The 72089-nt window shown below is 44.0% G+C and overlaps 2 protein-coding genes across 2 annotated transcripts; both read right to left on the bottom strand.

Annotated features, from left to right (window-relative positions):
• Nucleotides 1–18067: 18067 nt before the first annotated feature.
• LOC124606779 (cold and drought-regulated protein CORA-like) lies at nucleotides 18068–26328 on the bottom strand. Its single transcript, XM_047138838.1, has 2 exons — nucleotides 26212–26328; nucleotides 18068–18608 (listed from the first exon to the last, which is right to left on the bottom strand). Exons 1-2 carry the CDS (start codon nucleotides 26224–26226, stop codon nucleotides 18201–18203), a joined length of 423 nt encoding a protein of 140 aa, XP_046994794.1. The 5' UTR covers nucleotides 26227–26328; the 3' UTR covers nucleotides 18068–18200.
• An 11023-nt stretch (nucleotides 26329–37351) lies between these two features.
• LOC124606864 (larval cuticle protein F1-like) lies at nucleotides 37352–45617 on the bottom strand. The gene is made up of 2 exons (XM_047138952.1): nucleotides 45585–45617; nucleotides 37352–37933 (listed from the first exon to the last, which is right to left on the bottom strand). The coding sequence occupies exons 1-2, from the start codon at nucleotides 45597–45599 to the stop codon at nucleotides 37490–37492; spliced, it is 459 nt and encodes a 152-aa protein (XP_046994908.1). The 5' UTR covers nucleotides 45600–45617; the 3' UTR covers nucleotides 37352–37489.
• Nucleotides 45618–72089: the final 26472 nt, after the last annotated feature.

Genomic DNA, 72089 nt, shown 5'->3' on the forward strand with positions numbered 1-72089 from the left:
TAAGGATCAGACAACATTGTTTACTCCATTACTAGATTGTAGGAATATCTCCGATTCCCTCATTGAGGATAGAACGTTAAACACTAATCTTCCTACCCTCCTATATTACGGAATACGTGAAAAATCAGTATATAAACGTCCATTCTTGTATGGATCTGCTTAAAAAGGACGACATAGGTTTAAAATGGTTGTGGTCTGGAAATGGTGCACACCTAGTAATAAGAAAACCGCCTGCAGAATTTAAAACGGATGCAATAACTATGTTTCACGTCTATTTGTTTGCTACCAGTACACAAATTCCACAAGATTATGGAGATGTAGAACCGGCAAGGTACGCCAAATAGGATGTGGAATGCTTTAAGAATAGTGTAATGCTAGAAATAATTGGTAAAATTAAAATCCCTTGAATGATCGCAAATAAGAGAAGTACGAGAAAGAATGGAGCTAATTGTTAAGGTCATACTAGCGATAATTTATAGGAAAAAATAGCTATGTATTGCTATTCAAGAACATAATTTTGTGGTTTTATTAAATTACTGAATGGAGGAAGAATTATATGATTCTGATGTAGATCTAAAATAAAAGTTAAAAATGATACTAAACGTTATTATAAGTACATGAAACAAACATAAATAAATATTTGTTTTCTGTGTGTAAATGTGTATGCATAAACCAACAAACAATTTTTAGGAGACACCTTGTATCTTATTTTCTTCCCCCATCGTAAATAAAAAAGAATACTTCATCGTCGAAAACGTTCGTGCGTTTTTGAGACGATGAATTAATATGGCCTCAGATCACCGAAGTTAAGTGCTGAAAGGCATGGTTAACACTGGGATGGGTGATCGTCCGCATCTGCCAACCGTTGTTGGCAAGTGGGCTGCTCTGATCCCTTGTGAGGCTAATTGAGGAGCTGCTTGATTGAGAAACAGCAGCTCCAGTCACAAAAACTGACAACGGCCGAGGCAGCGGTGTGCTGACCACTGCCCCTCCATATATGCATTCAGTGACACCTGTCAGCTGAGGATTACACAGGGGTCGCTCAGTACTGTTGAGTCTTTCGAGGCCTGTTAGAACGGAGTGTAGTTTTAGAATGAATTTGGCATCACTGGATGGGAGGCTACAATATCCATCAATAGAACGTATGGTTTATTCGACCCTGTGGAAGTCTGAGTGTACTTTACACCAACAATAAGTATTTTCGGAGTGCCCCACAATAATCTGCCAATCGCTTCCTTGTGACATAAAGTACTGCATAAGTATAAAACAGTTGCTGTGTTGTGTTTAACAGTTTCTTACAACTTGTCTACTGGGTATCAATAAGAATACCCTGAAGCTGACTGATGTACAGTTAAACCTCCCAGACAATCAAGACCAAGAAAAGATTGCTATTTTATCTCAATGGAGGACTTGTTGCCTCAATACCATCATTCGTAGCTAATATTGACTTAGGATTAATTACAGTCAACACTATTATTCAGTGTATTGGACAGGCTTAAACCAATCCCCAGTAAAGTAATTATTTAAAATTAAAAACGAGTTCCGTCGACTCTCGACGCTCGTGTAACTGCAGAGTCGACGGAACTGGCAGTGTCCATCCACCGCTCTGGAGTCTGAAGATGACTCTATGAAAGAGTCGAAACCGGTCACTCACTCCGAAAAAAAAAAAAAAAAATGTGATCAAGGCTGTTTTAAATTTTAATTGTAACAAATTTTAAGATCGCTGACTATGTTTTCAAAAATTTTAATAAATTATTCCTTTAAATGCATTTAATCTTTCATGGTTTCATAAATAAACTATAATGGAAGAGCTAGAAGTCCAACAATTCTCTGTCTGTACCAGCATTGTCCAGGGGGGAGGGTTACGGGATATCCTATTTTCTGTTCTGTTCTCTGGGGAGGGGAGAAGGTGAGAATGACCTTGGGTGGGAAGGACCTGCACTCATAAGATACTTTACTGGTGACATACTTTTCTCTTTAGAGGAGGAACAGCTGCTATAAACATATATGTGGCGAACAGGTCCATGTTTTTCACAGACAGTGCGCTATCTTGGCACAACTCGCAGGCAGACTCAAAGCTTTATTTAGCCAGACAGATATGGTGAACACCGTTTTGAAGTGATACAATAATCTCTGTGGAATTTGAAAAGTGTCTAGAGGAACTTGCCACAGACGTTTCAATGCTTCACTCGGAGGGAATTGGTGCTTTTATAAATCTAGTAATATCAGATACTGAAATTTCTTCCTCCTTGTCGGTGCACTTCTCTCATATTATTTTGGTGCACAAATCAGAATCATTTTCACAGTCAGGTCAAAAAGGCTACTATTTGTATTCTTTGGAACTTTACCACAATTTTCCTCATTCAGTCAAGGAGCCACAGCAGACGTGCACTGACTGTATCATTCACAGTCCTACGGGACACACACGTATAATGACCATCAAATGATTGCTATCTTATCACTAAATTAAATCGTTTAACTTTATGTCCAACTCGTTGCTCCGACGGGCGATCCAGGTTTCCATCGCTCTACCTTAGGGACTCCCAACACTCACTCTTTTCGCCGCAAACGTCACCGATCGTGTGCAAAAGAAACAAATGCAACGCTAAAGGCAGGCTGTTGATATATAAAACGATACGCTGTTTATATATGTTTCAGTAGTTTCAGGATAAATATTGTCGATATTCTCCTGTAATCATTTCTTAAAGCGCGATCAGCTAGTAGTAGTCTATTTTGTGTACTTATTGCTTTAACCGTTTAGTGTATTTCTACCCTAGTCCATCGTTAAAGCATGAAATAAGTCTCCGAGATTCCCAGTTGCCCTTTGTCCGACTGCCTGGACGCCATGTGCTATCAAGACGTACCTGCTTAGTAATGATACGGCAGACTGCACTATGCCAGTACTTACCTCTTTTCCTCTTAGAGCTTACAGGTAGACATTTCGTCTCAGCACGATATTGTGTGCTACTGACCAATAATTCCGGGTCTCATTCAGCGATACCACCCACTACTGGCAATAAAATGGTCTATGCTAGTCAGATTAGTGCTTTGTTAGTCTTAGCGTCTCTGCTTATATTTATCAGCTCTTCAGTAATTGCTTCGTCCCTAGTTTGATATAGATACAGTTTTTTCAAATGGTTCAAATGGCTCTGAGCACTATGGGACTTAACATCTGTGGTCATCAGTCCCCTAGAACTTAGAACTACTTAAACCTAACTAACCTAAGGACATCACACACATCCATGCCCGAAGCAGGATTCGAACCTGCGACCGTAGCGGTCGCGCGGTTCCGGACTGAGCGCCTAGAACCGCTAGACCACCGCGGCCGGCTCGATACAGTTTGATTCGGATGTGATTGAATAAATATACTGTGATCCGTTGTCAGTCTTGTGCTATTCCCTCTCCCTATTTTTCGCCTACGAGTAACCATTTATGCGGCTTGAACATTAATAAAAACGATATATATAGAGGCAAAGGTTGAAAAATGGTCCCCTGCTGGTATTATGGGCCCCCTACATATTTGGAAGTACAGGCCACTAACTCTAGAAGAGAGCACATCAACTACTAGAACTAGTTGCCAAACTTCACTGTAGAGTGCGCAGACGTAGTAGCTGTCATGGTTCGCGAGTAGTTGTGCTGTGAATTTTTTCGCTGTCATCAAAAGTTTGAAAGGTTAGTGTTTACTTGAATAGAACTCAACTTTCTAACATGTTATTAGTAGAACCAAGGTAAGGTACGTATTTGGCTTGTTGTTGCCATGCCGTTTTACATTAAATAACCTTGGTTGCGAACCACACTAACCGTAGGCAAAATCGTTTTTCCCATGATGGCGAGGGTGGATATATGGGCCCCTTTTGCTGCTGGTATTACGGGCCCCGTAAAATCAATCAGATTTTATGGGACCATTTACAAATATTGCTACTCTTTATGTTTCAGATGCCTCGAAGACATCTTGTACCCCCAAAAAAATCGAAACGGCAATCGTGGGACGAAGCAAATATGGCAAATGGTATTGTAGCTATTAAAGAGAAAAAAATGGGGTTGAAAAAAGCGGTTAAAGTGTACTCTGTCCCTCGTTCTATGCTCCAAAGGCTTTCACGAATCGATAAACCGGTCGAAGAAATAGTTAATATTAAATTGGGCCGTCCACCGGTTTTACCACAGAGACTTGAGGACGACCTGGTTAAATATCTTCTCATTATGGAATCCAAATTCTACGGCCTTACCAGAAATGACGTCAGGCGCATGGCCTACCAGCTTTGCACAAGAAATAAAATCCCTCATCCATTCGTAAAGGGTGAAGTTGCTGGTCGAGCTTGGTTTGACCATTTTATGTCACGGCACAAAATTATTCTGTCTATTTTGAAGCCATCCGCAACTTCTATTTCACGTGCTAATGGGTTTAATAAACAAGCTGTTGACAATTTCTTCAATTTACTTGAAGCTGCTTTCAGTGACTACAAATATCCTACGGACAGAGTTTTTAATGTAGACGAGTCAGGCCTTATTGTCGTTCAAAGCAAAATTTCTCGTGTCATCGGCCTGAGGGGAAAAAGGCAAGTTGGTGCATTATCTGCAGCTGAAAGAGGATCACTTGTAACGTGTGTGTTCTGCATGAGCGCATCTGGTACTTTCGTCCCACCAATGCTAATTTTCCCCAGGAAAAATATGACGGATACACTGATGAAAGGGGCTCCGCCTGGCTCTATAGCAAGGTGTTATCCCTCTGGTTGGATTCAGAGCAACCTTTTCACTGATTGGTTAATCCATTTTATCCCTAAAACAAAGCCACCAAAAGATGATCCTATTTTGCTTGTTTTAGATGGCCACCATACCCACACAAAGAATATTGACGTAATTGACATAGCTCGTGAACACCACGTTACAATAGTTAGCTTGCCTCCGCACACTACACACCAGCTGTAACCACTAGATAGGAGCTTCATGGGACCCCTTAAGAATCATTATAGTGACTACGTACGGCAATGGGTGCTGCATAACAATAGGCCTCTTGGACCATACGATATTGCTGAGCTACTTGCGAATGCATCCCTGAACACATTTTAACTGTAATAAATTAATAATCAGTACATTTATCTTTCGGTGAGATATGAAACTGAATTCCAGGTGTCAGGCAGATGTCGAATAATACGACAGAAGTTCATTAAACGTAGGTAGTACCCGACACTACACACCGGAAGCAGCTACTAGGGTAGCAGAGTACGTGTGGCGTGCACACGGGGGTTTTTTAGGTTAGAGGGACCCCCCCTTGGGCGAAACGATAAAATACCTGACGGCTTACCAGAGAGGACATTATCATCGTCGATAAAGAACGTCCGTCCTCAGAGACCAAAAACAGGAAAAGTTAACGTAATATTGGTAAACTGCAGGAGTATCCAGGGCAAGGTTCCTGAATTAGTATCTCTTATTGAAGGAAATAGTGCGCATATAGTATTAGGAACGGAAAGTTGGTTAAAACCGGAAGTGAACAGTAAGGAAATCCTAGACACAGAATGGAATATATACCGCAAGGATAGGATAAACGCCAATGGTGGAGGAGTATTTATAGCAGTAAAGAATTCAATAATATCCAGTGAAGTTATTAGCGAATGCGAATGTGAAATAATCTGGGTTAAGTTAAGTATCAAAGGTGGGTCAGATATGATAGTCGGATGCTTCTATAGACCACCTGCATCAGCAACCGTAGTAGTTGAGCGCCTCAGAGAGAACCTGCAGAACGTCGTGAAGAAATTTCGTGATCATACTATTGTAATAGGGGGAGACTTCAATCTACCAGGTATAGAATGGGATAGTCACACAATCAGAACTGGAGCCAGGGACAGAGAATCTTGTGACATTATCCTGACTGCCTTGTCCGAGAATTACTTCGAGCAGATAGTTAGAGAACCAACCCGTGAAGCTAACGTTTTAGACCTCATAGCAACAAATAGACCGGAACTTTTCGACTCCGTGAATGTAGAAGAGGGTATCAGTGATCATAAGTCAGTGGTTGCATCAATGACTACAAGTGTAATAAGAAATGCCAAGAAAGGAAGGAAAATATATTTGCTTAACAAGAGTGATAGGGCACAAATCGCAGAATATCTGAGTGACCACCATCAAACGTTCATTTCTGAGGAAGAGGATGTGGAACAAAAATGGAAAAAATTCAGAAACATCGCCCAGTACGCCTTAGATAAGTTCGTACCGACTAAGGTCCAAAGCGAGGGGAAAGATCCACCGTGGTATAACAATCATGTACGAAAGGTACTACGGAAACAAAGAAAGCTTCATCATAGGTTTAAGAGTAGTCGAATCATAGCTGATAAGGAAAAGCTGAACGAAGCGAAAAAGAGCGTAAAGAGAGCAATGAGAGAAGCATTCAACGAATTCGAACATAAAACATTGGCAAACAATCTAAACAAGAACCCTAAAAGGTTTTGGTCATATGTAAAATCGGTAAGCGGATCTGAATCCCCTATTCAGTCACTCGTTGACCACGATGGCACCGAAACAGAGGACGACCGAAGAAAGGCAGAAATACTGAATTCAGTGTTCCGAAACTGTTTCACTGCGGAAAATCGTAACACGGTCCCTGACTTCAGCCGTCGCACGGACGCCAAAATGGAAAATATTGAAATAAACGATATCGGAATTGAAAAACAACTGCTATCACTTAGTAGCGGAAAAGCATCAGGACCAGACGAGATACCCTTAAGATTCTACAGTGATTATGCTAAAGAACTTGCCCCCTTTCTATCAGCAATTTATCGTAGATCGCTGGAAGAACGTAAAGTACCTAGCGACTGGAAGAAAGCGCAGGTCGTTCCCATTTTCAAGAAGGGTCATAAATCAGATGCGAATAATTATAGGCCTATTTCGTTTACGTCAATCTGTTGTAGAATAATGGAACATGTTTTGTGTTCTCGTATTATGACGTTCTTAGATAATACAAATCTCCTTCATCATAACCAACATGGATTCCGCAAACAGAGATCATGTGAAACTCAGCTCGCCCTATTTGCCCATGAAATTCACAGTGCCGTAGACACTGGCGAGCAGATTGATGCCGTATTCCTGGACTTCAGGAAGGCATTTGATACGGTTCCGCACTTACGTTTAGTGAAAAAAAATACGAGCTTACGGAATATCGGACCAGGTTTGTGATTGGATTCAGGATTTCCTAGAAGAAAGAACACAACATGTCATTCTTAACGGTTCAAAATCTGCAGATGTAGAGGTAATTTCGGGAGTACCGCAGGGAAGCGTGATAGGACCTTTATTGTTTACAATATACATAAATGACTTAGTTGACAACATCGGTAGCTCCGTGAGGCTATTTGCAGATGACACGGTTGTCTACAAGAAAGTAGCAACATCAGAAGACTCGTACGTACTCCAGGAGGACCTGCAGAGGATTAATGCATGGTGCGACAGCTGGCAGCTTTCCCTAAACGTAGATAAATGTAATATAATGCGCATACATAGGGGCAGAAATCCATTCCAGTACGATTATGCCATAGGTGGTAAATCATTGGGAGCGGTAACGACCGTAAAATACTTAGGAGTTACTATCCGGAGCGATCTGAAGTGGAATGATCACATAAAACAAATAGTGGGAAAAGCAGGCGCCAGGTTGAGATTCATAGGAAGAATTCTAAGAAAATGTGACTCATCGACGAAAGAAGTAGCTTACAAAACGCTTGTTCGTCCGATTCTTGAGTATTGCTCATCAGTATGGGACCCTTACCAGGTTGGATTAATAGAAGAGATAGACATGATCCAGCGAAAAGCAGCGCGATTCGTCATGGGTACATTTAGTCAGCGCGAGAGCGTTACGGAGATGCTGAACAAGCTCCAGTGGCGGACACTTCAAGAAAGGCGTTACGCAATACGGAGAGGTTTATTATCGAAATTACGAGAGAGCACATTCCGGGAAGAGATGGGCAACATATTACTACCGCCCACATATATCTCGCGTAATGATCACAACGAAAAGATCCGAGAAATTAGAGCAAATACGGAGACTTACAAGCAGTCGTTCTTCCCACGCACAATTCGTGAATGGAACAGGGAAGGGGGGATCAGATAGTGGTACAATAAGTACCCTCCGCCACACACCGTGAGGTGGCTCGCGGAGTATAGATGTAGATGTAGATGTAGAAGTGAATGAAAACTATAAAAACACGATATTTGCTAATAAATTTCTTAAACCGACGCTATCAGCAAATAAGCAATGACGGGCGGGGCAAGGAGGACATCAAAAGCAGAACAGTACTGGCAGAAAGGGCATTCCTGGCCAAGAGAATTATACTTGTAAGAAACATAGGCCCTAATTTGAGGAAGAGATTTCTGATCATGTACTTTTCTAGCACACCATTGTATGGTAGCGAAATGTGGACTGTGGGAAAGGCGTAACAGAAGAGAATCGAAGCATTTGAGATGTGGTGCTGCAGACGAATGTTGAAAATTAGACTGACTGATAGCGTAAGGAATGAGGACGTTCTGCGCAGAGTCGGGGAGGAAAGGAGTATATGGAAATCACTGACAAGGAGAAGGGACAGGATGCTAGGACATCTGTTAAGACATAAAGGAATGACTTCCATTCTACTAGAGGAAGCTGTAGAGGGGCAAAAACCTTAGAGGAAGACAGAGATGGGAATACATCCAGCAAATAATTGAGGACGTATGTTGCTAGTGCTATTCAGAGATTGTCACAAAGTAGATGAAGTTACGAAATTCTGTCACCTAGGCAGCACAATGACGGGTGGAGCAAGGATGACATCAAAAGCAAACTAACACTGGAAAAAAGAACTTTCCTAGCGAAGAGACGTCACTAGCATGAAACATACGCCTTAATTTGAGGAAGAAATTTCTGAGAATGTACGTTTGGAGCATAGCGTTGCACGGTAGTGAAACATGGACTGTGGGGGAACCGGAACAGAAGACAATCAGCCTTTGAGATGTGGTGCTACAGATGAATGTTGCAAATCAGGTGGACTGATAAGGCAAGGAATAAGGAGGCTCTGCGCAGAATCGGAGAGAAAAGGAACATGTGGAAAACACTGATAAGAAGAAGGGACAGGACGATAAGACATCTGTTAAGATATCAGGGAATGACTTCCGCGGTAGCAGAGGCAGCTGCAGAGGGCAAAAACTGTAGAGGAAGGCAGAGACTGGAATACATTCAGCAGATAATTGTAACAGATGCCAACTGTCACCTCCATCACAATTTGAGAAGAACAATGATGCCCATACCTAAACACTGGAGGGAAAAATGACGTTTAATACCCACTGTGAAAGCTGTCAATGACTCAGGGAATAGCTCAATATGCAGTAATATAAACTTTTGATTATATGTCTGATAACATAAAATGTCTGATAGGCAGCGAAGCTAGGTTTAGATCTAATTTGAAATCATTTCCCCTGGAGGACTCCTCCTATTCCATTGACAAACTGGTAACCAATAAAAAACGACAAAAATATTGCTTTGGGTGTAGTTTCATGATTAGGTATAAAATGATAATGTTTTCATTAATGTTATGACTAATTATTTATACATATCCTGTATTGGCTCGTTCCACATCATTTCGATGAAACAACCGTTTAAATGATCTATGGAATATGTAACTAACTAACTGCACTGGGATACGTTTTCGCTAAGGGGCCTCGTTTTCAAATTATTCAAGAAAACCTACAAAAGTTACATTCAAACGCGTCTTTCTTCAATAACTCGAAGATCGTGGCCTCCAGCGAAATCATATCACAGCAAAAAAATTAACTACATTAAATTTCCTACAAAGAAGTCCTGTTCATTCTTTTCTGTAGGATAAATAGTTTGCATGTGGCGAGTGTGAGTGTAGGAAAATCTCACACATTGGTTTAGAAGACACTGAGAATTGCATAAACCCATAGGTAGCGGCAGCTGAATTCCCACAAGGAAATTCATCTGATCTAGTCTTTCTCCCTTCAGCCAGTATGATGATTTCAGCTCTGGGTAGTGGTGACAATTAGGTATATCCTCAGGCCCACACCCAATGCTTCCACTGAAATTGACCAGAACACCCCAGAGAATCCCAGGAGGCACACATTTGCTTGGACATAGCAACCGTTCTGCTGGTTTCAAGACTAATTCGGTGAGTTCATGTACTGGCCTGACAGGCATGGGAATCATTCGAGGGAGCCAAAAGTGTTGAGTCAGTTTTTCAGAGTGACGTCCGCCCTTGGTAGCTGAGTGGTCAGCGCCACGGAAAGTCATACCTAACGCCCCAGGTTCGATTCCCGGCTGGGTCGAAGATTTTCCCCGCTTAGTGACTAGGTGCTGTGTTGTCCTTATCATCATCATTTCATCCCCATCAACACGCAAGTCACCGAAGTGGCGTCAAATCGAAAGACTTGCACCAGGTGACCGGTCTACCCGACGTGAGGCCCTAGCCACAAGGCATTTCCATTTATTAGAGTGAAAGCTCATCGAGAGAGGCTTACAATAATGTAATCAACACCAGGAGTATACCATTTCTTAAACAAATCTTGGTATTAGCACTTGATACCACCCAAGAGCTGTGGACAAGTAGAGATATTTGCTTTGGGTATCCAGCTTCAAAGATGATCAGAACAGCGGAGGATAGAGGAGACTTAATGGATGTTCTCGAGCAGCAAGAATGCAGTGATGGGAAGAGTACATTGGGACTTCAGGATGACACCACACACAGCAGCACAACTGGCGAATGAGACATGTGTATTGTGATGCCCCTTGGCTGGACTCTCTTGTTACTCGTTTTGCAGAATATGTAAAGTGATGCTGTGCCTTAAATCTCCACCAGTAAGTAGGTTGTGTCTGTTCCATCTTTCAGTTAGAGCCTTCCAACTGTGTTGCTATAAAGATAGCAGGATACAAGAATACCGTAACTTACACTCAGTAACCAAAGGGTGCGTTTTATTGGCAGGGCACTTAGAAAATGTAACAGACCTACTAAGGAGACTGCCTACACTACGCTTGTCCGTCCCCTTCTAGAATACTTCTGGGCGGTGTGGAATCCTTACCAGGTAGGACTGAGGGAGTACATCGACAAAGTTCAAAGAAAAGCAGCACGTTTTGTATTATCGCGAAATATGGGACAGGAGGTGACAGAAATGATACAGGATTTGGGCTGAAAATCATTAAAAGAAAGGCGTTTTTCTTTGCGACGGAATCATCTCACGGAATTCCAATCACCAACTTTCTCCTGCGAATGCGAAAATATTTTGTTGACTCCGACCTACATAGGGCGGAACGATCACCGCGATAAAATAAGGGCTATTTGCGGTGGCCAAGCGGTTCTAGGCGCTTCAGTCCGCAACCGCGCGACCGCTACGGTCGCAGGTTCCAATCCTGCCTCGGGCATGGATGTGTGTGATGTCCTTAGGTTAGTTAGGTTAAAGTGGTTCTAAGTTCTAGGGGACTTACGACCTCAGATGTTAAGTCCCATAGTGCTCAGAGCCATTTGAACCATTAGATAAAATAAATCAGATCTCGTACGGAAAGATATAGGTGTTCATTCCTTCCGCGCGCTATACGTGATTGGAATAACAGAGAATTCTGAAGGTGGTTCAATGAACCCTCTGCCAGGCACTTAAATGTGATTTGCAGAATATCCATGTAGATGTAGATGCCCTGACATGGTGTCGAATGCTTGTACTTAACAATATCATCCGCCCCCAGTAGCTGAATGGCAGTCTGCCTTCGGCGGTGCTACGGCACGGGCGTCTGTTTACGTCCCTGCCGGAGAAGTTCGCGCTCGCGCAGTTGTTTGCCTCTTCAGCGTACTCGTGCGTTTAGACGACTCGATATAGAATGGCACATGCATACCGAAAGTCGACTCTCAAGATTAGTTTTTCGAATGAATAAGCGAGACCGAAAGCCTACGAAATAGAAAGGTTCCTACGAGACGAAGTTAAACTTGACTACAACGAACTTATCGGAATCCACCTCTCCATAGTGAGCAGTGTCGTTTACGTCAAGCTGATTAACGATGCAGTATGTGACAGAATCATCCGAGATACTAAACATGGACTCATATTTCGTCACTCTGATGGACATGTTGGAGAAGTAACTATTGATCATGCAGGACTGGGCTTACGAAACATACGTATTTTCGAACTTCCCTTCGAGGTTCCGTCTGACTTGGTCGTTGACGCCTTACGCCCTTATGGAAGAGTGCTTAGCCACGTTGAGGAAAAATGGTCCAGCTTCACGACTTACCCCGTTCTCAATGGGGTGCGTCAAATCAGAATAGAACTGACACAACATGTACCCTCGTACTTGTTCATCGGCGGATGCAGAGCTATAGTCATACACGATGGACAATCCAAAACATGCTCAGGCTGCGGGAAAGAGGGCCACGTCCGCTCCGAATGTATGCAGCGGAGGATAGTGCAAGTTCCAAACGGCGAACCCGTACCTCCGTCCACGTTGACGCCGCTGCCACTAAAGTATGCGGACGCGTTTCGAACGGATCCCATCCCGAAGAATGACCAGCTACAGAATCCTGACAGTTTACGGCAACCGACTGCGGCAGAGACCGCCTCCAGTGACGAAACGACGCACACCTCTGCCGTTCCGGCGCCGACGACGCACTTAACCGAGCGGAAAGGATCGGTAGGAGAAATGGAAATTGATCCTGCTGTTGTGCCGACAGCTGCTTTCGTCCCTGAGCACCGGGAGTCACTTCCGCACTCGGATACGGAAGCGCACACGCGCAAACAACGATCGCCGAAGCGCCACAAGAAACGACGGCTAGCGCCGTCGGATACCTGCTTACTGCAGTCCACGGCAGACGAACTTGGGTGTAACGTCGATACAGTGCATCCGGATGCGCAACGGGAGGTTCTCCCTCCCACACAGCAGTACGACGCGAATCATGCCACACAGGGGTTAAATACAGACACACCGGACGGAAAGCCGACGGAAGGAGTCCCTCCACCCACCGCAGCAACGCCACAGCCTTCGGTCAGCCCGGCCGGAGAGACACGACGGGAGCTGGACCTCCAGCACAGGAACTGGGCCGACGAATCCGATTCTGACCCCCACACTGACGACGCACCCGCCATGGCGAGTGCTGCGTCCACCGGATGTTAACCGCGCAGAAGATGCAGACTGACGCACGGACAGCATGTCACTGGGCAGCAGCACACAAATTCACATAAGTGTTCATGTGCGCTTTACGCACTGAGGAACAGCGGCAGGCATATCGAACAGCCTCTATTAATATTAATACAATCAGAACGCCTGTCAAATTGCAATTATTACGAGACATGTTGCATGCGTCAGACGTCGACATCGTTCTGCTGCAGGAAGTATGTGTTGAGAGCTTCCCCGACCTCTATGAGTACGATACGTACATTACACCTACTACCGACGGCGGCAGCGGAACGGCGATACTTCTACGTAGCGGCATAGTAGCCGAGGACGTGGTGTACCTGCCGTCAGCGCGAGGACTGGCGCTCACAGTGCTGGGAGTACGGGTAGTTAACATTTACGCACCGTCGGGGTCAGACAGACGGCGCGACCGATCCCGATTTTACGCAGAGGAGATTGCAACACTATTCTTAGGTCGGTATGAACATGTCTTATTTGGAGGCGACTTCAACTGCGTGCTCGCACCAAAAGATCAACACCCACGTTATACTTCGTGCCCGGAGCTGCGGCAACTCATACAGGACATGAATCTCATTGATACATGGGAGAAGATACATGGCGACAGACGTGGATACACCTACGTCACGAGTCACTCTGCAAGTCGTCTCGATCGCATTTACGTAACACGTCGTCTCGAACCTGCGATCCTCGATGCGGAATTGTGGCCTGTCGCCGTTTCAGATCACATAGCATATATATGCACGGTCTCCCAGAGTCGTCAACAAGTGTGGAGGAGTCGCAGTGTTTGGAAACTGAATACAGCACACCTTAGGGAACCTGAGTGCAGACGCTTAGTCGAAGACACTTGGAACGTGTGTGAACGACGCCTCCCGACATATCCGACGACGTTGCAGTGGTGGCTGGAATGCGTTAAGCCTGCATTGCGTCGAGCGTTAAATGCATACGGAAGAGAGCAGATGATGTGGAGGCGATACACGACGGAATTTTATTTCACGATGCTCCGCGAACTTTCTGTACAAGCACCTTCACAGGAGCGTCGTGCCGGTATAAAACGAGCACAGGCCCAAATAATTTCCATAACGCGCCGCCGATTGGAGGGTGTCGCAATCCGTGCAAGGGCCTTTGAACGAGTCCGTGGAGAATCCCCGTCGATGTATCACGTTATCAGAGAAAAACAACGTAGCCGCAGAACCTTAATACAGACGGTCGTACTGCCAGATGGTCGCCGCATGACAACGCAAAAAGACATTGCCAACGCTTTCGTGGAACACTACGGTCATCTCTACCAAGAAGCGGAACACGATCAGGCAGCCTTTCATGAGGTCCGACGAACGCTCTCCGCGTGTCTCGACGAGTCGGCCAACCTGGAGTTTACAGGTGAAGTCACAGTTGACGAAGTAATGGAAGCGATTGATAAGGGAGCGTCGCACAAATCGCCGGGGCCCGACGGGTTTCCGTTAGAGTTCTATCGTACATTTAAAGATCTCATGATTCCACGATGGACTGCCATGTACTGCGAATTGATGTCTCCCAACGTGACTCTTCCACCCTCCTTCGTGGAAGGAATGATCATCCCCATCCACAAACCATCTGGCGGCACAGGGATACAGGCCTACCGGCCACTGACCCTTCTTAATTGCGACTACAAGATGTACGCCAGGATACTTGCAGCACGCTTTAAACGCGTTATACGCCAAGTGATGTCACTCGACTAAACCCAGCTAGGAGGAGCTAGCAATATACAAACGGCACTCAGCGACTACCGCGATGTTATCGCACTGGCTTCAACATGTCGTCTCCGGGGTGTATTGGTCTCGATAGACTTCGATCGCGCATTTGACAGGCTGAGTCATGCTTATCTCACGGACGTGATGACGAAAATGAAGTTTCCGGAAAGTTTTGTCACCGTCGTCATGAGACTACTCCACGGAGCCGCATCCAAAGTGCTCATCGATGGACGCTTGGTGGGGCCCATCACCATCTCACGATCGGTCAGACAAGGGTGCCCGCTGTCAACGATATTGTATGCCATCGCTGTCTAGCCGCTGCTTTGCGGGCTCCGGAATCGACTCCAAGGAATGACGATAAGGCACAACACGTTTATATGCCGAACATACGCAGATGACCTAGTGTTTGTAGCACGGTCAGGCGACGAGGCAAGAGTGGCCTTGCATTGGATTAATTTGTATTGTATGGCTACGGGAAGTCGCCTGGACATGGCAAAGTCAGGAGCGATGAACATCGGGAGAGGACTCCCGACAGGAAGTATAGCACCATTACAGCCGATCAACAAGATGAAATGCCTAGGAATTATCTTCACTACAGACGTTCGACGCACGGCGGCACTGAGTTACAGACATTTTCTGCAAACAATTCGTGCGAGTGTCCGAAGTCACAGGTTAAGGGCACTGGATATGATACAACGGGTCACCTTTGCCAACACTTATCTAGCCTCTCGCATCCCCCACCTGGCACAAGTTCTTCCTATGCCGGTGGTGTTGGCCCGCCGAATCCTGGCGGCACTAGGATATTTTGTGAGCACAGGTCTGCTTTTTAAGGTAGGATACGAAACCCTCACCCTTCCTCGTAGTCGTGGAGGTCTTGGACTAGTCCACGTACGCGACCGAGCAGTGGCTATTTATGTAACCACAATGATAAAGCTGTGGACACGATACCAGACAAGTCTGACGGGCAGCTTGATAGACGAACTCGCTCCACCTTCTCTTTCGGCTCCAGTAGCGGTGGCTCACATCTCACCATCGCTTGCCCATATGCGAACCTTCTTTGTGGAACACAGTTATGTACATATGGAACTACCGACTACCAGGACGGCGACGGCACGTGATATATATCACATCTTGACTCGACGACGGCCGAAAAATGCCGTAGAGCGCCGCCAACCAACAGTTACGTGGTCAGTGGTATGGCGTACAGTGCACTACCCACACCTTGATACGGGAACGCGCGCACTGTGGTATCAGGTGGTAAATGGGAAATACGTGACTCGTTCCAGGTTGCATACAATTCATATGGCGGACGAGCCACTGTGTCCGCAGTGCAATGTTAGAGACACTGAGGAGCATCGCCTGATATGCGGTCCTTCGGCGGACGTATGGTGTTTGGTCAAAAAAATGATCGCCTTCCTCCTTCGGGTGGGGCCGCAAACAATAGAACCACGCACACTACTTCTCCCAGATAGGACATATTATCCCCGAACGAAGACAAACGCAGTGACTTGGATTCGAGGTTTGACTGTGCGTTATCTTTTCCGAGACGGCAGTAAGAATGTGCTTGACTTTTGGGCCTTACTACAGGAACATCACTCACAGCTTATGAGACATCCGAGATATCGAACATATTACGCAAATTTTTTTGGGAGTGCCTTGCTTGATCCCCCACCCAGTTGGGGTGTCCCGGGTAGGAGAATGTAATTATTGTCTATAAGTATCAGAACAAGAACGGACCAGGACAGTGGAGAGGATCCACAACACACGTGAAGACGTACCCGACACCAACGCGAGGTATGACGGGATTAGGGAGGTACGCGCCTAAAAGAGGAACGTAGAACGTTATTGTTTTGTACTGACAGAAGCAGGATATTTTATTTTCTTTTTTTCACTATTATGGAAAAAAAAGTCCACTTATTTACGTTTCCCAGAAGAATTTTATTTTATAAAGTCATTGTATTATATATTTAAAAAAAATGCTAGAAGCAGTTTATGTTTGTTACTGTTACACCAAAAAAAAAAAAAAAAAAAGGTGCCATGCGAGCAGGAGATGCCGGGTTCAAGTCCCTGTTGGGGGCCAAATTTTAACCTGTCCCCGTAGAGGAAAAAAAAAAAAAAAGAGGTTAGTTAGGTTTAAGTAGTTCTAAGTTCTAGGGGACTGATAAAAAAAAAAGATGGTAGAACACTTGCCCGCGAAAGGCAAAGGGTCCCGAGTTCGAGTCTCGGTCGGGCACACAGTTTTAATCTGCCAGGAAGTTTCATATCAGCGCACACTCCGCTGCAGAGTGAAAATCTCATTCTGGGAACTATTAATTCATTTAGGTGAGTAGATATTAAAATACAAATGGTCGTTAGATACGCACTTATACCCCTAACACCATTCGCAGTTCCTTTTTTTTTTTTCTTTTTGTTTTTTGCAATACGTATTTCTTCTAGAAAACTTTAATTTGGGGGCATCACTACTCATGCTGCTAAAGCTGGTTTTCATATGAATGCTGTTTGATCATACTATAGTACTTATTCCTGTGTTGTAGAAGGCACTGTGCATTGAATTTTGGTTGACGCAGTGAAGCATAGTGATGCTGGTAAGAATTCGTTAGCAAGGAAATAAACATTCGGTTAAAAACTGCTCATTTCACCCCATTTTCTAATCATGAGTTTAATATGTGTTCTGTGAGCTCACTGACGCTATTATTATCCATTTTAATTATTTCCTCTTGCATAAAGTATTAATAAACTAATTGCCTGAATTCATATTTATTTAATAATGTACGATTATTTTTTGAAATAAATAGAATTATGTATTGCACGTTTTTAAGCAAGGTATCTTGAAACAATGTCCAATGTTCCGTCCCAACAATTAAATGGTTGAAACTAACAATAAAAAAAAAATGGTCAGCGTGACGGATTGTCAATCGACTGGGCCCGGGTTCGATTCCCGGCTGGGTCGGGGAATTTTCTCCGCCCAGAAACTAGGTGTTGTGCTGTCCTTATCATCATCCTATTATCTTCATCGACTGCAGGTCGCCGAAGTGACGTCAACTTCAAAGACCGGCACCCGGCGAACGGCCTGCCAAATGGGGGGCCCTAGCCATACGATTAAATAAATAAACTTGACAATATCGGAACGTCTAAATTACAGTAGCGTAGTGTAGCCATCGAATATCATTAGCTGGGGTTAAGAATAGTAAAACAAGTCTTCTGTAGCTGCAACATATAAATTTATTTTATTAAATAGTTAAATCTGGTGGTAGTATTTGAAGTGCTCTCCCTCTTGTGCAGGGGTCGGTCGTGATGCGAGGTCCGGTGTTATGCTTGACGGAGCACGCGTCCGTCTAGCCGTGGTGGCCGTGCCCGCCGTATCCGTAGCCGCCGCCCCCGTGGCCGTAGCCGCCGCCCCCGTGGCCGAAGGCGGCGTCGTGGGCGTTGACGGCGGCGTCGCGGGCGTGCGTGTGCGCCACGGCGGCGAGGTGGGCGGCCCTGTGGGCGGCAACCTCCACTGTGTCCTGCACGTAGCCGCCGGGGCCCACGGCGATGTGGGCGGGGCCGAAGGAGGCGTAGCCGGCGTGGATGCCGTGTCCGCCGCCGCCGCCTCCGTGTCCGCCCCCGTATCCTCCGCTGAAGCCGCCACCGTACCCTCCGCTGAAGCCGCCGTGACCGCCTCCAAAGCCACCGTGGCCGCCACCGAGACCCACATACCCGGGCCTGGCCGTGGCAACAGCGACGGCGGCTACAAGGAACACCTGCAACGGGTAATGGCTTAGAGTCATCCGCTGAACTAGTGCAACAGTGCTCCGCTTCAGTGCTGTGCGATTGGAATGAAGAGCTGCTAGTTGAGGGGGGTAGGACGTTAAACGGGCCGACCTGGAGCAGGAGAGGCATCACAGGACATTTTAATTTCCACTGACTATATTTTTACAAATAAATTCATAAAACTTTGTCAGCATGACCATGAAGGATTCAGAATTTACACTCACAGCAGTGCAAGTTCGAAAACATAACAAAATAAATTTTTTTTACATGTGAAATTTCATCATTTTTTTCACTTACTAATGGCAGCATTTGTTGCTATAGGTACACTTTTCTTCATAAGTAAGAGAGATTCTTCGATGAATTTTGCACAGCATACACACCATACTCAAAGGGGTATGAAACTCCAGAATTTTACATATCTATTAAAAACTGTGGTAAAAATTGAGGTAATTCACTAGAAAATTTGTGTTTTTCTAAACATGAAGTCTAAAATATAACAGCTCATTCGTTTTTTCATAAATTAAATAAATTCTAGAGCTTCATACACTTGTGAGTATGGTTTGTATGCTGTGCAAAATTCATCTAAGAATCTCTTTAACTTATGAAGAAAAGTGTACCTATAGCAACAAATGAAGCCATTAGTAAGTGAAAAAATTATGAAATTTCGGCCGTAAAAAAATGCACTTTCTTATGTTTTCGAACTTCCACTGCAATGGATGTGAATCCTGAATCCTTTATGGTGTTGCTGACAAAGTTTTATGAACTTATTTGTAAAAGTATAGACAGTGGAAATTAAAATGGCCTGAGATGCCTCTCCTGCTCCAAGTCGACCCGTCTGACGTCCTACACCCCTTAACAGAATACACAGCATGTCCTTCTGAATGGAGAGAAGTCATCAGTGTGTTGGTCGTTCTTTCTCTGCTTCGAACATTGTTGCCATAAGCACGTCACAAACATTACGATCTGACGTTTTCCGCACTGCCACGATTGCACCACTAAGTGGAGTATCCCTGTCAGTGCAGAGTGTCCACAGTTGAGTGCCTGAGCTGCTACCTGGAGGAAATAGGCATTAATGGATTGCTCTTGCCTCATGTACCTGGTCGTACGAAGCAACCAAAAATTTATTGGGTCTACAACTTCGCCTCCGCCGTTTTGCAGTAGACGGCAGTAGCGGCAAGTCGGGTTCAGCTGGTTGGTCATAGTGTAACACAATAAGCATAGAGACCAGTAAACATAATGCCATAAAAATATTAGTCGATTTATGGTTGCATCATAAGGTTACTCAGGACGAAGTGGCCGAGCGGTTAAAGGCGCTACAGTCTGGAATCGCGCGACCGCTATGGTTGCGGGTTCGAATCCTGCCTCGGGCATGGATGTGTGTGATGTCCTTAGGTTAGTTAGGTTTAATTAGTTCTAAGTTCTAGGCGACTGATGACCTCAGAAGTTAAGTCGCATAGTGCTCAGAGCCATTTTTGCCTGCCTCGGGCATGGATGTGTGTGATGTCCTTAGGATAGTTAGGTTTAAGTACTTCTAAGTTCTAGGGGACTGATGACCTCAGTAGTTAAGCCGCATAGTGTTCAAAGCCATTTGAACCATAAGGTTACTCTTGATTAACGTACCCATTTCTCGCCATTTGCGGGAAGTTTTAATTTTCTGCTTTAACATGAATAAAGCTGCGGCTATGGCTCTTAAAATTCTGGGTAACACCAATAGTGAGGGGACTATTAGCGGAAGAACGTGCAGAGAATGTTTTCAACGCCATAAGAACGGTGATTTTGATATCGAAGACCGGCACGGCGGGGAAGACAGGACGTTTTCGTAGCTACTGAAAAAAAAGAAGACAGTCACAGGACATCATTATCGAAAGCAATTGATGCGCTCGAGCCTAGAACTGAAACACAAACGGTCACAATACAGTGATAGACACGTAAAGGTAATTTTGTAACAAGTCAGTGCTCGACCCCATGTAGCAAACCCGTCAAAATATACATCGAAACGTTGAAATGAGAAGTCCTATCCCTCCCGCCGTATTCTCCATACGTTGCTCTCTCTCTGACTACCACCTTTTCCGATCAGTGGCATACAGTCTGGCCGACCAGCACTTTTGATCATTTGAACAAGTGCAGAACTGAATCGATTCATGGATCCCCACAAAAGACGCCCAGTTCTCCCGCCAGGGAATTCGTATGCTAACCGAAAAACGGGAGGCTGTAGTGGCCAGCGATGGGCAGTACTAAGAATCATAATTGTTTTGCAAGTTTTTCACTATAAAAATCCAAACTTCGAGAAGAAAACGGCCGAAGCATAGTTGTAGACCTAGTAGTATTTGTGATAGCTCTAGTTGTTAGTGTGCAAATGACATGAATTCTGATCTAATGCTTCCAGAACGATATTTTCACTCTGAGCGGAGTGTGCGCTGATATGAAAGTTTCCTAGCAGATTAAAACTTTGTGCCGGACTGAGACTCGAACTTGGGACCTTTGCCTTTCGCGGGCAAGTGCTCTATCAACTGAGCTACCCAAACACGACTCACGCCCAGTCCCCACAGTTTTACTTCTGCCAGTACCTCGTCTCCTACCTTCCAAAGTTTACAGAAGCTCTCCTGCGAACCTTGCAGAAGTAGCACTCCTGAAAGAAGGGATATTGCGGAGACATGGCTTAGCCACAGTTTCTGGTCTAATGTTGTTTAGTACATTTCCTTAGTAGAAGTATCGGCACTTACATCATTACACACTGCATGTAAGACACTGTGATAGCGTCGGAATTTCCCGGATGATGCCGTTGTATGCGGAGAAGTTGTAACAATAGAATATTGTAGATAAGTGCATGAAGACTGCGAAGGATCGACACTTGCTGCAATGAGTGGCGAGTTTATCCTCAGCACAAACAAATGTAGCGTAGTATAACGACAAAGGAAGACCCTATATTATATGAATGCACGATTGCAGGACAAATACTGGAAGCAGTTACTTCCATTAAATATCTAGGAGTAAACGTACGGAATGGTTAGAAGTGGAATGACCATATAAAATTAACCACCGATAAGACAGAAGCCGGTCTGAGATTCATTGGAATAGTCCTTAGGGCGTGCAGTCAATCAACAAAAGAAACAGCTAACAAAACACTGGTTCGGCCAATAACCCAATACTGCTTGTCAGTCTGTGATCCGTATCAAAGAGTTGAGAGAGGAGATTTGAAGAAGAGCGGCGCGTTTCTTTACAAGTTCATTTGGTAACCGCAAAACTGTCAAGCAGATGCTGCTCTGCCTCCACTGGCAGACGCTCAAAGGGACGCGTTCTGCATCAGGGTATGGTCTACTGTTAAAGCCTTAGGAACATACGATCCTTGAAGAGTCAAGCAATATACTGCTTCCTCCTAGGTACATATCGCGAAGCCAGGTGGAGTGGCGGAGTGGTTCTAGGCGCTACAGTCTGGAACCGCGCGGCCGCTACGGTCGCAAGTTCGAATCCTACCTCGGACATGGATATGTGTGATGTTCTTAGGTTCGTTAGCTTTAAGGAGTTCTAAGTTCTAGGGGACTGATGACCTTAGAAGTTAAGTCCCATAGTGCTCAGAGCCAGCCACATCTCGCGAAAAGGCCATGCAAATAACATCAGAGAGAATCGATTCCACACGGAAGCTTTCTAACAATCGTTCTTCTGGCGAACCATACGCGACTGGAACAGAAAAAGGGTGAATTGGCAGTGGAACACAAAATATGCTCCACCACACACCGTAAGGTGGCTTGCGGTGTGTAGATGGTGATGTTATGATATAATTTCATAACCGCTAATGGAAATAAGTCAAATGCGACAGCTGTCAACAAACTCTTTGAGCCTAATCAAAAAGTTACAAGACGTGTATTGCAGTTATTCTAATGCCTAAGACATATTTATGACAACGGAACAATACTGATGACTGCTCACTAATTTCTTGGATACCACGTAGTCCTTCCGAACTGAATTGTATTCTTGGCCACACACCTCTCTCAACCAACGACGCCTCATCGAACAGTATATTTGTCCCACAAACGCAGTTCATTGTTAGTTCCCTGGAGACTGAGGTCTAGAAAACGATTGTGATATGGAACACTCAGTTTACAGAATAGTCATTTAAATGTGCAAGATGCCTGGACCAATCAATGCCAGGAGCGAATTTCCACAATGCATCATCAACTAATTAAAATTCCCTGAAAGCGAATAAAGGGTTTTCATTTTCCCTCACGATTCTGTTGGATACTGAATCGGACCAGAAGTCATCGGGGCAGATGAAAAGCATTGATACACCAATGGCTGGCGGTTCTAGGCGCTTCAGTCCAGAACCACGCGGCTGCCACGGTCGCAGGTTCGAATCCTGCCTCGGGCGTGGATGTGTGTGATCTCCTTAGGTTAGGTAGCTTTAAGTAGTTCCAAGTTATAGGGGACTGATGACCTCAGAAGTTAAGTCTCATAGTGATCAGAGCCATTTATCTCACGCTTACATTAACCTGGGATCTAGCAATGTTCATCACTTACCTAGAAAAATGTATTCCCTAAATTTCAGTACTCAATATTAATTGTTTTTAGTGTAGTGGTTTTCTTGCGTCAGTGTGTGATGTCTTAAACATAACTGCACATTCGATTGAGTGCTGTGCTGAATCCTGGCAACGCAGCGAAAATTCAGTTTTTCGCAGCTCCTGCAACGTTGAACGGGTCACTATGTGTCATATCACAGTACTGACGTCGGTTTTCAGAAAGAGGAAATATTCATTACGAGATACACTATAGTCCTCAAGAGTAGCGACTACATAGCACATTCCAGTACATTTATCAGTGCTATTCACTACCCCCGACCGAGCATATTTTACAAGTAGGCAAGATGCCATCAACAAAGTATAGTGAACTTTACGTGAAATGAAGATTTTATGTATGTTGACAAACACTAGTACGGTAATCGCTTTCGACCAATATTGAGCATTTTAAAAATACAGTACATACGTGATGAGCATAATTATGCGGCCACGTGACAGATTTAGGTGAAGCTTGTTTTTAACTATGCCTATGTAACTCTTACGCTGTAAGAACTACAAGATGTCAGGCCTCAAGTACCCCGTTTGCGATACCGCGAACTTCAGCAAGCTATAACTGTTACTAAAGACTCTGTCTTACCCCTTTTGCTCTCTGTTGGGCTTTACTCTTTTTCTTTTCTTATTTTGGAATAAGTGGAGAGAGTCATCCTGGTCTATCATGAGGTTGGACCACAGCTGTCCCACTAGAAGCGATCGGCGATACCTGTGACGGTGCGTCAGTTCTGCTTTCGCAAAAGCAAAGAACACCGTTGCTGGTTGGCAGCCCTGCGTGAGGGAGGAGGAGTTTTTTCCATAACACCTCCCTTCCCTCTTTTGTTTACTCTCGCGGTCGATTGCCACGTCGCAATGTCCATACTACAGTAGTGCCTACAATTAGCAAAAGAGTAGTAACTCACGCTAGAACGATTTCGACATCCCCGTTCATTTTTCTACATCTACATCTACGTGACTACTCTGCTATTCACAATTAAGTGCCTGGCAGAGGGTTCAATAAACCACCTTCATGCTGTCTCTCTACCGTTCCACTCTCGAACGGCACTCGGGAAAGGCGAGAACTTAAATTTTTCTGTGAGAGCCCTGATTTCTCTTGTTTTATCGTGATGACCTATTCTCCCTATGTGGGTGGGTGCCAATAGAATGTTTTCACAATCGGAGGAGAACTGGTGATCGAAATTTCATGAGAAGATCCCGTCGCAACGAAAAACGCCTTTGTTTTAATGATTGCCACTCCAGTTCACCTATCATTTCTGTGACACTATCTCCCCTATTTCACGATATTACAAAACGAGCTACCCTTCTTTGTACTTTTTCGATGTCATCTGTCAGTCCCACCTGATGCGGATCCCACACCGGACAGCAGTACCCCAGAACAGGGCGGACAAGCGTAGTGTAAGCAGTCTCTTTGGTAGACCTGTTGCACCCTCTAAGTGTTCTGCGAAAGAATCGCAGTCTTTGGTTTGCTCTACCCACAATATTATCTATGTGATCGTTCCGATTTAGTTTATTTGTAATTGTAATCCCTAAGAATTTAGTTGAATTTACAGCCCTTAGATTTCTGTGACTTATCGCGTAATCGAAAATTTAGCTAACTTCTTTTAGTACTCATGTGAATAATTTCGCACTTTTCTTTGTTCGGGGTCAATTTCCACTTTTCGCACAATACACATATATTATCTAAATCATTTTGCAAGTCGTTTCGATCATCTGATGACTTTAAAAGACGCTAAGTGACAGGATCATCTTCAAACAATCTAAGACGGCTATTGAGATTGTCTCCTATGTCGTTAATATAAATCAGGAACAATAGAGGGTCTATAACACTTCCTTGGGGAACGCGGGATATTACTTCTGTTTTACTCGATGACTTTCCGTCTATTACTACGAACTGTGACCTCTCTGACAGGAAATCACGAATCCAGTTACACGACTTGTAAGTAGGCTGTTTAGGTTTTTATATTGGTAACGCCACGTAGCGCTCTGTATGAAAATCACTGGCTGTGCTGTGTGCAGTCTGTGGCTGGTTAGCATTGTTGTAATATTCGCTATTGTAGTGTTGGGCAGCTGGCTGTTAACAGCGCGTAGAGTTGAGCAGTTGGAGGTGAGCCGCCGGCAGTGGTGGATGTGGGGAGAGAGAGAGCGGAGTTTTGAGAGCGGATGATCTGGACGTGTGTCCATCAGAGACAGTAAATTTGCAAGACTGGATGTCATGAACTGATATATATATATATATATATATATATATATATATATATATATATATATATAATGACTTTGGAACGCTATTAAGGTAAATACATTGTTTGTTCTTTATCAAAATCTTTCATTTGCTAACTATGCCTATCAGTAGTTAGTGCCTTCAGTAGTTAGAATCTTTTATTTAGCTGGCAGTATTGGCGTTCACTACATTGCAGTATTTCGAGTAACGAAAATTTTTGTGAGGTAAGTGATTCATGAAAGGTATAGGTTATTGTTAGTGAGGGCCACTACAGTATATGTTCTACAACCCTACTGCAAATCGACGCTAGTGATATAGGCCTGTAATTCAGCGGATTACTCCTACTTCCCTTTTTGGGTATTGGTGTGACTTGAGCAATTTTCCAGTCTTTACACACGAATCTTTCTGTGAGCGAATGGTTGTATATAATTGCTAAATATGGAGCAATTTTATCAGCGTACTCTGAGAGGAACCTGACTGGTATACAATCTGGACCGGAGGCCTTGCCTTTATTAAACAGAAGCTTTTCATTCTATAGTGAGATTTGATGGTAGAATTTTGAGCGAGTTCTACAAGAAAGTATCAGACATGTATAACTATGGAGAAGCTGTCTCTTACCCTACCGTTTGCTTCTAAGAGGCCACATGAAAGAAGGTTTCCTTTTCCTTAATTGCTCTAAGTCAGTCACGTAAACGCTATACTGGTATTATTTAATGAAGGAACCCTATCCTCACTTAGAAGAAATACATCGGACAGAGACGAGAATGAATGTCCACACAACTGCTGTTGAAGCAGGTGATCGCTACTCACCAGAAAGGTCTTCATGGCGGGTTGGTTGTTGCAGCTGCTGAGGACTGTACCGTTGAAGCGCAGGCCACCAGCTTTTATACTGAACACTGATGCTGTGAAAGGGACGGTCCCACTGACCGTGGCCTTCCAGGTTCTATTCAAGTCAATGTCTGTGAAGCCACGCCGAATCGCGCTACAAACTTGTAAACATCTACAGTTCCGTAGTAGAAGTGTCCTAATTCCCGCAGGAAAGGCCTGAATTTCATTTATTAGTGAATATTAAGCTCTGTTCTCGTCCTGAAATGTATCGTTAAAGGGACTTTGCTTAAAAGAGAGCCTCTTTTCTTTGTATTTTATCTTTCGAATCAAAAGACACACTGGTGCAAGTGTGATGATTTCACGTCGTTTTGATGACACGATTCGTATTCATGAATTATTTTTGTTACATTCACTTTCTCGTTAGACTAAATGGATATTGTAAAGGTGTGCGGTGCTATAGGCATTGAATTCAGTCCAGAAGTACTGAGTTACGCTGTAAGATGTCGCCCTGGTGCAAGTGTGATGATTTGAAGTCGTTTTGATGACACGATTCGTATTCATGAATTATTTTTGTTACATTCGCTTTCTCGTGAGACTAAATGGATATTGTATAGGCGTGCGGTGCTATAGGCATTGAATTCAGTCCAGAAGAACTGAGTTACGCTGTAAGATGTCGCCCAAAATAAGCAAAAATAAATAAATAAAATACCGAGACGGCACTCGTATAATAACGCTCTCATTTCCTAATGGCGTCGATATCGAAGCAATATTAAGGGCTGTATGTCTGTTCTTCCTTACGCAATGTGCTTCACTGGCTATAAATACTGGAGATTCAAACAGAAAGAGCAGATTTCCATTGTTTATTACAGACAAAGTACGAAAGATAGAAACACATTCTTCATGTCATTAGTCAAAGGAAGTTTCAAAATTTTGTGATCGTACTTTTTGTGATGCACTTACCATGATCACCATGCGTTGCTCGAGAAATATCGAAACGGTAGTCAAAATCATTCCACACACGAATCAAGACGTTCCTGCTTATTGAATCGACACCTTCGACAATTAGATTTCTCAGCTCTTGAAGAGCAGCTGCCATAGTGTGACAAAGACTCAGTCTTATACGTAAACCCACTGAAAAAAAATCGCAAGTTGTGACGTCTGGTCACCTGGGAGGCCAAAAGCAAAGAAGATCTTTTTGTCCACCTCTTCCAATTCAACGTTGTGTGACGGTGTTGCTAAGATAACGCCGCACCTTAAGGTGAAAGTAAAATCACTGGAAATTATTGGAAATTTTGTGAAGTCGAGGAAACAACCAATACAAACAACCATGCAGCTGTGTCAAAATTTAGAATCTTCCTTTATCCAATGCGCGCGCAATGTTTTCTATTTTTTATATTTTGTCTTTAATATAAACAAGTTAAATCTGGAATGAGATTTTCACTTTGCAGCGGAGTGTGCGCTGATATGAAACTTCCTGACAGATTAAAACTGTGTGCCGGACCGAGACTCGAACGCGGGACCTTTGCCTTCGAGTCTCGGTCCGGGACACACTTTTAACCTGTCACGAAGTTTCAAGTTAAATCTGTACTTTCTTTTTGAATCATCGGGTATAATATAAAATTCTAGAACATTCACTACTGATACGTGAGATTATATTAAATACATCTCCCTTACTATTCTACGCTGTTCTCCTGTTCCCCTGTTCCCTACAGTAACATTCATTTCATCAAGTACAACGTTTCAAAGGAAACGACCGTGATTGCTCCATTAAAAATTACATATAGAGACACAGTCACATTTATATTTTTAGATCACCGGTTTAGACCGTCCCAAACGGTTTTGATCGTGTCAAATGGTCATCATCAGATCTGTAAGCCACTGCAGAGAACAAGTGACGACACATGCTCCCGGGGAAGCACATTTATGTGATGATAATCATTTCAATGAGTCGAAATCGGTATTCTAAAAACAAAATCTTGACTGTGTCTGGAAGTCTTATGAAGTACCGTCAGTTTGGAATTTTTTATCACGGGTGAAAATCATGTTGAGGGCTACAGCCATTCAACGTCTAAAATCAACCTGCATAAGTAAATTAGTAATCATTTTCAAAGAGGATGATAACATTTGTTCTGCTTATGCTACCCTGAATAGTAACAGTAACAACAGAGCGTCACCTTTAATGGCATTTGCTTCTCGAAATTAAACGTACTAATTCAGTATTTAGTGTTAAATGTCATAGCAGCACTGACGAGCTGACAAAAATAATAGTTTTCAGGTAGTAATTACATTTAACCATTGTGCTCTTGAGGTGCCTTGCACTGTAATTTCTTTAAAATGCTTTTCTCATCACTTGTAAGCGTAAGAATAGCACTAATTACGTTAGGCTTCTTCACTTTCACCCATGCACACAGCGCTGCACGTTCTACATAGGCTATCATTCAGTTTTCCATTTCTTGGGCTGTTCTTACAATGGTCGAAACGTAATGGCTTCATTACCGATGAGCAAACACTACTGTGCAGTGTGCGTCTATGAGGCTCTGCCAGCGTGATTGGTGCGAATACATTTCTGGACATGCTAAGAACTTGACTGATCTGATCTCCTGCATATTATTTCGAGTACAGATGTAGTTCCCTACGTCAGATGGACATGCGATTTTAGGGAAAGTTCGACCAGTTACGAGCTTTGTCTTGAGTCACGATGGAAGAAACGCTTTGCCTGTAAACAGTACTATGTACTAAAGTATATGATTATGTTTTCTGACAGTTACTGGGTGGATTTAATGAGGCAGCTGAAGAAACTACCGGAACACTTCGTGAACTTCGCTAGATGTCACTTCCAGGAATTCATGGATATTTGACTACCAGCTTTCGTTGGGAAACCCTCTGCGCTTTTACAGTTGCACGGATGTACCGTAACCGTTACCGAAGTGAGGCAACGTCAGCTCCAGACGGAAAGAAACTTCATGGGCAAATTAACCTTGGCATTGGCCCTAAGGCCTTGTGTCTAACACCTGATATAAAAGAACGTCCGTGAGCAGACAGTCGTTAGAAGCGAAGGCTGTCCGGCTGAAGATCATGACAGAAGGCATAGTCAAAGTGATGCTGGCACTGAAACGCAAGGCCTATACAGTAATGAAAATCAGTTTTATTTGTGGGAATGCATGCTGCATTTATGACGAAATATAACTATTGTCTGTTGTTTTACAGGTTTTTTCACAAGCTGTTCAGTCGAAGCAGAATCTACATCTACATACATACTCCGCAATCCACCATACGGTGCGTGGCGGAGGGTACCTCGTACCACAACTAGCATCTACTCTCCCTGTTCCACTCCCAAACAGAATGAGGGAAAAATGACTGTCTATATGCCTCTGAACGAGCCCTAATCGCTCTTATCTTATCTTTGTGGTCTTTCGTTGAAATATAAGTTGGCGGCAGTAAAATTGTACTGCAGTCAGCCTCAAATGCTGGTTCTCTAAATTTCCTCAGTAGCGATTCACGAAAAGAACGCCTCCTTTCCTCCAGAGACTCCCATCCGAATTCCTGAAGCATTTCCGTAACACTCGCGTGATGATCAAACCTACCAGTAACAAATCTAGCAGCCCACCGATGAATTGCTGCTATGTCCTCCCTCAATCCGACCTGATAGGGATCGCAAACGCTAGAGCAGTACTCAAGAACAGGTAGTATTAGTGTTTTATAAGCGGTCTCCTATACAGATGAACCACATATTCCCAGAATTCTACCAATGAACCGAAGACGACTATCCGCCTTCCCCACAACTGCCATTACATGCTTGTCCCACTTCATATCGCTCTGCAATGTTTACGACTACTCCACACCATACGAACTTGTCAGTCACACACATACCCACATTAGTCGCAGAAAAAGGACCGCACTCTCGTGGTGGTTCCCCAACCCACTTTACTTTTACTGCTATTAAGAAGCTCTCAGAGGCGAAAATCGACATTTTTGCGAGCATGGCCAAAATCAAATGGTTCAAATGGCTCGGAGCACTATGGGAATTAACTTCTGAGGTCATCAGTCCCCTAGAACTTAGAACTACTTAAACCTAACTAACCGAAGGACATGACACACATCCATGCCCGAGGCAGGATTCGAACCTGCGACCGTAGCGGTCGCGCGGTTCCAGACCAGATAACTTTCCTTGCATTTGCCCGCCCCTGGTAGTTGAGTGGTCGGCGCGACGGAATGTCATAGCTAACGGCCCAGGTTCGATTTCCGATTGGGTCGGAGATTTTCTCCGCTCATGGAGTGGGTGTTTTGTTGACATTATCATAATCGTTTCATCCCCATCGACACGCAAGTCGCCGAAGTGGCGTCAACTCGAACGACTTGCACCAAGCGAAGTGTCTACCCGACGGGAGGCCCTAGCTTCAGGGCATTTCCATTTCCTTGTATTTTATCACCCATAACTTGAAAATTGCAGAGATTGTATTCCTGTCAACATCGTCAACAGCGTTTCCCCGAAATCTACAAGTGCTATAAATGTGGGTTAGTTTTTCTTCGATTTATCTTCTTGGAGAAATCACAGAGTCAGCATTATTTCAGGTGTTTTAACAATACTCTTGAACCCAAACACATCGTCATCCAAGTCTGCTCCTACCAGTCATTCCAACCTTCTGTAAATAATTTGTGTCAGTATTTTAGAAGCATGAATACTTGAACTGATAATTCATTAATATTCACATCTGTCGGCATCTAAAAAGCCTGTATATCAAAGGAACACAGTTACCGTTCCGAGGCGAGGCTTCTTTAGCGCTAACTCGATGACTTGACCCTGGTAAATTCTAAAGCTACTACATCGTACTCATTCGCCACATTTGATAGTCTTCTAGAGAATTATCCTTGTTCATTTATTTAAGAGACCTCTACAGGTTCTCCTACCCTGCCCAACAGCTGCTGGTTTCCCTTTAGGAAAAATGTTTAATAATAAGAACTTCAGTTTAGGGCGCCAAATTCAGTTATGTTCTCTTGCTGTAAGTACTGATTGAGTAGAAGTCCAACCTACTCATAGCGTGACAGAAAGTAAAGTCGCATCTCTCTGTCTGAAATATAGCGAATGTTCTTACGTTTACCCAAACGCAACCAGAAAATTCAGTGCAACATACTTAACAAAAATCGTTTTCATTGTTGTGCTAGATTTTATGTGAAAATCGATTAAATAAATCGGGTTATATCCACAATATATTTTGTAAACGTTTTCGTTGATGTTCTTTTTCCTCAGTATGGAAATCTGTGGACAACTTCATTTCGTCATAACTGTTAAAAACCCTGGATACATATCTGAGGAATGCCAAGGATTCAATTTACGTTTTTATGTTACTTTTTTAGGCGTCTTTGGAATACAGTTAAGTGTTAAGTGCGTAATTCTTCATAGACTTTAATTCTTTGTCATTTTCTGTATTTGAGCAGTATCTTAAAATGTCTTTCTCAATCAAGGAATTCTTACTCCATTCCTGTTGGATGCTTTGAAACTTATGTACAATTGGATAATTGAGGATTTATGTTTTGTAATACAGTTTAGATTCAGTGGTTGGTCAAGGACGATGATATTACCGTATTTTATGGGCTATAAAACGCACTCTTTACTTCAAAAAAAAATGCCTCCAAAATTAAAGTATGTCTTATACTCGAGATTAATGTAACAATGTCCAATGTCTGATTTAAAATTCCCGCCAGTTAAAAATGACCACGTATTCGACGCCGCGGGAAACCTGTCGCTATCTGGCAACATTGAATTCACCTGGCTCCAGCAGGGTGCCGATGCAACGGGAACGTGCGTTGCGGGGCTTAACAAGCTTGTTAACACTGTCTCCCTCCCGCCCACCATCTCAAACCCATAACACTGTCTACTCTATGATGCGTCATTGCAGTCTACGGTGCCAGTGAACTTGAATTAAAGCGATTTGTGTTATCGGTAACAGTACACTATTTTCATTAGTAGGTGGTTTCGTAATGAAAAAAAATAAAAGGTATTCATACGATGTGGGCTATACATTGAAAGTAATAGCGTATGCAGACGAACATGGAAACAGACCAGCTGAACGGCATTTAGCCCATTCACGAACAGAAAAAACCATTGGTAATTGTCGGGCTGGTGAAAAGCAACTGAAAAAAAGAGGAAGACTAAATATGCAAATAGAGGACTGAACGCAAAATGGCCAAAACTAGAAGATGACATATTGAAATGGATTTAAAGAACGTCAAAATGGTATTGGAATTAATACAGAAATGGTTCAAATACACGCTTGTAAGCTATCGCTACAGTGGAGCTTAACAGATTTTAAGGGTGGAATTGGTTGGTGGTACAGGTCTACGAACCGTCATGGACTTAGTAGCATGCGAACCAAAACCAAAATACCTCAGAAAATGCCCCAAAAGTACGAAGAATAATTATTGTCTTTCAATCGCTCTCTGATCCAAGATCGGAAGAAAACCAATGTGGAACTAAGCCAAATAGCGAATATGGACGAAATTCTTCTGACATTTGATGTTCCGAGTAACAGAGTTATTGCTATGAAAGACGCCAGAACTAAAGCAATAAAAACAAAGTGGACATGAAGAAATTCTCTGCACTGTTATCATTTCATATTGTGTTGACGGCACAAAGCCTGATCCAACGATCATTTTCAAGCGCAAAACAATGCCAAAACCTTCAGAAATACCGCCAAGTACATGTACATGTACATGACATGGAGCCGGCCGGTGTGTCCGAGCGGTTCTAGGCACTACAGTCTGGAGCCGTGCGACCGCTACGGTCGCAGATTCGAATCCTGCCTCGCGCATGGATGCGTGTGATGTCCTTAGGTTAGTTAGGTTTTAGTAGCTCTAAGTTCTGGGGGACTGATGACCTTAGAAGTTTTGTTGGATGGACGAGGCTGGTATGAAATTGTGGATTAACAGAGTGTGTGGGAGAGAAGGAAAGGTAGTTTATTGAAGAAGAGTTCTCATCCCGTGCTACATCAGTTTAGTAGTCATTTGACAAATTTTGTGTAAGAGAAATTGAGACAGGGAAATACAGAACTTGCTGTTATTCCAGGAGGATTTACTTCACAATTGCAACCTCTTGACAGCTAGATGAATAAACTATTTGATGTATCTATGAGAGAGAAATGGAACAAATGATCATGTATGACACCCATCACGAGTTCACACCGAAGGAAGCTTTAAAACGACCTACATTTAAACAAGTGAATCACTGGATGAAACTGCCGTGATCTAGAGTGAGAGAAGACATTATTGTAAAATCTTTTAAGAAGTGCGGCATAAGTAACGCTGTCGATGGCATTGAAGACCATCTTATATATGAAGAGGACAACGATGACGACGATGAAGAAGAAGAACAACAACAAAAACAAGAAAAGTTCAGATGACGATTGTTAGGGATTTTAAATTTCAATCCGGTTATATAATTTTTTTAGTCTGGCTTTGCAATCTACTAATAAAAATTGTAAAAATACCATTTTTTAAAAAAATGCTTGAAAAAGGTGCGTCTTATAGCCCACAAAATACGGTACATTTCTTCAGAAATGAAGGATAATTGAGGGAAATTTGTTGTCCTTCGTCCTCAATTGCCTGTAATATTTTTTTAATAATTATCTCATTGGGATCGTCTAGTTAGTAGTGGGTAAAACACATTTCTTGATGTACTCGTTTCATCAGTTTAGCAATAACATCCAAAACATAGTGGAGTTAGTATTTATTCGCTAGTACTGCGCTAATCAAATTATGATTGTCAATCAACAGGGGAACAACTACAAAAACGGTGCAAGAACATATTAATAGACATTTTTGAACAGGGAAGATATCATACTTCTTATGATTTTCTGGTTTTCAGTGATTATGAAATCCTAAGGGTAGGCCTAACATTCTACGTTAAAAGGACAGCATTATTATTACTGCAAGTAAGTTTAAATTGCTGTTATTTCCTATCGTATTTTGTTAAAACGACAAATGTACGGGACATCTGCGATTTCAACGAAATACTCAGTCTTAACCTGTTATTGATTTGACAATGTACTTTTTGGCGCCTGTTAGTGCAAAGCACAACACTGAATTATACACTGAAGAGCCAAGGAAACTGGTACACCTGCTTAATATCGTGTAGGGCCCCAGCGAGCACGCTGAAGTGCCGCAACACGACGTCGTATGGACTCGACTAATGTCTGAAGTATTGCTGGAGGGAACTGACACCATGAATCCTGCAGGGCTGCCCATAAATCCGTAAGAGTAGGAGGGGGTGGAGATCTCGTCTGAACAGCACATTGCAAGGCATACCAGATATGCTCAGTAATGTACATGTTTCGGGATAATGGTGGCCAGCAGAAGTGTTTAAACTCAGAAGACTGTTCCTGGAGCCACTCTGTAGTAATTCTGGACTTTTGGGGTGTCGCCTTGTCCTGCTGTAATTACTCAAGTCCGTCGGAATGCACAATGGACATGAATGGATGCAGATGATCTGACACGATGCTTACCTACGTGTCACCTGTCAGAGTCGTATCTAGACGTATCAGAGGTCCCATATCACTCCAAATGCACACGCTCCTCGCCCTTACGGAGCCTCCACCAGTTTCAACAGTCCCCTGGTGACATGCAGGGTCCATGGTTACATGAGCTTGTCTCCATACCGGTACACGTCCAAACGCTCGATGCAATTTGAAACGAGACTCGTCCGACCAGGCAACATGTTTCCAGTCATCGACAGTCCAATGTCGGTGTTGAAGGGCCCAGTTTAGGCGTAAAGCTTTGTGTCGTGCCGTCATCAAGGGTACACGAGGGAGCCTTCGGCTCCGAAAGGCTACATCGATGATGTTTCGTTGAAAGATTGCACGCTGACACTTGTTGATGGCCCAGCATTAACATTTGCAACAATTTGCTGAAGGGTATCATTTCTGTCACGTTGAACTTTTCTCTTCAGACGTCGATGGTCCCGTTCTTCCAGTATCTTTTTCCCGCCACATCGATGTCGGAGATTTGATATATTACCTGATTCCTGATATTCACGGTACACTCGTGAAATGGTCGTACGGTAAAATCCCTACCACATTGCTACCTCGGAGATGCTATATCCTGTCGCTCATGCGCCGACTATAACATCACCTTCAAACTCACTTAAATCTTGATAACCTGCCATTGTAGCAGCAGTAACCGGTCTAACAACTACGCCAGACACTTGTTGTCTTACATAGGCGTTGCCGACCGCAGGGCCGTATTCTGCCTGTTTGCATATCTCTGTATTTGAATACGTATGCCTATACCACTTTCTGTGGCGCATCAGTGTAGTTGACAATACTGTCCACTGTTAGTTCACAGCACAACGACGTATAGTAAATCCTGCGTTATTGTGTGCAACTTTTACTGTTATGACGCTGAATGTGTACTTGGAGGGAAAGAAATATGACCCCCGAAGCCATTAGATGAATATAATAAATGTAAGCAATACTGAGATGACCGTCTTGTAATAAATATTCTGCAAAGAATGTTGACACCAAGATAATTGTTGGTGAATGTGGACAATTTCATTGTTGTTGTTGTTGTTGTTGTTGTGGTCTTCAGTCCAGGGACTGGTTTGATGCAGCTCTTCATGCTACTCTATCCTGTGCAAGCCTCTTCATCTCGTAGTACATCCTTCTGAATCTGTTTAGTGTATTCCTCTCTTGGTCTCCCTTTACGATTTTTACCCTCCACGCTGACCTCCAATACTAAATTGGTGATCCATTGATGCCTCAGAATACGTCCTACCAACCGATCCCTTCTTCTAGTCAAGTTGTGCCACAAATTTCTCTTCTCCCCACTTCTATTCAGTGCCTCCTCATTAGTTATGTCATCTACCCATCTAATCTTCAGCATTCATCTGTAGCATCACATTTCGACAGCTTCTATTCTCTTCTTGTCTAAACTATTTATCGTCCACGTTTCACTTCCATACATGGCTACACTCCATACAAATACTTTCAGAAACGACTTCCTGACACTTAAATCTATACTCGATATATTCTTTAGTATTTTTGTCGGTTTAGTTAAATCAGTTCTACAAGAGGACTGCTGCGTAAATTCACAGCGTCACTTCATTTATCATTCCAGCAACCCTAGCTATATTGTGCATTTGTCATTCATCAATGGTCTGATCAAACATACCTTTCATATTAGACTTAAGCCAGCATGGTGAACTACCTAGAAACGTATGCTGTCCTAGCAAATTTCCCATAAAAAAGCAAACCATGGAGGACCTTCAAATAATCATTCAATAAGTGCAAAATGGCTGCAGCAGATTTTTTGCGGACATTCTGAAGGACGCTTTGGTGTGAGAAAATACCGCGTTAGAGGACTAATATAAACTTGTTACACTCGTTTTCTTTATAGTTACATTTCCAAACATAATAAAAAATGGAGTCATGTACAAGCATTAAAAAGCAAATAAAAGAGTTATTCTTTCGATTTATATTTCTGTTATTGGTCTACAATTTGTTAAAAGGACACAAGTCTGGAGTTTTTGAAAAGTAATAACATTATCTGTCTGCGCAATATAAGGGAATTCAGACCAACCATCCTCATTAAGAGTGGTATTACTGTGGTCTGGAGTGGAAAATTCGGAGAAAACTTTCCTAACCGAAAATTCGTTTGCCCTTTCAGCAAATGATTAATCACTTGTAGAGGAAAATGTATCCATCACATGGAAAGCTGTAGCGACTTGACTGGCCGTGACGTCCTCCTACAGGTTAACTTGCGAGCCCGGCAGCTGGCCCGGACAACAATCGGATTCTCACGTATGTCTGGTACACCAACCAGTCAGGTTAGTAGAGGGATTTCCAAATCACTGAGCATTTGCTATGCTAGTCCCCAGCTCCGTCTTGGAAAATACGATAGACAAGCAGAATAATAAAGTTCACGGATTTCACAGACAGATGGTGCTCGTGACTGCCCTCCGTTGCTTTAAATGACCACTTTGTCGATGGGAAGTACATCCAGCTAGAAAGTAAAAAAAAAAATAGGTTCCTCAAATTAGGATAATAGAGGAATCTTTATGATGGGTTAAATACTAGAAAAGAAGCAAAAAGCTTAGGTTGCATAGTGAGATGTAGAATCAGACAAGTCAACGTAAAATGCAAAAATATATATTTATTTACAATTTACAACGATGTATAATGATCAACAAGGGGGTGATTTCGTCTGACGTGCACACGTTCTTCGTCATTATGGGGATGAAATCGATGACACGGCAGCTGCTGGGACGCGTCTAACCGTGGTAGCCATGAGCCAGGCCGAGTCCGTGCGCTCCCAGCAGGCCGTGGGCGCCGGCCAGCACGGGGGCGGCGACGACGGCGGGCGCTGCGTGGGCGAGGACGGCGGGGGCGGCGTGGGCGGCGGCGGCAGCGTGGGCGGCGGCAGCGGCGTGGGCGGCGGCGCCGTTGATGTGAGCGTCCCGGGCCTGCGTCTGGGCGACGGCGGTCAGGTGGGCGGCGCGGGCGGCGGCCACGTCGTGTGTGTCCTGCACGTAGCCGCCGGGGCCGACGGCGATGTGGGCGGGGCCGTAGGCGGCGTAGCCCGGGTGGACTGCGGGGGCGGCGACGACGGCGTGGGGCGCGGCCACCAAGGCGGGGGCGGCGGCGACCACGCCGTGGACGGCGCCCAGGTAGCCGGGCCTGGCCACGGCCACAGCGACGACGGCGACGAGCAGGACCTGAAGACAGTCCAGTGTGCTTCATTCGTTTTGACTTGGTCCTTGCTGTTTCAGTGTTTTTTGACATTATGTACTTATTTGTTTGTAAAACCTGAAAGAATCAGTTAAGGAGATGTGTGGTGCGTAATAGTGCCCTACAAATTTACCTGGCCATACTACAAAAAGAAGAAGTTAGACAACCAGTTTCAGTTGTTGAGAACCATCTTCAGATCATACTTTCTAAACTAACTGACATGTTAAAGCACATAGTGTGCCGAACCAATAATGCACTGCAATTGTGCCCCATGTACTAAAAATACGTATGATGGGCAGATCAGAAAATTCGTTATGGTTACATTGGTAGGGAATAATAGAATATTCTTCTTCAATAATTTTTGATATTCTAATTATTTTCCTTCCTCATTATCTTCTTCTTCTTTTCCTCTTCTTCTGCCGCTGCTGACTCTCAGACACTAGTAGAGTTTCCAGAGTGAGATTTTCACTCTGCAGCGGAGTGTGCGCTGATATGAAACTTCCTGGCAGATTAAAACTGTATGCCGGGCCGAGACTCGAATTCGGGACCTTTGCCTTTCGCGGGCAAGTGCTCTACCAACTGAGTTACCCAAGCACGACTCACGCACCGTCCTCACAGCTTTACTTCTGCCAGTACCTCGTCTCCTACCTTCCAAACTTTACAGAAGCTCTACTGCGAACCTTGCAGAACTAGCACTTCTGAAAGAAAGGAGACGAGGTACTGGCAGAAGTAAAGCTGTGAGGACGGGGCGTGAGTCGCGCTTGGGTATCTCAGTTGGCAGAGCACTTGCTTGCGAAAGGCAAAGTTCCCGAGTTCGAGTCTCGGCCTGGCAGACAGTTTTAATCTGCCAGGAAGTTTCACTAGTAGAGTTATTCAAGAGGGCCTACCTGGTGAGTTGATCAGCATTGGTGTTATAAAGAAATTGAAGTAGCAAAAGAAAAACACTGACTGACACATGTTATCACTGTACCATTACTGAATACGACCATCATAGCTTGCAGATGTAATTTACATTGTTTCCTCGCAGTTGTCTTACAACGACACGCACCTCCTCATAATTGAAGATTACAAAATATTGACAGATGAACTTTATTTGCTGAAGACTCCTTGAATACCAGTCCAACACATTGATTCTCTCTGATAACTTTCGAATGATTCTTTCTTTAGTGATGTTCTTTGTTATCTTTGTTGATCTTCAATTTCAGTACCATATACGGTGGGACTGCGTCATAGAATGCTACTCATCCCAGCTATTTTACATTCAGCAGTGGAAACATTCATGTTGTAATACTAATAAAGTAAAATGGTATATGAGACACACCTATTGTAGTAGACACCGGTGGTGTGTAACTGGCCTATGCTATATATAAATATATCATAAAGACATTTCAGCATTCCAGCTGCATGAAGCAGTTCAAACTCTATAAGCTCTCAGTTGAAGACTCCACGTCCGTTTCCAAGTGGTAACTACTAACGGTTAGACAGAAAACTGTAATTAGCTGTATTAGGTTAATAAATGTATATTGCTTAGAAAAAAGTCATTAAAGCAAAACGCAGTTCATTTGAAATCTACCTTCAATTTCTTTAGTCCACTGTCTTCTCTCTCGAACTGACTTACCAATTAGTTAGCATTATGTTATATAGCTATGGAGCGGCGTGGCTATCTGTTGCAAAACTCTATGCTGTAGATGTTGTGATCATGATGTTTTGTTTTCTGGGGCAGTCAACTGCCCGGTTATCAGCGCCCATACAAATTCCCAACCTTTGCTCAGCCGAATCTCGCCACATGAATGATGATGAAATGAGGACAACACAAACACCCAGTCATCTCGAGGCATCTAGACTACAAAGAGATGTGAATATGGATGATGCTATTTTTGGATCAAACGTAAGTACAGATATGTATCTCTCCGCCACTTTGTATCTACATGATGTGTATAAAATGCTTTTTGGCAATTAATTTACGTGCATTCTCAAACGTGACACTGTTTCTGCGCTGCATTATTAAAAAGCCTCCTGCCATACGGCGTTTCACTCCGTATTTTCAGATATTTTAGCGCTTTACATTATAATACTAACTTATTGGTGTACGCTTGCATCCATTAGTGGCTGCCACCTGAAAATTCCGTTTGTGCATAACCGGCCATGTCTAAAAATAAAATAAATTTTAAAATCGGAATAAAAGCCTAGAACTGTCATTGTAATTTTTTCATATATACGCTTTCTCCGGACCTAAACAAGCTAAAAGTGTATCCAAACTAAAATAACTGTCAAAATACTGCGCAACTGCACTATTGGTCTTTATTAGAAATAGTGTTCGACAATACCAGATGCCCAATACTAAGCAGTGCAGATAACCAATATGTACACACTCATACCTTTGGAGTAATGTTCCATAAACTGACGTCTACATCTTTACTACACCAGCCAGGTTACATTGTGTGGCAGAGGATACCTTTGGAACTACTACCTTTCCCCTCCTTCCCTCTCCATTTCGCGAGCTGCTTGTGGGAAGAACAATTGTTGGTAAACATCATATTGACTCTATCGTCTCCAATTTTCTTCTTATGATTATTTCACAGGACATATATGGAAGGAAGTAGTTTGTTGCCTAACTCCTCCCGGGACGTACTAGGGATTTTAATAGGAAACTTCAGGGAAACAATAAGTATCTCTTGTGATATTTGAAACTAGAGTTCGTTGAACATTTTCGTAACGCTCTCTCGCCGACTATTCGAACCCATGACGAAATGCCGCTACTGGATGCATCGTTCCTATCTCTTCTATAGGTTCTACATTGTAAGCGTCCTAGACTAATGAGCAGCACTCAAGAATCGGTCCGACGCCGAAGAGAAAGAACGTGGCACGTACATCACAGCTCGCGACACCGCAGGTCTTATGAGTTCTAGCAGCCGTCTCTGGCAGGGAACAAGTAAGTGTTTCAGACGAATTTAATAATTTTTCGATGTGCAACTTTAGTGGGTACCTGTTGACTGACATATTCGTTTCCCGTGTGTCCTGCACGGAGAAGAGCGTTCGTGACATGTGTCAGGTCACAAGTTCGTTGCGGGGACCCTATCTTTCGTGGATCCCAATCGACCGAGCAAGAATTTCGTAAGCCATTTCTTTCGTGGATAAATTTTACCTCTTTAAGATTCTTTCAAAGATCTAAGCCTGGCACGTGATTTTCCTACAGTAACTTCTATGTAGTCATTTCACTTCAGGTCGCTCTGGATGGTTACTCGTAGGTGTATTACAGTAGTTCCTGTTTCCAGTATTTTGTCGTCAACAGTGTAATAGAACAGTGGCCGATTTCTTCACATATTTATGTCGAATATGTCACATTTATTTACGTTCAGTGTTTACTGCCAGTCTGTAACCCAATCACAGATCCTCTGCACGTCTTCCTGCAATTCGCTGCAGTCTTCTGGCGTTGCTACCTTCTTAGATAGTTGCATCATCTGGGAACAACGTTATGCAGCTTCCGACGGTATCCACTAGATTCGTAAAACAATAACCGTCTTATCACACTTATATTGGGGTCCTCTTGAAATTACTTTTAGAAGTGTCGACGTTTTTCTCTTACGAACGTAGTGTTTAGCTGAATCCGCAAGGAGGTTCAGAATCCAGTATCCAGTTTGTCACGATACTCGGTAAGCTTGTATTGTGTCCCTTCACGACAATATGGAAATGTCTCAAACGCCTTTCTGAAATCAACCTATACGGTATTCAACGCTTCAGTGACGTCTATGGCGCACTGATCTTATGGACGAACAGAACTCGATAAACTTCCGTTACACGATACATCAGTCTAATCTAAAAGCCGTAAATTCAACTAAATACCTAGGTATTACAATCACGAACAACTTAAATTGGAAGGAACACATAGAAAATGTTGTGGGGAAGGCTAACCAAAGACTGCGTTTTATTGACAGGACACTTAGAAAATGTAACATACCTACTAAGGAGACTGCCTAGACTACGCTTGTCCGTCCTCTTTTCGAATGCTGCTGCGTGGTTTGGGATCCTTACCACATAGGACTGACGAAGTACATAGAAATAGTTCAAAGAAGGGCAGCACGTTTGTATTATCGCGAAATATGGGAGAGAGTGTCACAGAAATGATACAGGATTTGAGCTGGACATCATTAAAAGAAAGGCGTTTTTCGTGGCGACGGAATCATCTCACGAAATTCGAGTCACCAACTTTCTCCTCCGAATGCGAAAATATTTTGTTGACACCGACCTACATAGGGAGGAACGATAACCACGATAAAATAAGGGAAACCAGAGCTCGTACGGAAAGATACAGGTGTTCATTCTTTCCGCGCGCTATACGAGATTGGAATAATAGTGAATTGTCAAGGTGGTTCCATGAACCCTCGGCCAGGCACTTAAATGTGATTTGCAGAGTATCCATGTAGATGCAGATGTAGATGTAGAGCGAGGCGAGTTTCGCAAGATCTCTGTATGCGGAATCGATGTTTAATTTTATAGAGGAAACTATCGTTTCACAAGAACTTCGTAATACGTAAGCATAGAAGATGTTCCATATTTCTACAAGCGGCTGACGACAAACAGCTTACCGATTATGCCTTTGCACCATTAGCAACAAACAGCGCACACTCCGCTGCAGAGTGAAAATCTCATTCTGGGAACAAACATATTTTCTCTTCGGCAATGACGGTTTCCGTTGTAATCAAACTCTCACTATGGTTGTGAAGTTGACGTGTTGCCCACTTCTTCTGCAACTTTCTATAAAGAGTAACTTAGAAACTTGTTTCTTTTGGATCAAAGTTTGAGCTATGCTGGATATCTCTTACTAGCAATGTTTTGCATGGTAGCAGAGAAAAAGATTTTGCATATATGTGGTACTAAATCAGTGAAATCTTGTGATCTAGTGATTATGTCCGGAGTGTAGTAACCAGCACAAATTCCATTACAGGGTAAGACCGTACAAATGTCTGTCGGGCACGAAGGTATCGAAGCTACAAGACAGCAAGACACACTCTACCAAGAGATGATGGTTGATGTAGAATGTTTTAAGAAATTCTTACTCAACTTATTTTTTACAAAGGGACGAAAACTTTATAAGGATAGCCTCAGAACAATTCCCGTCCGACAGTGTCGATAATCCATTTGGTGAAGTACGACTTAGGTATGTGGCCAAATCGCTGAAAAAAAAAAATCTGTGAGAACTCAGCCCGTGATGAAAGCCATGCAGTTCTCTCACTGGTCGGCTAATGACAAGTGTCAGGACGCACTGAGTGGCGAAACAAGTGTAGAAGGTGCTTCTAGAATAACAGATATGCACCTGAAGTAAGCAACGTTTTGGAAGATTTCGTGAAAAGCAATATGTCACGTAAGGATACGAAATTAAACCTCGAATTCTCTCTGAGGTAATTCGGAAACAGAGGTTACTTCCATGGCACAGAGTCATTGCAGTTGCACCTTGGAAGTTATATTTATATTAAAAATGAAGAAAATTCCTCCAGCTGTATTTAAGGTGTCGATTTTATTTTGGCAACTAGTTTCAACGTTGTAAAAACGTCATCTTCAGGCCCACACACTCGTTGACGACAACTGCGTGAGTAACCACCTTCCACACGGAGCACGTCCGTATCTCCCCACTGGCTTCTAGTATCAGCCGCACGCAGTTGACGTCAACAAGTGTATGGGCCTGAAGATGACTTTGTTTCAACGTTGAAAGTAGTTGCCAAAATAAAATCGACGTCTTAAATACAGCTGGAGGGTATCGATGTACGAAGATTGGGAGTTACATGTTGCTAGATTGTCATTCCAGAACGATTTAACTACTGAATGCCACTACGTGCTGAGATTTTCAGAAAAACTGAGCCAGGGAATTTTGTGTTCGATCTGTGCTGTATTCGGATTCACTGCTGGTAAACATATTACTATCAGACCTTATATCGGGTGTTACAAAAAGGTACGGCCAAACTTTCAGGAAACATTCCTCACACACAAAGAAAGAAAATGTGTTATGTGGACATGTGTCCGGAAACGCGTACTTTCCATGTTAGAACTCATTTTATTACTTCTCTTCAAATCACATTAACCATGTAATGGAAACACACAGCAACAGAACGTACCAGCGTGACTTCAAACACTTTGTTACAGGAAATGTTCAAAATGTCCTCCGTTAGCGAGAATACATGCATCCACCGTCCGTCGCCTGGAATCCCTGATGCGCTGATGCAGCCCTGGAGAATGGCGTATTGTATCACAGCCGTCCACAATACGAGCACGAAGAGTCTCTACATTTGATACCGGGGTTCCGTAGGCAAGAGCTTTCAAATGCCCCCATAAATGAAAGTCAAGAGGGTTGAGGTCAGGAGAGCGTGGAAGCCATGGAATTGGTCCGCCTCTACCAATCCATCGGTCACCGAATCTGTTGTTGAGAAGCGTACGAACACTTCCACTGAAATGTGCAGGAGCTAAATCGTGCATGTTGTGTCATGCTTGTAAAGGCAGATGTTCTAGCAGCACAGGTAGAGTATCCCGTATGAAATCATGATAACGTGTTCCATTCAGCGTAGGTGGAAGAACATGGGGCCCAATCAAGACATCACCAACAATGCCTGCCCAAACGTTCACAGAAAATCTGCGTTGATGACATGATTGCACAATTGCGTGCGGATTCTCGTCAGCCCACACATGTTGAATGTGAATATTTACAATTTGATCACGTTGGAATGAATCCTCATCCGTAAAGAGAACATTTGCACTGAAATGAGGATTGACACAATGTTGGATGAACCATTCGCAGGAGTGTACCCGTGGAGACCAATCAGCGGCTGATAGTGCCTTCACACGCTGTAAATGGTACGGAAACAACTGGTTCTCCCATAGCACTCTCCATACAGTGACGTGTGTACAGCAGCAACTTCTCTGACGCTGACATTAGGGTTATCGTCAACTGCACGAAGAATTGCCTCATCCATTGCAGGTGTCCTCGTCGTTCTAGGTCTTCCCCAGTCGCGAGTCATAGGCTGGAATGTTCCGTGCTCCCTAAGACGCCGATCAATTGCTTCGAATGTCTTCCTGTCGGGACACCTTCGTTCTGGAAATCTGTCTCGATACAAACGCACCGCGCCACGGCTATTGCCCCGTGCTAATCGATACATCAAATGGGCGTCTGCCAACTCCGCATTTGTAAACATTGCACTGACTGCAAAACCACGTTTGTGATGAACACTAACCTGTTGATGCTACCTACTGATGTGCTTGATGCTATTACTGTAGAGCAATGAGTCGCATGTCAACACGAGCACCGAAGTCAACATTACCTTCCTTCAATTGGGCCAACTGGCGGTGAATCGCGGAAGTACGGTACATACTGACGAAACTAAAATGAGCTCTAACGTGGAAATTAAGCGTTTTCGGACACATGTCCACATAACATCTTTTATTTAATTGTGTGCGAGGAATGTTTCCTGAAAGTTTGGCCGTACCTTTTTGTAACACCCTGTATAAATTCGTGAATGGACGTACTAGAGTAATTTTTTTGGCTGCAGGATCTAACTCGCTCTTAGTCACTGGTCGTGAAGCATTGACCATTCCGGAACGGAACGCGCTAGTGGCTATGCAACCCTTCCGGCGAATATGGTGGATACTCACCAGCAGGACCTTCATGGCAGGGCTGTTGTTGGAGCTGCTATGAACTGTACCGTGACACCGGCGGCCACGTCCTTATATACGAGGCGGGCGCCGTGAAAGGTGCGACAGGGGCTGCCCGTGGCCTTCCACTGTGCGAACGGCCGCCCCGTCACCAGCACGCCGCCGTCCCCCCGTCACAACCCGCCAGGGGCGCTCGCAACATTCCTACAAGCTTCCGTTACTCTTGAGGTTGTAACCTGTGGCTATTTAGCATGGTGCGTTAAAAATTACAGTGTACGTGACTACACAAATTTTGTGAGTAAACATTTGCAGTAAAATGTGCTGTTAGGCAGTTCCATAGTACAAGCACAGTCGTTCATCTTGATGCCTCTGGCTGCGCTTGAGGTGTAGCGCCGTATACCGATCCTCCTTTGGAGACGGTTGAGTGGGAGATGTGTCTCACAAGGAGACGGCACGACCGTGGGGTCGGAGATTTGACAAAAATTTTGTGTGCTATGAAAGAGGACCCCTAACACCTCAAGTGGTTAAAATATTAGGACGCACTATCCGGAAAATCCCGGGAAAAATCGATCCAAAGTTTCTTAGGTGGCTTATGAGTATAAAATGTTAGTCTGTTGCCGACCCGCAGTCTGGCCTACATGGTTGAAGTTTGAATGTCTTTAAAAAATATTTTTCTTGGTGTTTAGCTTAATTCTTTCTGGTAATTTAGTCAGTAACACAATCTTCCGTTGTCTTTCGTTAACGTTAGCGTAATTGAAATGATCAAACCGTTTTGTTTAAATAATTTCATGTATGTATAACTTAGTATGTATTTGGAATGTGTAACTTTGTTTTTTTAATAAATGTTTTGATAAAAAAAAAGCATGGTTAGCGCTCGAACCCTTACGCCAGAGGTCTCGGGTTCGATTCTTCCTCTGGCACTTTTTTTATTTATCTCTTTCATTTTCTTTTGTTATTCCACCAATAATTCAGAGAGTTTTACAAACCTACATTATCTTTAACGAATTAGTTACATTATTGAATAAAAATTATTTTCTTTTTGTCCAACAACACAATTCATGGCGGTGGGTTTTCCATTTTTAATTGTAAATTATATGAGGGGAAACATTGGGTTTTTAATCAGAATAACAAAGTCGATTGGAAAACATTTAGTTTTTATACATATAGTAATTAAAACAAGAACCGCTTTGGTAATTATCGAAAAAACAAACAAAGCTATCATTTTTGCGACATCTTGCGCAACATATAAAGGCGGATATTTTTCAATCACAGGGCGTTTGCAATAAATCTGTACAAAAACATGCCCCATTAACATTTATGAAAATGTTTTGAGTTTCTGATAATTTTCAGGCAAACCAGGCATATTGAATCATGTCTCAGAATATTGGTGACAATAATTGACGGTGAATTATAGAATGAATTTTTATACAATCATCCCGGGAATTAATTTCACGATTTTTCTGTAACAATGCGCTGCAATTTTGCAAGCAACAGAAGAAAGAAAAGTGCCGCAAGAGGAATAGAACCTAAGACCCACGAATTGTATCCTACAATAGACTGAAGACAAATTTTAATATAGTGCCATTTGTAAGCTTACAAAATAGAACAAAAATAGTAAACTGACAATAGCCTCTTCAGTCCAGACAGAGACATAGAACCAAAACGCAAACATATATATAATTGACTGTCTTAACTAGAATGAGAGTTCTGTCATTTGATTCATAACTGTCCAAACTCAAAGTCATTTGGACCATACAAACGGATAACAAGAGATGCACGGGAACATAAATTAATGAAAACGTGATAATGAAGTTAATGACATCATTGAGAAGTCGGGAGTAGTCGTAGGAACAGGTATAACCCCTTATTCTTTGTGTATTTTGTTCGCTAGATAGTCTTGCATGTGATTTGTGTCCTTACCGGCATCGAGAATTACCCTACTCCTTGTTTTCCAAAAATTATGTCTAATAGCAAACATCTTCCTGAAATTTGGGTAACGTTTCATCTTCCAGCGTGCCGTTCTCATGTAAGCCTCGAAACTAATGAGATTATCTTCACTATTGTGGATGATGATATATGTCACAAACTGTCCTAACATCCACATCACGGTGTTGTTCTCGGTAGCGGGAAAATGTTTCGCGTCCGGCCAGAGCAGGATGTCGGTGCAGTGGCTGGCTGGGCTGCTGCGGGTAATCAGGCCCAGCCTCTGCTGCACCCATTTCCAGTTAATGAGATGACCGCCCCAAGTGCAGCGATGGCGTAAGGTGTCGACCAGACCACAGCGGACGCATTTATCACTGTCACATAAGCCGATTATAGGCAACCTTTCATTAGTGGGTATAACATCGTTAACCACTTTATACCATGTGGACGCCACTTCATCAGTGTGGACAGTTAAACTTATGTTGTCCCAAACTGCCTTCCAATGAACACTCGGGTATTTAAGTTCAATGGGATTCCGGACTATTGGAGATGTCCATCTTTCTAATAACAGGTGCGTCGTCGGTAAACCCTGCGTGAAATAATGTGCATAAATACAGCTTATTTCAAGAAAAAACTGCTTGACATGTCGTATTTTGTAATGTATTTTACCTACATCAATGGGTGGGTGCATTTCGGTGGGTTGTAAGGTTCGGAAGAGCCAACTGGTTACGCTGAGAGGTTCCTTGTCCAACAAATGGGTGATTCGTTTAATATATAACACAGTACACTTTCGGTTAATGTCAGGCATGTTGAGTCCGCCGGCCTGTCTGGAAGACGTCAGCGTGGTGTATTTCACTTTGAACAGATGCCCTTGCCAGATAAATCTATTAGAGAGTTTCATCACGTGTTTGGAGAATGTTAACGGACCGCCAATTGTTTTCGTAGATGGCACCTTGCATTTTATTGGTGACCTGTTTCCAATTTTTTGCACTCATTTTTAGCGGGCATTTGTCGATAATCATCCCCAGAGTGGTGTGGGCTTCGACACGCTTCGCCCAAGGTTTAATAACTGCGTCGAATCCTCGAATGTTGACAATGGTGCATTTACCGGCGTTGATTTTAGCACCGAAAACACGACAGTACTCGTCTACCGCGGTCTTGAGGGTTGATACGTCTCCGTCGTTGCGCAATAACACTCCGACGTCGTCGGCGTAAGCACGAACCACGAAGGACATCCCGGCGATCGAAAGGCCTGCAAGTTTGCCATGAAAAGAGCGTAAGAGTGGCTCGAGAGATAAAACAAATAACATCATGGAGAGAGGGCTCCCCTGCGGCACTCCTCTTTGGACCTCGATGGTTGAGTAAGCTGTCCATTTACGCTGATTCTGGTTGTAATGCCCGCGACGAAATGTTGCACGACATTTATAACCCGTTGTTCAAAACCACACCGCTGCAGTAGCTGTAGGAGGTACTCGTGGCGGACGCGATCAAAAGCCTTGCAAAAGTCGATAAACAGCAATGCGAGATTCACGTTAATGACTGACGCTATGGTTATTACATCTCTATATTACGATAGGGGCGTCATAATAGCGCGACCGGGGATGCATGATCGATGTTTGTGAATCACTTGCTTCATTAACGGAGACAATCTGCGGTTGAGTGCTCTGGCGAAGGTTTTGTAATCAAAATTGAGTAAAGTAATAGGTCAGAAGTCATCTAAGGTTTTTCGGTGTTTGCTTTTTGGTATAAATACAATTCGGTCTTCCTTCATTTCGGCCGGCACGTCACTCCCACGTATCACTTCATTGAGTACATCTGTAAATGCGTGTCCGATTATGGGCCAGAAGCGCACATAAAATTTCTGTGGCAAACCATCAGGGCCAGGGGATTTATTCGATGGCGAGCCAGAAATCAGTTCAAAGACTTCGTCTGGAGCAAAATCGTGTACGACCGCCGAGTTGTCCGCAGGCGTGACTACGGTGGGCAGAGCACGCACGATATCGCCGCCGTCATCACCATATGTATCGCATTGCGAGTACAGATCCGTGAAGTACCGGTAAACTGCAGTAAGAATATCACTCTGTCGGGTCAAACGGATTCCATCATCTGTGTCCAGCTCCCCGACAAAAGCTCGCTTGCAATGGGCACGATGTTTTATGAGGTGATACAGCGATGCAAGTTCGTCGTCCTCTTGAAGCGATTTTGCTTTAGATATGATCTTGTCCTTCAAGCTGCATTCGCTTTATGCCTATAAGCTTCGCCTTTATTTGTTTGATAGTCGTCAGCTGTGTGTTGGTTGGTGTCGTCGTCGCATACACCTCTCGCAGAACTGTCTGGTAAAAATCAATCGTGCGTTTGACATCTTGCGCCCGTTGCCAACTGTAGTTTATTAAGGATAATCGCATTTTCCGTTTGACCACAGCATTCCACCAGGCTATCTTGCTCGGATATCTGCAGCATTGCTTGAGACAATCCGCCCATGTCGTGGAGATGACATCTTGTAGCAAGGCATCGGCGAGAACAGAAACATTTAGGCTCCACGGAATCCTATCCCATTTAGTGTGCTATTTGGCCAGATTTATCGTGGCACAGAGGGAGCAGTGGTCGGAGAAACTAGCCGGAATGACATCGGCGTCCAGAATATGTTGGCAAATGTTCTCAGAGATGTACAAACGGTCTAGATGGCTACATGCGGTGGTGATCAGGTACGTGTACTTTACCAGGGTAGGAAATTTTAGTTCCCACGCATCCTTCAGCTGCAGGTGACGCACCAGGTCATGTAGTTCCCTACAGTAATTAAAGTTGGTCGATTGGTCTTTCCTGTGGATCACACAGTTGAAATCACCACAAATTATCAACTGGGTTGGGTTGCGGCGTAACAAGTATATGATGTCTTGTTTAAAAAAGTCAGCTCTTTCTGATTTTGAGGTCGTTCCAGATGGAGCATAGATATTGACGAAGGTGACGTCAAAAATTTGGCACGCTATGCCTCTACCGAAGTCCAACATTTCTATATTGCTCACTGGGATTCCGTCTCGTGATAGAATGGCCGTACCTGTACGCCCGTCCGCCGCGGTGTTTACGATTGTTGCAAATCCTGATACTTAAGATAGACACTTCCTGTAACAGAACTATATCAGCTTCGGACTCATAGATAAACTGCCGTAGCATTGCTAATTTTAAATCTGTCCTAACTCTATTAATGTTCAGGGACAAAAACTTATAAGCTTGACTCATGATCGTCCGAGACTTGTGGGTGCTGGGAAGTGTAGGAAGCCCAGTCCATCTCACCGTCGTACTTCGAACCTACATCCGCAGGTTTTGTACCGGTTTTTGCGCAGACTTTACTTTTTGAGTTACTTCCAGCCACGGAGTCATAGAAGACGGCGGAGTCGGCGAGTCATGGCTGTAAGCAGTATGTGAAAGTCCTTGCTTCGGAACGGGTGACGGCAAGTCCGAAGACGCGGCTTCAATAGGCTCACTGTGTTTGTTTGGAGCCGCACTGGCTGTTTGTATACAGCTGTCCACGTCCTCGTGTTGTCTGGAAGCAGTTTCAAGGTGGCGGCTGTTTATGTTATGCTCTACACCGCGTGCTTCATCCGCCGTGCGTACGAGTTGCAGTTGACTGACTGCCGCCTCTTGTGTGTTGGCCACCTGCGGCGAGTCGGCTAGCGGCATCGGAACGGATTGCTGTACACACTCGGCTGCACTCGTATTGACAGTTCCTGCGTCGGGCGGTTGAATGGCAATTTGGCGGGTCGTAACTGAGCCATCCGGCACATGCGTGTCCTGTGTGGAGGCCTGTGGCTCCGCGTCATCGGTTTGATTTTTTGCTACCTGGTCGCCGGAACCACTACCGTCACTTATAGTACGTCGTCGTTTGTTACCGACAGATAATGCAACACCGGTGGCTAAGGGGTGACTGGCCACGGGTTTTTGAGGCTAGGGTGGGAAGGTGCCGTTACCGAGATCGTTGTCCTCTGACACAGATGCACTCGGTTGGGAGTAAGTCACAGAAGGCGTCTGATTTTGAGTTAGGACATCAGCCAATGTTAATCTCTGTCGTTGTTGCAGATTGTTTCGAAGTACGACAACGCGCCGTGGGCAATCCTCTCGTAAATGGCCACTCGTGTTACAGGTAAAACAAGTGCCTATTTGTCCCTCGTAAATGACATGAGCCTTATAACCACAAACCGTTATATAGGATGGGATATAGACTTTAACGGCCATGTCAACTGAGCGAACCCCACTATAACGTTGGAGTTTGTGACGGCTTGACCATTTTTCGTTTCTAATTTGTCGGATGTCACCGTATTTTGTCAGGACATCTCTAAGGAAACAATTCTCAACCTCACGTGGCAAATTGAACACTTGCACTTGTTTATACTCAATGTCAGCCTTAGTTATTGAAACTGTACCCACCGACTGATCACGATGTCGGAACTCTGCTTTCCCACCAGTATTCACCAAAATTTTCTCCTGTTGTATCTGGTCTAAACACTTCACAAAGAAACAGTATTCCACCATGTCATAATACGCTGTGTGGACCTGATCGGATGTGATGCCAATAATATCTACTATCCAGTCATGGATTTGTAGAGAACTCGGTTGCACATTCCTGGAAGATCTGTCAAATGCAAAACACAGGGTATTCTGACGAGCTACAGGCGTGCTCAAAAGTATCCTAACGAGCTGAATTGCATTTCGCCTGATACGCATGCAACCCGCATAACGCGGCTGTCTAGCAGGTCCTCTAATCGCTCCTAGGTACAGTCGTTTGACTATTGAAATTGGTCCCAACAAGTCACCACTAGAAACCTCTGCTCTGTATCGCAAGAACTCAAGATATAAAGTAATACCACAATACTACAAATATCAGGGAACACCTTATCACAGATAAAACTGTCCTTAAGGCTTGCAAGATCACATTTATTGCAATAAATGACATACCTGAAATGTTACCATTCTCATTATTACGTCAGATAGGTATAGCACGTAGTAAGTTCGTAGTATTCATGATTTCCTCTTCAACGTAACATACCGTACTTGTTATTTAACACAAAATGACATTAAAAATTTAAGTTATTCACGAGCAGCTAGTTGAGAATATGTATGAACTTCAAATGTCACGACGAACCGTCTCGTTCTGCATACGGATTCAAACCCAGGTCATGCAGACTAAGATTTCGTAACTGACGGAAACTAACAGTCATTCCTGACTAGGCATACAGAGAGTGATATACCTCGATTTTAGACGGTACCAGTTAGCGAATATCAACTTTAAATTACATAACGTAAACATTTTTAACGGACGCGAATTCCTACCCAGAAACTATGGTCACTGTTAACGAGCTACGAGAGATGTTAAGTACTGCTTCTTCACAAGTAACTTACTTCAAATGCCGTGAGGTAAAGCTTTTTGTTGGACAAGGATTCGAACGTAGAACCTAATCGTATTGTTATCGAAGCATAATCAACTGTGACATATCGGATTTTCTCGGCAGTAGGTAGATGTTTTAACTGAAAGACGAGACGAAACATTAATTTTCTCCTTCCCACGACTCCAACCCGGCACCTATCGCTGTTATATTCTAGAGAAAACTAACGTTTAATATGGGTTTGTTACACCAGCAGAGACATGTGAGCATGTTTGAGCTAGAAATAGTATGACGAAGCGTTCTGTGCTGGCTGGGAATCGAACCCCACACATATCGTTGTTGACTACACACAAAGAGACGTCAGCTACCGAATGTTTCTCCACCAGCAGCTCGGAATAACATCCTTGAACATTCAGTGATGTATCAAATAGTTCAGTGTCTCACTGGGAGTCAAAAACGTCAGATACCGTTAGTGTTGACAACGAATGAAAATGCATTAAAGATCAAAATTATTATCCACCAGCAGATAGATGCTCTCATGCTAGAGCCTGATAATACAGCCTGATAATACATACCGAAAACTTTAGTGCCGGTCCAGGATTCGAACCCATTCACGCGCAATATGTCGACATGTTGAGGAATCAGCAGTTTTGAACAAACAACGAATTGTAGTCGAGCTGTATTGTCGCGAAGGAATCAAATTCCGCGTTAAGGGCGGTGTGGGTTGTATTCCAAGCTCAGAACCAATTTAATCGACATACAGAACGTCAAACAAAAGATGGAATAAGTGTCCTGTGACCCTACATAGCGTTTGTTTCGTCACTAGAAATAAATAACTGGTGTAAGAAAGGTTACTGGTGATAGAGTTCCCACATTTCGCCACTCCCGACTTTATTGTAGTTCAGCGTCAGGTCTACTTAATAGAGAAGGAATATCATGTTTAATGTGAATTTCATACCACGATGCCATTATACTTTCTTCACTTGGCGTCCGCAGCTCGTGGTCGTGCGGTAGCGTTCTCGCTTCCCGCGCCCGGGTTCCCGGGTTCGATTCTTGGCGGGGTCAGGGATTTTCTCTGCCTCGTGATGACTGGGTGTTGTGTGATGTCCTTAGGTTAGTTAGGTTTAAGTAGTTCTAAGTTCTAGGGGACTGATGACCATAGATGTTAAGTCCCATAGTGCTCAGAGCCATTTGAACCATTTTTTTTCTTCACTTGGCGTAGCCAGAAGGGAATAGAATCAGTCTCTCCCTATTAAAAATCACTGGCAGAAGATGGAAACGAACCCAGACCACCATCATAGGAACCTGTCATCAATCCAACAGACCACCAAATGTTCTGCTCTCAGCCTCATATTTCTATCAAAAAAATGGCTCTGAGCACTATGGGACTTAACTACTGTGGTCATCAGTCCCCTAGAACTTAGAACTACTTAAACCTAACTAACCTAAGGACATCACACACATCCATGCCCGTGGCAGGATTCGAACCTGCGACCGTAGCAGTCGCGCGGTACCGGACTGCGCGCCTAGAACCGCTAGACCACCGCGGCCGGCATATTTCCATCATAACACTGTTGCGGCACACTCGATGAGAATTCTGACACACAGGCTCCCTGTGGTGGTATGCAGGATGTTCAGTACATTCATTTACTTGGTTGACCGAATCGCCATGAACTAGGTGCCTCGGCGACCCAGTGCATACATCCGACTCTATTTTGTAATCACCGAAACAAAATCACGTAACTGCCACCTATACAGAACTGGCAACAGTGTAGGATGCAGAAATTTAAATAGGAAGTGTTCCTTTCCACTTGAGCTACTCTGCCCCGCTATCTGATTGTTGAAAACGTCGTGCAGTGCAAAAGAAAAGCTGTAACTGTCTGTCTCTCAGAAGTCTAGATCTGGCCATATTCATTCTCTCACAGCGCTGTGGAATGCAAAGTTCTGGAGGAATTGTTCTTGACTTCTGGAGACGCTGTAGCTACATGACAGCTACTAGAAAGTCTGCTTTCGGCGGTGGCGCGGCATGGACCTGTTGTCCTGGCCGCGGGCGCGCGTGGACGAGGAAATGTTTACACCGCCGGTACTCGCGCGTGTTGTTGTCTGACTCGATCGCCATGGCACACAATTTTCGAAAGACTACGATCCAGTTGAAGTTCGACAATTTAAGTTCGACAACGAATATTCCAGACCCAAAGCTTTCGAAATAGGGCGTTTTTTTGAGGGAAGAAGTTCGCTTACCTGCTGCAGACATAATTGGAATACACCTGTCCATTGTAAGCAGTACAATGTACGTAAAGATGACCGATGAAGCTGCGTGTGAAAGAATTCTCTCCGCTGCTCATCGAGAATTTAAATTTCGACACTCCGATGGCCATATCAGCGATGTAACAGTAGCTCCTTCAGGATTGGGGGTGAGGGTCATTCGGATCTTTGAATTGCCGTTTGAGGTGCCAGAGTCGATGGTTACTGAATCGCTGCGACCATATGGAACGGTACTTACTCATACGCCTGAGCGCTGGGCACGTTTTAGCACCTATCCTGTGCTAAACGGCGTCCGACAGGTGCGGATCGTCCTTACTAAACTTATCCCTTTTTATTTGTACATTGGAGGATGTCGAGCTATTGTGATTTACGATGGCCAGCCACGCACCTGTTCTGGATGTGGTGGAGAAGGACATATCCGCTCGGAGCGCATACAACGCCGCGTCGTGCAACTGCCACACGGAGAAGCGTCACAGCGAGAAGTTCCCACGCAACTGACGATGACGTACGTGTCGGTGGCCCGCCGGGAGGTGTTGCCAAGTTCGGAGCGTGACAAGGACGTGTTTCTGCAAGAGCAGACCGAGTTACGGGAGCATGGAGGTGACTCGGAGAATGTCCCTAGACCACGTCACGTCAGATGAGGGAGGAACCCTCCGAAGACTCCCATGTAGCACGCGGCGTGGAAGTAGAGGTCGAGACTGTGGCGCCGTCAACGGATCAACGAACGATCGACGAACACAGTGAGGCAATAGAGGGCAGGGCACGCAAACAGCGATCGCCGAATCGTCGCAAAAAGCGTCGCCATAGTTCGGGTGACGCGTCCCCCCCTAGCCTAGGGGACGCGGAAGTAATCCTAGCCGAAGAACTGCTGACACAGAACACGTGCCTTTAAAGGACGTTGACAGGATTCCGTCAGATGGTGACCGGATGTCCTGCCTTTCAGACGGTCCCTCTTTATTAACACCGACTGACCCAGAGCTGCCGCCGAAGGCGTCAGGGACGCCAATGTCCCGGCAGCCACATCGAAACACATCAGAGGACGTTTCTCGGTTTGATGACCACTGCGACTGGGCGGAACCAGTCGAAGACGTACAGGAATTGCCACCCACAAATGATGACAACTCACTTATAGAATGCACACCACGGAACGACAACAACAGAGGGCAACCCGTTGGCGGGCACCCCTCTGAGCACGAATAGTGGACTAAAGCCCTTGGAGTTCTCAATGACATGACACGAGCATGACAACGACAACGGACCAAGCATATAAGGTGGGCACAGTGAACATTAACACCGCACGTTCGCTTGCAAAGATGCAACTTTTCCGGGACATGATTTACGTAACAGCCGTTGATACTCTGCTAATGCAGGAAACCTGCAATGCTGCTTTTCCCGACGTGCATGGATACAGCACTTATCTAGCGCCGACTCCAGATGGAGAACGTGGCACAGCGATACTAGTCCGGGAAGGGATTCCGATGTGTGACCTCGATTACCTTCCTTCGGCTCGGGGTTTGGCTATGACCGTGAACGGCATTCGTATCGTCAACATCTATGCACCCTCCGGATCTGACAATCGACAGGCGCGTGCACGATTCTACTCGGAGGAGATTGCCCCCCTATTCGATGGGAGGTATGACCACATCTTGGTAGGGGGAGGTTTTAACTGTGTACTCGCACCGAAGGATCAAACTCCTAATTTCAGCTCCTGCCACACTCTGAACACGATCTGCCGGGACATGGCCCTTATGGACACGTGGGAAAAGATCCATGGGCAGCGAGAGGGCTACACGTATTTTACAGGCCACTCGGTGAGCAGGCTGGATCGGATTTATGTTTCTGACAGATTACGGGATCACGTATTGGCTGCTGAACGTTGGCCCACAGCTTTTACGGATCACCTTGCATATTTATGCACGTTAACCCTCCCACGGCAGCGGGTCGGGCGGAGTCGTAGTTCCTGGAGACTTAATTCATCCTCGCCCGCATCTCGTGGTCGTGCGGTAGCGTTCTCGCTTTCCACGCCCGGGTTCCCGGGTTCGATTCCCGGCGGGGTCAGGGATTTTCTCTGCCTCGTGATGGCTGGGTGTTGTGTGCTGTCCTTAGGTTAGTTAGGTTTAAGTAGTTCTACGTTCTAGGGGACTTATGACCACAGCAGTTGAGTCCCATAGTGCTCAGAGCCATTTGAACCATTTTTAATTCATCCTTATTGGTGGATCTCGAACGTCGCCAGCGGATCGAAGAAGCATGGCAGACATGCACTCTCCGTCTGCCGCTGCACCGTACAGTTCTTTCGTGGTGGCTGCAGTGTGCAAAACCGGCTATGCGCAGAGCCCTCATAATGTATGGCAAGGAAAAAGCGAAATGGCTCCGAGATACACTTGATTATTACTACATGGTGCTCCGCGACCTGTCCTCCAGGGCTCCGTCGCCCGAGCGTCAAGCGGAAGTCCATCGCATTCAGGCCTGCATTTTATCGATCACGAGACATCGACTGGAGGGACTTTCGGTCCGTGCTCGGTGCTTGGACAACGTCGATGGAGAACGTATCAGCATGCATCATGTGTCCAAGGGACATGCGCGTAATCGCCTATCCCTGATCTCAGTGCTCCATGATGACGATGGCCGGCCCTTAACGTCACAACAGGACATTGCTGCTGAATTTCTGGAGCAATATCGCCTCCTTTTCACTGGGACGCCGACGGACAATCGGACAGGAGAAGAAATTTTGCGACAGATGCAAACGGAGGTGGATGGTCCGGATGCAGAGGCGCTATTAGAACCCCTAACGGAAGATGACATCCGGGGCGCGCTCGCGAAGGGTGCGGTGCATAAATCCCCTGGGCCAGATGGGTTGACACTCGAATTTTACCGCGCATTTGCGGATTTAATGATGTCCCAGTTCGTATTGATGTATAACGAGTTATTGAGCCCTGACACGGACGTTCCGTCGCAGTTCATGGCGGGACTGCTTATACCAATACCGAAATCGACAGCGAGTGACAGCGCCCATCAATTTAGACCGCTCACGATGCTCAATACTGACTATAAGATCTTTGCGCGAATGTTCGCGGCAAGGCTCATAACTGTAATATCCAAGACAATACCACCAGACCAGGCTTGTCTAGGGGTTCGGAGCAACATACATTCTATCCTAGGCGAATACCGTGACGTAATTTCCCTGGCGGAAGCTTGTCGCGTGCGAGCGGCGTTCGTATCGGTGGATTTTGATCGTGTCTTTGACAGGATCAACCATAATTTCCTTGACTCGGCCATGCGACGCATGGCGATACCACAGGATTTTATTACCGTCCTCATGCGCCTCCTTCGCGGCGCTTCTTCCACGGTGAGAGTCAATGGCAGGGAGGCAGGTCCGGTTCCTATTTGCAGCTCAGTTCGGCAAGATGTCCCTTGTCGATGATACTGTTTACAATAGCGCTCGAACCACTAATGCAGACTCTTCGACGGACTCTAACATGCGTCCGACTTCGTGCGAGCTCCTTCACGTGTCGTGCGTATGCCGACGACTTGATGATACTCGTCCGGTCGGAGAACGAAGTAAGTAAGGTGGTTACCCTTCTTACTACGTACGGAGTAGCTGCGGGAAGCAGGGTCAACATGAATAAAACCAAGATCATGCACATCGGTCGAGGGCTGGACGCTCTGTGCAGTCCGTTTACGACGGTGGACATCTTGAGATGCTTAGGTGTATTACTCACCCGATCGCTAAGGCAATCAGCGGCGGCGAGCTATCGACGTCTCCTCCAGCACGTCCGACTGCACATACGCTTCAATTCATTCCGGACGCACGACCTGCTCCAAAGGGTGGACTACACTAATGTTCATCTGGCCTCGCGACTGCCGCACCTGGCACAGGTACTGCCAATGCCACATGGTATTGCTGACAGACTAATGGCGGCATTTGGATACTATGTCAGCCAGGGAATGTTGTTTAAGATCAAATACGAGACTTTAACTCTCCCACGCCATTCTGGAGGACTTAACCTCACGGATGCGAACTTGGAACCAACGGCAACACGCCATCACATCGGCCATCCTGGATGTGCTTCTTCCCACGTCCTTTGAACCGCCGGTGGCGGTAGGCACAATTTCGCCCTCTTTTTCTCACGTCGCCCGATTCTTTGTTGATTTTAGTTCAGTTACAGATACCTTCTACAAGACTCCCCACTACCCGTGAGATATATCGATACTTGCGGCGTCATCATGGCAGCAATGTTGTCGAACTTAAATACCCAACGCGAGACTGGCGACAGATTTGGCGAGCTGTCCATACGCCTCTCCTCACCATGGCAGCGAGATCGTCATGGTATAAATTCATCAACCGCAAGACAGTCAACCGCCAACGATTGTACGACGTTCGCATGGTAGATTCCCCACTCTGCCTTATATGTGGCATGCAGGACACCGACGAACATTCTTTGCAGTCCGGTGAGGCAAATGATGTTTGGCAGCTGACGCAACGCATCATGGCCCTCCTCCGACGCACCGACGAATCTACGATCACGATGGACGCTTTATTCTTCCCTGACGCTGTCTTTTTCCCCTCACACAAAACATCGCCAATCTGATGGATTGGAGGACACGCATCACACTACGTGCTCTCGTGGACCTTGATATCGGTCATGGACTACTGGCATTATCTACTAGAACAATACGAAATCATCCGACGCCACTCTAAATATAAAACGCATTTTGCGAACTTTCTAGGCAGCTTGTTTCATAACCCCCCGAAGCGGTGGGGAGTCCCAGGTTTACGTTGTTACGAGGGATAGGATTTACTCCCAGTGAAGTGTCGAGGATGTCACTTCGTCCTATTTCTTTCCCTTCTTTTTCATATATGATTTTTCTTTTGCGGCATTAAAATTAAATGAATAGATAAAATATTATTGTTACTAATAAAAAAAATTACATAAATGTACAACGTTTCCTTCCCGCTGCCTCTCCCTTATCCTGTCAGGAGACGGGGACACCGTGGCCAGGCCTCCAAGTACGACCCCTGCCCAGTCTGCCCCTGACCTACTAAACCTTAAAAAAAGTTAAAAATAAAAACAAAAAAGTTGGTAAAAAAAAACAACAAAAAAAGCGTAACGGAAAGCGTCGCGCACTGCAGATAAGACGTCGCGAGATCAATTGCATTCGCTGCTACATTTTTAAAACGCAATTCTGCTGTCTTCTGAAGTTATCAATTTAATGGAACTTTGAACATAATTCCCTTCACTTCTCAACCCAAAATAGCCGCATGTGGAAAAAGGGCTAACTTCTGCAACATTTTGTTCTTTTCAGGTTTAATAGATGGCCAGGCAGCTGATGCATCTCGAACCTTTTGTATTATGTATGGGGCGAGCGCATAGTGCCAAAATAGTCAGAAAAGTATTTTCTACGTTAGCTGTCGTCTGGTAGTGGCATTTTATTCTTCTTCAAACCTTGTTTGACTGCTTTAACTTAGAACAAGTTTTATACATGCATGTAATCAATAAACTGCATGTGCGTTGTCAGACTGTTATAGATAACATCAGAGAATTCACATATATCGTTGATAATTAATTTCTCTCTCATGTTTAGTATTGTTTTAACAACACTAAAAGAAGCCTTACGAAAATTGTGCACTTTATTATAAGAAATGAAATAAAACTACCCACGATAACCTTACGATGAAAGTAAGTCTGTTTTAACAAAACTGAGTATCTGTACACAAGCGTGCTTCTATCGGCACGAATTAGTAAAATACTACTCACTTAGATTTCGATTGGGTCTGTGTTTCATTGGTATGCTGTGTGATACTCAACAAGTATGCAAATGTGGCATTTCATAAATAAAGCTATGTATTCCTAGAAATCCAAAATTTGCTTGTCAGCAGCGGAAAGAAGGGTTACCTGTTGTGCAGCATTGTAAGTATTTCACCATTGCACTATGAGCTGATAGTATTTTCTTACGATTTCCTTGTCGATGTTTGATCTGACTTCATATAGCTCTTTCACAGAAAGCATAAAAACGTTGCACTCAGCGAGACTGGAACCACGAACCGTAACAGACGCTATTTCACAGGTCAGCACGTCGCTACAGACCTAGCGAAGAGGTATGTGTCGCGCATTCCTCTTACAACGCCTATACTGACTAGAACTCGTAAACCGCTATTTAAAGGACGATATTAGTTGCGATTTCCACGTGCAACGGCTTTCCTGGATTGAAAACCGTAAATTTACAATATTTAGTTACACCTCAAGCGATATTTACTCAGATTATTCAATGGAAATGACAGGAAAAATCAAGTGAATTTTGAGGCTTAATTCCGTGCACACCAGGAAGTAACTCGTCGATCACAGAGTTGCCAAACATACCTTACCTTGTTGCCAAATCTCAGTTACGGTACCAGCAGGAAGATGACGAACTGATGTGATCCTACAGCGGGCTGGGAAGTGACCATAGCTGGTGTCTCCAAGTCGCGGGTGCTACGGCCTGGAATACGTAATGCGTCCGATTCGCATTTCTGTAACTAGGTTTAATACTCAGAACTGACTGCAAACTATGCATCATAAATCAGTAACTCTCATAGTTGACTTTATATTTCTTTCGTAACTGTACTCAAAACTAAGAAACTCATTCACGGACGTTTTCGTGCCTCGCTGATATTCGAACACACCAAACAAATAAAAGTAAAAAAAGAAAGTGTGTGTGTGTGTGTGTGTGTGTGTGTGTGTGAGAGAGAGAGAGAGAGAGAGAGAGAGAGAGAGAGAGAGAGAGAGAGAGAGAGAAGAGAGAGAAGAGAGAGAGAGAGAGAGAGAGACAGAGAGAGAAGAGAGAGAAGAGAGAGAGAGAGAGAGAGAGAGAGAGATAAAAATAAAAAAGATTGAGAGAGAGGGTAAAAATTGTTGTAAAGAAATTGAATACTAGTATGTAAGGAAATCTTTCATTAAAATGACACATTCCACATCATTACGAAAATGTCGTATTCATGAACTATGTAACAAGTATCACTTTAATCTAATCTAAACATATTGCTGACCAGCTGTGAAGAGTCATGAATTACCAAAATTTTCGCCAATGACAGTAACCAAATCTAAACTTGAAAATAAAAGACTACAGTTTTTGTAATAAATCGGGACTCCTATCAAGGCCCTTTCATCACTGTTAACTAACCACGGAAGATGTCTGACATACCTCCATTCAGCAGTACAAAGTGTGTATGCATTTAAAGATGAAGTGCATGATGTGAAGTTCTGTGACAGAGATACGAACCCAACACGTAATCGGATTGTTAACTAAGTAACCTTTCTTACACTAGTTATTTATTTCTAGTGGCAAAACAAACGCTATGTAGGGTCACAGGACACTTATTCCATCTTTTATTTGACGTTCTGTATGTCGATTAAATTGGTTCTGAGCTTGGAATACAACCCACACCGCCCTTAACGCGGAATTTGATCCCTTCGCGACAATACAGCTCGACTACAATTCGTTGTTTGTTCAAAACTGCAGATTCCTCAACATGTCGACATATTGCGCTTGAATGGGTTCGAATCCTGGACCGGCACTAAAGTTTTCAGTATGTATTATCAGGCTCTAGCACGAGAGCATCTATCTGCTGGCGGATAATAATTTTGATCTTTAATGCATTTTCATTCGTTGTCAACACTAACGGTATCTGACGTTTTTGACTCCCAGTGAGACACAGAACTATTTGATACATCACTGAATGTTCAAGGATGTTATTCCGAGCTGCTGGTGGAGAAAAATTCGGTAGCTGACGTCTCTTTGTGTGTAGTCAACAACGATATGTGTGGGGTTCGATTCCCAGTCAGCACTGAACTCTTCCTTATATTATTTCTAGTTCAAACATGCTCACATGTCGCTGCTGGTGTAACAAACCCATATTAAATGTTCGTTTTCTCTAGAATATAACAGCGATAGGCGCCGGGTTGGAGTCGTGGGAAGGAAAAAGTTAATGTTTCGTCTCGTCTTTAAGTTAAAACATCTAGCTACTTCCGAGAAAATCCGATACGTCACAGTTGATTATGCTTCGATAACAATCCGATTATGCTCTCTAACATTCTGCGTGGTGTCTTTTGTTCTATATCGTGTCTCCCTACCACTTTCGCGCAACGACGCTCTGAGCGTGTTTTTTAGGGAATTGACTAGTCTGAACCTGGGACCTGTTGCTGGTAAGGAGACGTCAGATCACACATGACATGTAGAGTTCAGAAGAGTTCAGTGAGACTAGCGATGATATAACCAAATACTTAATGATTTCAACGACAGCTCCACTGCACTCCCTGTAAAAGAATCTTAATACTAACTAAATTTAGTGGAAGGGGTTCAAGGCTTTCCTATTTTTAGTTAGCTGGTAAAATAACGTCGAAAAAGCAGTTAAGTTTAACATTGGAAATTTTGTTCTACTCACAAAACATTGTTTATAAATTGCACTATTAATAAAAGGAAATGTTTTAATACAGGATGGTAAAAACCAACTGCGTTCAACAAAAATGTGAACGTATGTTCCCTGAATGGGTTTCCAATTTCTACAATGGATCGAAGGATGACCTATGCCATATCTATAATCTAGGTTTAAATTAAGTTTCACAAAAGAGAAAACTATCAAAATGGTCTACAGTGACCCTCAATTATCTTTAATTACTTATCTAACTTGTCATAAATTACAGTGGCTGATGTGGCTTCTCAATAACTATATAACAGAAAAATCAATGCGTTTCAGATTTTTACTTCAAGTGGCAAATGTGAACACCATGAGCTTTAATTGACGATCGACACTAGTATTGCGCAAAAAGGGGGTGTAACAGATGAGACTTCTGCAGTTCTGAGTGAAGCTTTATGCGCTGTTATGCGGCATCGCGTGCGTTCATTACCTTGTCGGTGTTCGTCAGGGGGCGGCGGGCAGCACAGCTCCGCTCCCCTCGCCCTCTCGGAAGCAACTCTCTCCTAACTTCTCCTTACTACAATTTACCGAAGTTGGTTTAAAAAAACTATCTGGCTGTGTTTTCGTCTGACCAGTCAGGGTCTCAATGTTAACCTTAAGCTCAGCCTACAAAAATTCTGTCTATCCAACGAGAAGCGTCATCCTTTTCGTGGTGGGGCAATGTTTTTAAAGTTTGCAACGTAACAGAGACCCGAAAAAGTCTCACACTAAAACTTGCAGCTGGTGTGGTCGTTTTAGTGTTATCGTAAGACCTATACTGTTCTTCTGGAAGGCTCTATCTTTTAACATGGGCTGGGGGGTGGTCCTGACATAACAGAGACGCGAAAAAGTCTCACGCTAAAACTTGCAGCTGGTGTGGTCCTTTTAGTGTTATCGTAAGATCTATACTGTTCTTCTGGAGGGCTCTAGCTTTTAACATGGGCTGGGGGGTGATCCTAGCGGTTAGCTGGCGACGTGGGTGTCCGTCCCTTATCGTAGGGCCTTCAGCTTAACACGGTTCTGCTCTCGGCTTTTTCTCGTTTCTCCCCTCGGAACTGCGTCTGTCTCACGGTGGGATGGTAAGACATGCATTTCGGCATTCTTGTGTTAGTCTGTGGTATTCCATTTGCTCACTCGTTACTCATATTACTTTGGTTAATTTAATGTCACGAATTATTCGGAGCTATGTGACATACTACTGGATTTGCTTATCATGTCAGGGTTTTCATGGAAGGTGTTGGATTTGCCTGACACCTTACAGTTCTAGGTTCCAATCCCTGTCCAACAAAAAGCTTTACCTGACGGCATTTCAACTAAGTTACTTGTGAAGAAGCAATACTTAACATCTCTCGTAGTTCGTTAACAGGGACAATAGTTTCTGGGTAGGAATTCGCGTCCGTTAAAATGTTTACGTTATCTAATTTAAAGTTGATATTTGCTGACTGATACTGTCTAAACTCGAGGTATACCAGTCTCTGTATGCCTAGTCAGGAATGACTATTAGTTTCCGTCAGTCACGAAATCTTAGTCTGCATGACCTGGGTTTGAATCCATATGCAGAACGAGACGGTTCGTCGTGACATTTGAAGTTCATACGTATTCTGAACTAGCTGCTCGTGAATAAATTAAATTTTTAATGTCATTTTGTGTTAAATAACAAGCACGGTATGTTACGTTTAAGAGGAAATCATGAATACGACGAACTTACTACGTGCATTACCTACCTGACGTAATAATGAGAGTGGTAACATTTCAGGTATGTCATTTATTGTAATAAATGTGATCTTACAAGCCTTAAGGACAGTCTTATCTGTGATAAGGTGTTCCCTGATATTTGTAGTATCGTGGTATTACTTTACATCTTGAGTTCTTGCAATACAGAGCACTGTTTTCTAGTGGTGACTTGTTGGGACCATTTTCAATAGTCAAACGACTGTACCAAGGAGCAATTAGAGGACCTGCTAGACAGCTGCGTTATGTGGGTTGCATGCGTATCAGACGAAATGCAATTCAGGTCGTTCGGACACTTTTGAGCATAACTGTACAGTGGGAGCCATAACTGCACTATATGAGCGGTCGGGACCGCTGTGAGGTAATTAAGAAGCGTGTGTACGACGGTAGTGAAGATGCACTGAGAATATCACAGGTCACAATTCAAGAATTTCTATAAACACGGCGCTACGTCTACGCGGAAGTACCGACACGTCCGATCGCTGTTGCGTCCCAAGCGGAATCTATCCTCACAGCTTTACTTCTGCCAGTACCTCGTCGCCTACTTTCCAAACTTTACAGAAGCTCTCCTGCGAATCTTGCAGAACTAGCACTCCTGAAAGAAAGGATATTGCGGAGACATGGCTTAGCCACAGCACACAGTTTTAATCTGCCAGGAAGTTTCATATCAGCCCACATTCCGCTGCAGAGTGAAAATCTCATTCTGGATAAATACGCGTGGCCTGCGGGTTAAAGACGTGAATGAAAAGTCCAGGACTGATACTAACACTAAACTTCGGCAGAGTGTCCCATAACAGCTGTTTCTGTTGGAGGAGAAACAAATTAGTCATTAAGGCCCCGTCGACAACGAGGTCGTTAGAGACGCTGCACAAGCTCGGATTAGTGAAGGACGGAGAAGGAAAGCGGCCGTACCCTTTCACAGAAACCGTTCAGACATTTGCCGTAAGAGAGGTAGGGAAATTACGGAAAACCTAAATGCAGATGGCCGGACGAGGGTTTGAACTGTCGACCTCCCGGATGCGAGTCAATTGTGCTATCCACCGCGTCACCTCGCTCGGTTTTCTGGGGGAAGGGAAGTTAGTTTGTCAGCTCATAGTACCAGGAACAGAAATCAAGAAGTAAAATAAAACTTTTGCGAGGAAAAAATTGATATTTGCAAAACAAAGTAGCTTCATTGTCATCTTAAGCTAAGAAAAGTGGCAGTTCGCAGCTTGCACATGTGAACAGTAATGAATTTAAAAGTGAAGTATTTATCACTATTTCTTTCATTGGGGTTTCGATTCGTAAATGTTTTCATTTACTCGCTTATCTTAGTTCTATTTCACAAGAAAGTCCATTTCGAGTCGTAGTAATAAGAAGCCATCGTTTCCCGTTTACTCGGTTTCAATATGGCGTCGAGCCAACGCTTAACTTTGTATAAATCAGGAGAGCCGTCCTCTGTTTTCGCATCTATCCAGTGATGTGATTCTGCGCGATGTAGGACGGGCGGCTGCTGTCGCCTACGGCAACAATAAGGCGCGGTGAAGCAGTGGAAATGGAATCGAATGGAACACTGGTGGCAGTTTACCGTATTTTACGAACTGTAAGACGCACTTTTTCCTTCGGAAAATTGCTTCCTAAATTCAGATGCGTCTTATCCTCGAAATTAATATAAAAATGTCTAGTTTTTTATGTAAAATTTGCACTAGTCTTAAAAATGGCCGTATATTCTATGAAGCAGGAGACCTATCTCTAAGTGGGAAGAGTGGACTCGGCAGTACACCGATGAGACGGACATGAGTTGCGCGGATGCACAAGCTTGCTAACAGCGTCTCCCTCCCACGCCGCCATCACAACCCAGAAAAGTGTCTAGCCTACGATGCGTCATTGCGGTCGAGGGTGAATTTTAACTGAAAGTGATTTGTGCTATCGGTAACAGTACAATACGTTTCTTAAGTTTCGTAATGCAATAAAATAAAATGTATTCATATGATTCTGTGAAAGTAGTATCGTAGGCACGAGTTCCCAGGTAGATGTCGTGTTTCTTGACTTCCGCAAGGCGTTTGATACATTTCCCCACAAACAAAGTAAGAGTATATGGACTATCAGACAAATTGTGTGATTGGATTGAAGAGTTCCTAGATAACAGAACGCAGCATGTCATTCTCAATGGAGAGAAGTCTTCCGAAGTAAGAGTGATTTCAGGTGTGCAGCAGGGGAGTGTCGTAGGACCGTTGCTATTCACAATATATATAAATGACCTTGTGAATAACATCGGGAATTCACTGAGGCTTTTTGCGGATGATGCTGTAGTATATTGAGAGGTTGTAACAATGGAAAATTATACTGAAATGCGGGAGGATATGCAGCGAATTGACGCATGGTGCAGGGAATGGCAATTGAATCTCAAAGTAGAGAAGTATAATGTGCTGCGAATATATAGAAAGAAAGATCCCTATCGTTTAGCTACAATGTAGCAGGTCAGCAAATGGAAGCAGTTAATTCCATATCTGGGAGTAGGCATTAGGAATGATTTAAAATGCAATGATCGTATAAAGTTGATCGTCGGTAAAGCAGATGCCAGACTGAGATTCATTGGAAGAATCCTAAGGAAATGCAATTCGAAAGCAAAGGAAGTAGGTTACAGTACGCTTGTTCACCCACTGCTTGAATACTGCTCAGCAGTGTGGGATCCGTACCAGATAGGGTTGATAGAAGTGACAGAGAAGACCCAACGGAGAGCAGCGCGCTTCGTTACAGGATCATTCAGTAATCGCGAAAGCGTTACAGAGATGATAGATAAACTCCAGTGGAAGACTCTGCAGGACAGACGCTCAGTAGCTCGGTACGAGCTTTTGTTAAAGTTTCGCGAACATACCTTCACCGAGGAGTCAAGCGGTGTATTGCTCCGTCCTACGTATATCTCGCGAAGAGACCATGAAGATAAAAACATGGAGATCAGAGCCCACACAGAGGAATACCGACAATCTTTCTACCCACGGGCAGTGCGAGACTGGAATAGAAGGGAGAACAGATAGAGCTACTCAAGGTTCCTCCGCCACGCACCGTCAGGTGGCTTGAGCAGTATGGCTGTAGATGCAGATATGCAGAAGACCATGGAAACAGAACAGCTGAGCTTCAAAACGACCAACAATCAAACAAGTGCTCAATGGATAAAACAATCGTGATCTAGAGTGAGAAAAGACATTATTGTTAAATCTTTCAAGATGTGCGGCATAGGTAACTCTCTCGATGGCGGTGAAAATGGTTCAAATGTCTCTGAGCACTATGGGACTTAACATCTCAGTTCATCAGTCCCCTAGAACTTAGAACTACTTAAACCTATCTAACCTAAGGACATCACACACATCCATGCGCGAGGCAGGATTCGAACGTGCGACCGTAGCGGTCGCGCGGTTCCAGACTGAAGCACCTAGAACCGCTCGGCCACACTGGCCGGCGATGGCGGTGAAGAGCATCTCACATATGAAGAGGACCACGATGATGACGAAGAGGAAGAAGAAGGAAATTCAAATGACGATTCTTCAGGGATTTTAAAGGTCAGTGCGGTTTTATAAACTAAGAATTTTTTAGTCTATCTTTGCAATCTAATAATCAAAATGGTAAAAATGTTGTTTTTAGAAAAACTATTTAAAAATTAAGGTGCGTCTTATAGTACCTAGCCTCTTAGAGTCTGCAAAAGACGGAGGGAGAGGACCACCGCCTGGTGAGACGAAGAAGAAACCGCGCTGCGAAGCAGCAGCGCAGCCTGGTGGGCCGACGGCTGATGCTGACAGACGTCTGCTGTCAACGCGGGGCATCGCCCCGGCTCGCGCATCGGCCGGTGCTGAGCTGCGAGAATCCGAGGAATGCAGCACAGCGAGGGGTGAAGAGCTGCCTGCTGTGGCAAGTTTATGGGCGTGTGTGTTTGCTGTGATAAGTGCCGGCTGTAGTGAATATGAGTGAGGTAGGACTGGCCTTTCTGAGTTGCCTGTTGATTACCCAATGAAACACGAAGAGGCCATTGTTAGGCGTAGCGTGTTCGTCTAAAAGAGTACTTGTTCAAGGAAGTCTGCTTATTGAAAATCTAATTATCTCTGCTGTTGCACTTCATTGTTGCACCGTTGTGTTAATTTTGTGCGCTGCAGGATGTGTAGATCGTTGGCTCCCATGTGAATGTTATCTCTCTTACTTTTTCTGTTTAATATTAAGTACGATGTCGGATTTGGTTGGGTATTTATGAAGTTTGGGTGTGGCTGATATCTGTTATTGAGTTTCTCGTATGCGTTCACTGTGTGTTATTAATTATTTGTGCATCTTAATTATTACTCTTTGTTTAGCCTTAATTAACTCAGCATCAACATGGAGCAACTCTTCTACATGAATTTGTTCCAGCTAGTCATTGTTTCCCTTACTGCATTCTCTGTTCTCTCAATTCTCGTTCCGCTCTTGGTAAGTGATTCCTTGTGGTGACCGGCTGCTGATGAGCAATGTTTTCTATCTGTGTTCTTTTTAAAATGCGTGTTTGTACATCCACATATTATTTTGTTTAAACCTCTAGGCACCCATTTCCCACAGCTAGGTGCTTCGTTAAATATAATGAAGATGGTTCTGGTAGGCCAGATTCCACTGTAATCTGACTGATAAATGGATTATAAACTCCTTTTGTTACAGAAATATGGTTTCTTCCGTGTCAAGTAACTGCAGAAGAAACGAGACGCATTAATGTCATTACCATACTAATCCATTCCCCTTGCCCCCTCCCCACTCCACCGTTCCCTGCAGCTATTACGACCTCTGTGTAACACATGATTATTGGTTTCCGAGAGTGTGTGCTACTACACAGTATTCACTCGTTGAGTAGCTTCTGCATGTCAACATATCTTTTATGGTAGCAGTTTGCATCAAGGAATAAGTTACTGGGTATTAACATCACATTTTAGTGTCTTTTGGAACACATTAGTCGATATATATTCTGTTCTTAGCTTACTGCTAACTCTTGATAAATATTACCTACTGACCTACTGAGACTATCCTAGAGTAACACAAGTATTCCTGCATCCTACCCACTTTCTTTGCTAATAGTTATTAATGTGCAAAAAAATGTTTCAAATGGCTCTGAGTACTATAGGACTTAACATCTGAGGTCATCAGTCCCCTAGAACTTAGAACTGCTTAAACCTGCCCGAGGCAGGATTCGAACCTGCGACCGTAGCGAACGCGCAGTTCTAGATTGAAGCACCTAGAACCGCTCGGCCACACCGGCCGGCATTAATGTGCAATGACTTAAACTATGGAACTAAAGTGTATGATTACTCTCAGCGTTGTCATCACATCTTAAAGTCAAACAACACAAATGCTGCTGTTACAATTAGATGCTCTAATCCGTAGCTAAACACGTCACACACTCTTTGATGACGGTAGTTCTGGAGCCAGAAAGGATTATTCTTAAGATCAGGATCCCAATATAAATACGTTACGTCCCGATAAATACCTCCTAACGTTAGATGATTTTCAGTCTTTCTTCTGGAAGACTTCGCCCGAATCTAGAGACGATATCGTGACGTACGTGTTCGATTAAAACACAGCTCGTATCGACAGCAACCATGAACACACGTCGATTCTCCAGACAACCTGCTTTCAGAATAAGTACTGAATAGCAAAACGATTGAGAAAAATTGAACACACTGATTTAGGTGGGGCTAAATCACACTACCAGACAGCGGTCTATCAAACTTTTTTACTGAAGAACCAACACTGGCGTAATGGTGTGGCACCTCTGGCCGCATTTCTGTCGACCATATTATCAATTGGTAATTTATATAAATTATTATGTCATAAGACCTCAATAAATTAGCGATACTTGTAGTAAGGGAGTGATAATTTAGCCGCAGGCCCATAAGAGCTGATCGTTAAAAGTCGGCAGTATTCGAGACACTTCGTATCAACTGTCCTCTGTTGCTGATATCCTCAGCAATACCAAAGTTGTATTACTGTAATTGCCTGATGAAGTGTTGTTTTTGTGTTGTCTGCTCAAGAGTATGATGAACTGGTTAATAACATCAACTGTACCTGTGTTTAAATATAAGCTGGAACAATTGTGAGAGTTAGCTGCCTTCGAGACTGGGCTCGGAGAACTGATGTTAGCCAAGAATACCTTTAAGGCGGCAAATACATCATCTACAACTACATCTACATCCATACTCCGCAAGCCACCTGACGGTGTGTGGCGGAGGGTACTTTGTGTATCTCTATCGGTTCTCCCTTCTATTCCAGTCTCGTATTGTATGTGGAAAGAAAGATTGTCGGTATGCCTCTGTCTGGGCTGTAATCTCTCTGATTTTATCCTCATGGTCTCTTCGCGAGATATATACGTAGGAGGGAGCAATATACTACTTGACTCCTCGGTGAAGGTATGTTCTCGAAACTTCAACAAAAGCCCGTACCGAGCTACTGAGCGTCTCTCCTACAGAGTCTTCCACTGGAGTTTATCTACCATCTCCGTAACGCTTTCGCGATTACTAAATGATCCTGTAACGAAGCGCGCTGCTCTTCCTTGGATCTTCTCTATCTCTTCTATCAACCCTATCTGGTACGGATCCCACATTGGTGAGCAATATTCACGCAGTGGGCGAACAAGTGTACTGTAATGGTATTACAGGAGCCACGATACGGGCCGCAAATGGGGAAAGCCACTGACGTATGTGCCTTAGAGGGCAGTCTGTTACGGTCCGGAGCCTGCTAATGAGCATCTTGCAAATGGGGAAGCTGGTTGACTGCTCGCATGTAACTGTTAGA

The sequence above is a fragment of the Schistocerca americana genome, chromosome 3, assembly GCF_021461395.2.
Source record: "Schistocerca americana isolate TAMUIC-IGC-003095 chromosome 3, iqSchAmer2.1, whole genome shotgun sequence".
Taxonomy (NCBI): domain Eukaryota; kingdom Metazoa; phylum Arthropoda; class Insecta; order Orthoptera; family Acrididae; genus Schistocerca; species Schistocerca americana.